Source organism: Macaca thibetana, chromosome 15 (assembly GCF_024542745.1).
Source record: "Macaca thibetana thibetana isolate TM-01 chromosome 15, ASM2454274v1, whole genome shotgun sequence".
In the NCBI taxonomy this organism is placed as follows: domain Eukaryota; kingdom Metazoa; phylum Chordata; class Mammalia; order Primates; family Cercopithecidae; genus Macaca; species Macaca thibetana.
This window is the reverse complement of record NC_065592.1, coordinates 1-62,302: the sequence shown is the minus strand read 5'-3', so window position 1 is coordinate 62,302 and position 62,302 is coordinate 1. Positions and strand designations below refer to the sequence as shown.

General features: G+C 47.9%; 2 protein-coding genes across 2 annotated transcripts; one reads left to right on the top strand and one right to left on the bottom strand.

Moving 5' to 3' along the window:
• Positions 1–17,335: 17,335 nt before the first annotated feature.
• On the bottom strand, positions 17,336–27,615 carry LOC126937846 (transcription factor NF-E4-like). The gene is given in 6 exon segments (XM_050761605.1): positions 17,336–17,647; positions 17,649–17,661; positions 19,497–19,660; positions 24,606–24,694; positions 27,295–27,381; positions 27,600–27,615. Coding segments are annotated over 6 exon segments (681 nt in total).
• Positions 27,616–37,155: 9,540 nt separating this feature from the next.
• LOC126936851 (zinc finger protein 669-like) lies at positions 37,156–48,769 on the top strand. Its single transcript, XM_050759647.1, has 4 exons — positions 37,156–37,447; positions 41,598–41,724; positions 41,920–41,974; positions 42,420–48,769. The coding sequence occupies exons 1-4, from the start codon at positions 37,445–37,447 to the stop codon at positions 43,360–43,362; spliced, it is 1,128 nt and encodes a 375-aa protein (XP_050615604.1). The 5' UTR covers positions 37,156–37,444; the 3' UTR covers positions 43,363–48,769.
• The last annotated feature ends 13,533 nt before the right edge of the window (positions 48,770–62,302 follow it).

Here is a 62,302-nt window from a genome sequence, read left to right as displayed (position 1 = left end):
TTCTCCTGGAGGACCGGACGCCCTCGCTCTGCAGCTGGGGAAGGAGAGCGCAGGGGGCTTGAGGCCAGCGCGGGAACAGTCCCCCAAATCTTACTCCGGGATCAGCACTTTCCTGGAAGACCCCAGGAGTAAGGAGAAGGAAGAGCAGCGGGGAGGGAGGGAGGGAGTCCCAAGCCAGGTGCCATAGAGAGGGGGTGGCGTGACCCTGTTCAGGTCACCTCCTGGGAAACTGAGTCCCAGCCAGGCAGAATCAGGTCTCCTGGCCCCAGATACCACCCGCCACTCAGGCAGCTGCTGCCTGGAAAGCTGGAGATGTCACTTTGTTGCCCAGGCTGGTCTTGAACTCCTGGGCTCAAGTGATCCTCCCGCCTCCACCTCCTAAAGTGTTGGCATTGAAGGTATGAGCCTCCACGCCGGGCATTGCTTTTTAAGAGCATATATAACTTAGCCATGAGAAAAACAGCAGCATTTTTCAACAACAGTAAAAGGGAGAGAGGTGAGAGAAAGGCCCCGCAGTAGAGCCGGGCCAGGGTTGGGGGAAGAACCGGGGGCAGTGGGAGCAGCGACTCCAAATTCAGCCCCGGGCCCCGCCTCCAGGCCTGGCCAGCTCCTGGCAGGGTGGCCGCACCAGGGTGAAGGGCTGCTGTCCGCGGCCTCCAGGTCAGCAGCAGGGCCTGGCTTATGATCTATGAACCCCTGCCCCATCTAGAGGCTAGGGCTCTAGATGGGGAGCGGATTCGGTTAGAGAGGGCAGGGTGGAGGAGAGGATAGAAAGGGACCAGGGAGGTCCAGGCCCAGTGCGGACTGAGCTGCGCGGGGGAGGCAGGGCCGAGATGGGCGGGGCCGAGGAGTGGGATGAGCGTGGTTGGGGCAGGTCCAATGGGGCAGGGTCAAGGCTGTGTTGAGGGGCGGAGTGGGCGTGGTCGGGGCGGGGCCGGTAAGTGGGACCCGGCGGTACGGAGCTGCACCCAACCTGGAGCTGGGCAGACAGGCTGACCCAGGGACACTGACCACCTACGTGAGCTTCCACTCAGCTTCAAGGCTGTGGGGATCGTTTCTTAGCCAAGGTGAATGGCCCTGAGCCCTCCAATGGGCTCTGAGGGTTTCAGTGTTTATCCTAAATGGGCTCCAACACGGAGTGCTCGTGCGCTCAAGAACCAGCTGGCCAGGAGCGCCTTTTCTCCCCAGTCACCCAGTGAGACAGATCTGGAATGTTCATTAGCCGTCTTCCCAGTGGTCCTCTTCTGAGCACCCTGGGCGTGGAGTTGGGGGACTGGGTACGCTTCTTCAGTGCGTGGTACTTCTGTCCCTCCCAATGACATTGGTCTCTCCCAAATTCCCCAGGCATAGGAACAGCCACAAGAGCCAACTCACATTTCCCAAAGCTCGCTGGGGGCACGGCAGCGCCCTGGGCAGAGGGGAGACCTGCCCAGCTCAGCGGGTAGAAATCCCAGTGCTGCTTTCCGTGCCCCCCAGGCTCGATGACTGCCATACTTACCAGCTGGGGGAGCTGGTGAGCACTGCCAGTCTCCAGTGTCCACTCTTACTTACCCCGGGGCAGGGCTGCTTACAGCACGTGGACCCTGAAAGGGAAGGAATTTAAGGCACACGGATCCTAGCACTTTGGGAGGCTGAGGCGGGTGGATCACTTGAGGTCAGGAGTTCAAGACCAGCCTGACCAACATGGTGAAACCTCGTCTCTACTAAAAATACAAAACATTAGTCGGGTGTGGTGGCGGGGGCCTGTAATCCCAGCTACCTGGGAGGCTGAGGCAGGAGAATAGAATGGCGTGAACCCGGGAGGCGGAACTTGCAGTGAGCTGAGATCGCGCCGCCACCGTACTCCAGCCTGGGCGACAGAACGAGACTCTGTCAAAAAAAAAAACAAAAACAAAACAAAACTTTTACAGCTGCGCGTGTGTGTAAAAACAGAAGGCAGCACTTCTGCAGCCCCACGTCCGGTGATGCTCAGACTCCTTTACTCCTCATTCCCAGGCCAGGGGCAGGCTCTGCTGTCCTCTCCATTTTACAGGCAAGGAGACTCAGGCTTGGGGTTAGAGACAGAGATGGCCTGTAGTAACTGGGACAGGAGCCTGGGCCTTGTGGCTCCAGGGTGCCACACTCCCCCCACATATTGTCCCAGGTAGAGGAGCTTTTGTGGATGGGTGGTTACTTTCTGCTCATCTCCTTCCTTTTTAATTTTAATTTTAATTTTATTTTATTTCGAGACATGGTCTGGCTGGGTCCTCCAGGCTGGAATGCAGTGGCCTGATCACGGCTCATTGCAGCCTTGAACTCCCAGGCTTAAGTGAACCTCCCACCTCACCCTCCTGAGTAGTTGGGACTACAGGTGAGTGCCACCACACTTGGCTAATTTTTTTTTTTTTTTAATTTGCATTGTTTGTAGAGATGGGATTTCACCATCTTCCCCAGACTGGTCTCAAACTCCTGACCTCCAGTAATCCACCCACCTCAACCTCCCAAAGTGCTGGGATTACAGGCGTGAGCCACCGCACCCAGCCTGTCTTCTTCTATATGACTTTATTTTTCTCCCGTGAGCACTTATGACTCTTTTAATGATGAAGATAAAGAGCCATCCTGGTTGGAGTCCAGTCAAGCAAGGAGAAGGAAGCATGAAGGAGGAAAGCGTAGCTGGGGAGAGTGTGTGAAGCTTAGTGACCACCCAGTGAGCGGGGGCGCCCCAGCCAGGCAGTTGCTCAGAAGCACAGCTCCAGACACAGGGACCCATTCTTTCTAGAACCTTCCCAGAGGCCTGCTGCTTCCAGCGGGAGGTACTTGTTGTGATTTGTATGAGATATGAGTTGTCCGTTTCCTCTTCCTCATGACCAAATGTGTCTTTCCAATTACAGTCATTGTAAAAATGAAATGTGAGTGAACACAATGATTCCAGGGCAATGGCTGTCAAATGTGGCTGCTCTGTAGAGTCATCGGGGAAACCTCAAAAGATATTGAGGCCAGCCGGGCACAGTGGCTCATGCCTATATTCTCAGCACTTTGGGAGGCTGAGGCAGGAGATTGCTTGAGCCCAGAAGTTAGAGACCAGCCTGAGCAACATAGTGAGACTATCTCTACAAAACTTTTTAAAAATTAGCCAGGTGTGGTGGCACGTGCCCGTAGTCCCAACTACTCAATAAATTGAGGTGGGAGGATTTCTTGAGCCCAGGAGTTCAAGGCTACAGTGTGCTATGATTACACCACTGCATTCTAGCCTGGGCAACAGAGAAAGACCCCATCTCTTAAAAAAAAAATACTGATGCCTGGACCAGGCAACTAAATCACAATGTTCAAGTGTGGAGCCTGGCAAAGGGAATTTTAAAAGCACCCCAGGTGACTCTAATCTGCAGCCAAGGTTAAAACCGTTGTTTTCTAGAGAGAGCGGGGAGTGGAGCAGCAAAGAGAACAGATTTGTTTCGCTTGTTCTTTCGCTATTTCTTTAGGTTCATTAATCAGAAATGCTTGGATACAAAGAGGGGAACAACAGATACCGGGGTCTACTTGAGGGTGAAGCGTGGGAGGAGGGAGAGGATCAAAAAAAAATACCCATTGGGTACCATGCTTATTACCTGGGTGACTCAATAACCTGTACACCAAACCCCCGAGACATGGAGTTTACCTATATAACAGTCCTGCACATGCTCCCCTAAACCTGAGATAAAAGGCTTTTTGTTTGTTTGTTTGTTTGTTTTTGAGATAGAATTTTGCTCTTGTTGCCTAGACTGGAATGCAATGGCACAATCTCGGCTCACTGCAACCTCTGCCTCCCGGCTTCAAGTGGTTCTCCTGCCTCAGCCTCCCAAGTAGCTGGAATTACAGGTGATCGCCACCACATCTGGCTAATTTTTGTATTAATATATAATTTTTTTTTTTTTAAATCAAGAATACTTTGCCTAGTTTATTTTCGTTCTGGATATTGTGGTTCGTTTTTCCTGTTCAACATTTCCACAGATCTTTAAATAAAAACAGAGCAAGAAACAGGCACCTCGGCTGGGCACGGTGGCTCAAGCCTGTAATCCCAGCACTTTGGGAGGCTGAGACGGGCGGATCATGAGGTCAGGAGATTGAGACCATCCTGGCTAAAATGGTGAAACCCCGTCTCTACTAAAAAATACAAAAAACTAGCCAGGTGAGGTGGTGGGTGCCTGTAGTCCCAGCTACTCGGGAGGCTGAGGCAGGAGAATGGCGTGAACCCGTGAGGCGGAGCTTACAGTGAGCTGACATCTGGCCACTGCACTCCAGCCTGGGCGACAGAGCGAGACTCCGTCTCAAAAAAAAAAAAAGAAAAAGAAAAGAAACAGGCACCTCAAGGGATAGCCATTGTTACAGCATTCGCCTGAGACTGCCACTTCTGTTGAGAAGTCACAGAAACCTCCACCCAGGCAGGTACCGAGAATAGCAGACCCAGTGATGACGTGATGAGTGGCAGCTCCAGAGGCTGCAGAATCTCTTTCAACCCCTGAGTGGGAGCCCAAGTCACCACCCTCAGTTGACACAGGAGGAAAACCAGGCTCAGAAGGTCCAGTGGCTCAGGCAGCAGCAAAACTGCAATTTCAAGGCTGACTTGTTTCCAAAACCCCAACTTTTAACCATCATGCTATAGGACACCATGCAGTCCTCCAGATTCATTATATTTTATTTATTTCTTTCTTCATTTATTTACTTTCGAGGTGGAGTTTCCGTCTTTTTGCCCAGACTGGAATAAAATGGCAGGATCTCGGCTCACTGCAACATCCGCCTCCTAGGTTCAGGTAATTCTCCTGCCTCAGACTCCTGAGTATCTGACATTACAGGTGCCTGCCACCACACCCTGCTGAGTTGTTGTATTTTTAGTAGAGACGGGGTTTCTCCATGTTGGCTAGGGATGTCTCGAACTCCTGACCTCCGGTGATCCGCCCACCTCGGCCTCCAGAAGTGCTGGCATTACAGGTGTGAGCCACCGTGCCCGGCCAGAAATCAGTTTTCTACTCTCCATGCCTGTTTCCCTGCACCGCCGCTTCTTCTCCGGCCACGCAGAAGGCTGGGAGCCCCCCAGCAACAAGAAGCCACACTCCCCGGCGATTTTGCCCCTTTTTTAAATGTTGCTCTGGTCTTGGTCGATGTTGACGTGTCCAATGCTTCATTATATTCCTTTAAAGCCACTAAAAATCATCTCATCTTCTAGCCATATAACAAAATGATCAAAGAACCCTTTTAGATCACAAATTCCAAACCCAGTCGAAAGCACGTAGCCATTGTCTTAAATTCCAAGTCATTGGTTCAGATGAAACCCGGGAAGCTAAAAATCCACTAAATCCCATTTTTAGGAAGAAGAAAAAACCGCCCTGCCACAAACCAGCAAACTCATCCTACCTGTATGTTCACAGGGGTGTGATGTGCAAAGCAAAGCCTGACGTGTGAAGGCAGCTAAGCCTGGCCAGGTCCCTGCCCGGCCATCCCCCATCACAGTATCTGCTGAGGCTGCAGAGCAGAGACCCAACGCACAGACACCCAACCTGCAGGGCACGGCCGGGGCTTCTGCCCAAAACCAGCTGTGCCAGGCGCCATCCTGACACCTGCCCACCCTGACAGCTGCCCGCCCAGGAGAGCAGAACACAGTGGGAGATCCAGGGCCTTCCTCAGAAGAGCACCGGGAGATCCCCTGTCTCCTCCGCAGGCTCCCTTTCTCCAGGCCAGGCCTGCCCTTCACAGCACAGAGATCACCCTTGGTGTCCCCAAGGCCCTGCACTTCTTGGGTGGGCCAGTGTCTCTCTGACTTTCTCTCTTTGGGCTTTCCGGTAACCCTGGCCCTGCAGGGCAGTTCTGGCACTTGGGGAAGCCTCTAGAAAGACCGTGGGCAGAGGCAGCGATGACCCAGGCCCACCCAACCCCAGAGAGCCCTGCGGACATGCCCCGCCTTCCGGGAGAACTGCCTGGTGCCTCCGTCAAGCAGATCCTGGGGGCCTTGTGTGGGGGTCAGATCCCTGTCCTCAAGGAGCCCCCTTGGCTCTGGGGAACCAAGTATGTGTGGTCGGCATCAGCCATTCTCCATGCGGGGACACTGAGGACCAGAGGGGCACATCCAGCCTGAGAAAGCCAGACCACAAAAAGCTCTTGGCATTGTCCTCACCTGCTCCGTCAGCAACACCACCCCCGGGGGGCAGCTGGGTGACCCCATCTCACAGCAGGGAAGACAGGGCTTCGAAAAGCCCCTCTGCAAAGCAGAGCTGGGACTCAAGACCACCAGATTTGGTGCAGAGGAAAGAGCTTGGATCCAGGGACAAGCTCTGCCAGCAGGGAGGCCAGGACTGGGTGATGGGAGCTTAGTTTTGGAATAAAAATTTGCAAAGGAGGCCGGGCGCGGTGGCTCAAGCCTGTAATCCCAGCAGTTTGGGAGGCCGAGGCGGGCGGATCACAAGGTCAGGAGATCGAGACCACAGTGAAACCCCGTCTCTACTAAAAATACAAAAAATTAGCCGGGCGCGGTGGCGGGCGCCTGTAGTCCTAGCTACTCAGGAGGCTGAGGCAGGAGAATGGCCTGAACCCAGGAGGCGGAGCTTGCAGTGAGCCGAGATCGCGCCACTGCACTCCAGCCTGGGCAACAGCGTGAGACTCCGTCTCAAAAAAAAAAAAAAAAAAAAAAAAAAAATCTGCAAAGGAGCCATCTGTCCAGAAAGCACCACAGAAACAGAGTTCTCAGTGGCAACCACTATTCCTTGAGGGTCTCTCATGTGTCCAGCACTTTCCAGAGTGCTCTCTCTGATTCCTCCACACAGACCTAGCAGGGACAACAACTGCAGGGCCTGGGCTGCAATGCTGGGGCTGGGCTGCAGTGTGGGGCTGGGCTGCAGTGTGGGGCTGGGCTGCAGTGATGGGGCTGGGCTGCAGTGTGGGGCTGGGCTGCAGTGATGGGGGCTGGGCTGCAGTGGTGGGGCTGGGCTGCGGTGTGGGGCTGAGCTGCAGTGTGAGGCTGGGCTGCAGTGGTGGGGCTGAGCTGCAGTGTGGGGCTGGGCTGCAGTGTGGGGCTGGGCTGCAGTGTGGGGCTGGGCTGCAGTAGTGGGGCTGGGCTGCAGTGTGGGGCTGGGCTGCAGTGTGGGGCTGGGCTGCAGTGTGGGGCTGGGCTGCAGTAGTGGGGCTGGGCTGCAGTGGTGGGGCTGGGCTGTGGTGTGGGGCTGGGCTGCAGTTTTGTGTCTGGATTGTGGTGATGGGGCTGGGCTAGCGCTTCAGGAGTGGGTCTCTCAGGCCTGGTAAACCAAATGCCCTGCACCGAGTCCACATAGGAGCCTGACAGGTGTGGCTGCTGATGGCTTAGGCTTCTGCATCACTTGGCCTGGGATGTGGGGGCTCCATGTACCCTAGTAGTGTTACCAGAAAGGAGTCCCAGTCCATACCCCAAGACAGGGCTTTTGGATCTTGACTGAGTATAGTTATGGTTATTCCTTGATTATATGCTAAACAACGGGTGGATTGTGAGTTTTCCAAGAAAGAGAAGGGGATTTTTCTGAACTGAGGGTCCCTCCCCTTTTTAGACCATATAGGGTAACTTCTGTACATTGCCATGGCATTTGTAAGCTGTCATGACGCAGGTGAGAGTGTCTTTTAGCAGCTAATGCATTACAATTAGCACATAATGAGCAGTGAGGACGACTGGAGGTTACTTTTGTCGCCATCTTGGTTTTGGTGGGTTTTGGCCAGCTTCTTTACTGCTTCCTGTTGGATCAGCAGGGTCTCGGTGACTTGTATCTCGTGATACTAAACCTGCCAACCTCCTATCTGATCCTGTAACTAAGAATGCCCAACCTGAGAACGCAGCGCGGAAGGTTCAGCCTCATTTTTTCCAGCCCCTACTCAGCATGGAGTCGCTCTAGTTCACTCGCCAGAGACAGCGATGATCTGCCCTTTACTGGGGCTCAGCCTTCACCCACTGAGGGACTCTAGATGGGAGAATGTGTTTGCTTGGCGGGGATGACCAGCCGACTTTCCCAGCCCCTGTGATCCAGAGGCTCTTCCAAGACACTGAGACTGGAGAGGAGTGGGGAGCCTAGATGCGGATGGGCACAAGAGGCTGGTGATGGCTTCTTTTTCAAGAGGGGAGGGGCACACTTGCCAGGAAGAGGCTGAGTGCAGCAGAGAGCAGCAGGACTGACTTTTGAGGCAAGGTTCCTGTGGAGGGAGGAGGGAAGAAACTGGAGAGTGATGCCTGGAGGCCAAGGTGGCACCACTGGGACCTTCCACAGCTCCTGGGGGGAACCTAGGATAGGCCCAGGTGAGCAGGAGGGAAGGGAGGGTACACCCTGGGAGTGCAGGGTGGGTGCTGGTTTGGGGTGAGGACCTGAGGAAGCAGGAGAGGTTAGGAGGACCACGCTGAAAGTGAAACCGCCTTTGCAAAAACTCTATCAATGAGAAAAATTGTAAGAGTGAGCTGAGCTAAGGCACCCCCCATCTTTCCTTTCCCTTAATGATTCCTGGGGTTTTGGGCTGAGCTAACCTTGGGAGACATTTAATTTATGGTTTAAATAACAACAGGTCTCCCCCAAAATTCTTCTGCCTCTGTAAAGCTAATGAAAAACTTTGAGCTAAGGTGTAGACCGCTGTAGCAAAATACACAATTTCCCCTACTGTAGATTGGTCTTTTGAAATATCTTTTCAGGTTTTTTGCATGTCTGGTTCCCATGGCTCTACCTGGACCCGCCAACCTCACTCCTGTGGCACTTCCCTAAGAAGCAATTTAGCCTGCAGGACAGCTTTGACCCCTCTATGAGTTCATGTCTGCCCCAGCCAATCAGTACCTGTTACTTGGCCTCCTGTGACCCCCCAAACTGCCTTGGAAAACCCCTACCTACGAGCCTTTGATGAAATGATTTGAGTACAAACTCTCTCTCCCATGTGGTGTGGCCTGCCTGTGTCTATTAAACTCTTTCTTTACTGGAATGCATGGTCTTTATTTAGGAAGGGAGCAGGAGGAACCCCTTGGGTGGTTACAAAAGAAAGGATGAAATCCCTTTGAAATGAGCAGTACAGAACTCCAAAGGAAGAGGTGGGGTCTGTGTGTTTCTTCTGCGACCTGAAATAAATAATTGAAAGGCTCAAAATCCAATGTTACGGAGTTTATTCTAAGTTTGAGGACCACCACTCAGAAAACACAGACTCTAAAGGAAAGGGCTCGGTGCTCTGAGGTGGAGGGATTAGCGCTTCACTTAAATGGGAAAATACAAGAAGGTTTAGCATGATTACATTTTCCACATAAGATTGGCTTATGAGTTGCAGCAATTTGTTTGGTTATATCTTGTTCCCTTTGGGAAAAGTATATTTAACATACTGTCTTATGATATTTGATAGGCATGGTGTCTTTTGTGCCATCTGGTCTGAGTTGGGGGCAAGAAAAGAAAGAAGGAAGTTAATCTATAATGAAAGGTCAGTAAGGAAGAGAAGTAAGGGTTCTTACATCTGGTGCCATTTAGTCTTTCATAACATGTTACAAATCAAGAAAGGAAGAGCGTCAATCTATAATTGGAGAAGCAAAGTTCACAGTGACTTGCAGATTGACCAGGGTCTCACAATCACATTCCTTCAGGGCTCAAAGTAACTTAAAGTTCCAACAGCTTTAATTTGATGAGCTTATTGTCGACAAAAAGTCAAACTCTGTAAAATATTTGAAGAGATTTATTCTGAGCCAAATCTGAGTGACCATGGCCTGAGACACAGTCCTCAGGAGGTCCTGAGAACATGTGCCCAAGGCAATCTGGGCACAGCCTAATAGTATACATTTTAGGGAGACATGAGACATCAATCAAATACATGCAAGATACACATTGTTTCCGTCCAGAAAGGTGGGACAACTCGGAAATGGAGCGGGGAGGTTCCAGGTTAGAGGTAGATTCAAATTTTTTTTATTGGCAATTGGTTGAAAGAGTTATTATCACTAGAAAGGAATGTCTAGGTTATGATAAGGGATTGTGGAGACCAAAGTTTTACATGCAGAGGAAGCCTCCACATAGCATGCTTCAGAGAGAACAGATTGTAAATGCCTCTTATCAGACTTAAGGTCTGTGTTGATGTTCCATGCTGGTCAGCCTTTGCTGAATTTCAAAAGGGAGGAGGACATAGATGAGGCATATCCACCCTCCCCCCCCACCTTCTCTTCACAGCCTGAACCAGTTTTTCAGGTTAACTTTGGGTTGCACTGGCCAAGAGGAGGGGTCCATTCAGATGGTTGGGGGAGTGGGCTTAGAATTTTATTTTTGGTTTACAGTATTTTCAAGCTTCTAACACCTTGAGCCATCTTCTGCCAGGTGTGGCCCTGGGGAGGGGCCCCTTACCATGAGAACAGGAGGTGCTACCACGGCTAGGCAGCTACTCGTCATCAGGCCACAGAAGAGCCTCTTGGACCTGGGGAAGGACCTGTGAGACTCTGTGAAGAGGAAAGGTCAGTTTTGAATCAAACCCATTTTATAAATAAGAAAAATTAGAAAACTCTTTTCTGGGGGTGGGAGAGAGGTCAGTGGCAGAGGGGGACCCAGGACACCTAAAGGCCAATTCTTACTAGAGTCATTCAATTTTAACTTAGATTTTCTAATGTTGAGAATAGACTTAATTCTCCATTCACAACTTTTAAGAGTTGCTAAACATGGCTGGGTGTGGTGGCTCACGCCTGAAATCCCAGTGCTTTGGGAAGACCAGGTGGGTGAATCACTTGAGGTCAGGAGTTGAAACTCCATCTCTACTAAAAAATACAAAAATTAGCTGGGTGTGGTGTTGGGTGCCTGTAATCCCAACTACTCAGGAGGCTGAGACAGGAGAATCGCTTGAACCTGTGAGGTGGAGGTTGCAGTGAGCCCAGATTTCACCACTGCACTCCAGTCTGGGTGTCAGAGTGAGACCCTGTTTCAAACAAACAGAAAAACAAAAAAACAAAAAAACAGAAAAAAGAAGGAGATTTAAGATGGCTGAATAGGAATAGCACTGGTCTGCAGCTCCCAGTGAGACTGACACAGAAGGTGGGTGATTTATGAATTTCCAACTGAGGCACCCAGTTCATCTCACTGGGACTGGTTGGACAGTGGGTGCAGCCCACGGAGGGTGAGCCGAAGCAGGGTGAGGGCCTCACCTCACCCGGGAAGCGCAAGGGGCTGGAGAAGTTTGCCCCCTACCCAAGGGAAGCCGTGAGGGTCTGAGCCTGAGGAACTCCGGCACGGATACTGCACTCATCCCACAGTCTTCACAACCCACAAACCAGGAGATTCCCTCCTGTGACTACCCCATCAGGTCCCTGGGTGTCAAGTACAAAACTGGGCGGCCAATTGGGCAGACACCGAACTAGCTGCAGGAGCTTTTCTTTTTTCCATACCCCAGTGGCGCCTGGAATGCCAGCGAGACAGAACCATTCACTCCCCTGGAAAGGGGGACTGAAGCCAGGGAGCCAAGTGGTCTGGCTCAGAGGGTCCCACCCCCACGCAGCCCAGGAAACTAAGATCCACTAGCTTGAAACTCTCGCTGCCAGCACAGCAGCAATCTGAGATCCACCTGGGAAGGTCCAGCTTGGTGCAAGGGTGGGGCATCCGCCATTGCTGAGGCTTTGGTAGGCGTTTTTACGGCCACAGTGTAAACAAAATTGCTGGCACGTTTGAACTGGGCAGAGCCCACTGCAGCTCAGCAAGGCCTCTGTGGCCAGACTACCAGATTGCTCTTCTCTGGACAGGGCATCTCTGTGAAAAAGGCAGCAGCCCCAGTCAGGGGCTTATAGCAGACTTAAACGTCCCTGCCTGACGGCTCTGAAGGGAGCAGCGGACCTCCCAGCACAACGTTCGAGCTCTGTTAAGGGTCAGTCTGCCTCCCGAAGTGGGTCCCTAACCCCTGTGTGTACTGACTGGGAAACACCTCCCAGTTGGGGCCAACAGACACCTCATACAGGAGAGCTCTGGCTGGCATCTGGCAGGTGCCCCTATGGGTTGAAGCTTCCAGAGGAAAGAGCAGGCAGCAATCTTTGCTGCTCTGCAACCTCTGCTGGTGATACCCAAGCAAACAGAGTTGGGAGTGGACCTCCAGCAAACTCCAGCAGACTGGCAGCAGAGGGGCCTGACTGTTAGAAGGAAGAGAAACACAAAGGATTAGGACGTCCACTCAAAGACCCCATCAGAAGGTCACCAGCATCAAAGACCAAAGGTAGATAAATCAACAAAGATGGGGAAAAATCAGTGCAAAAAACGCTGAAAATTCCAAAAACCAGAACGCCTCTCCTCCTCCAAAGGATCGCAACTCCTCGCCAGCAAGGAAACAAAACTGGATGGAGAATGAGTTTGACGAACTGACAGAAGTTGGCTTCAGAAGGTGGTTAATAACGAACAATTCCGGGCTAAAGGAGCACGTTCTAACCCAATGCAAGGAAGCTAAGAACCCTGAAAAAAGGTTAATTGAATTGCTAACTAGAATAGCCAATGTAGAGAAGAGCATAAATGACCTGATGGAGCTGAAAAACACAGCGTGAGAACTTCGTGAAGAATACACCAGTATCAATAGCCGAATCGATCAAGCGGAAGATAGGATATTGTAAGGTTCTCATATCAGTTCGAACCCCAAGACTGCGTCAACAGACATGAGGCGGTGTGGAGCAACACACTGTTTTAATGAGCACCTGGGTGCAGGTGGGCTGAGGCCTAAAACAGCATCAGCCCCAAGTGAGGATGGGGCAAAGGTTTTCTAGTCCTCTGTAAACAGGAAGTGTCCCAGTCTGACGTGACTGTTCCCTTGTACCCGGATGACCTCTTTCTCGATCTTCAGGGGTACGTGTCTTCCTGCCAGAGTAGGTGTCTTCCGGCCGGCTCTCTTCCTGCGTCTGCCATCTTGCTGGCACAGGCTGCTGGCGCAAGTTGTGCCTTGCGACTGGGACTGAGAAGGGAGGAGTTATTCATCTCCTTAAGCTTTCAGGCCATGGGGAGAATCTTACATTCCTATTTGGTTATAGAAAAGGGAAAAGGGACGTCTTTCTCAATAACTACTTCAGGCGTAACATAGTGGGTGGCGAGGGCACCTTGGAAAAAGAAAACCTTAATTTTTGGGGTATTCTTGATAGATGGGTTGGTATCCATCGTGTCATTGAAGCAGGAGCGTCTAGATTGTCTGGCGGTTAACTGTAGTTTCAAGAAGAGTTTTAAAGTCTTTCATTATTAGTGGGATAACACAGGGGAGAAACAGGAGGAACCTAACGATGAAGATTACTGTCCCTACCAGCGTTTTAAATCCTTCTAAATTGGAGAACCGCCCTCCTAGAAGGCTCGTTGGGTCCCATCCATTCCAGGTTTGGACTGGTACATGGGCTACTTTTCTGATGTTTGAAGTGATTTCTAGAACCGCTTTTCTGTTATCATCTATGTTAAGAGAGCAATTAGAGATATTAAACTTACCACAGACTCCACCCTCTTCTGCTAATAAGTAGTCTCGTGCTAGCCTGTTTTGATAAATTGCCGCGCGCGTTTGGTTTTGTTGTTGTGCGAGCATTTCCAGGGCTGAGGCAGTTTGGTTAGTGATTATCTCTAGAACCACCTGTAGTCTAATTATTCTTGAGTAGTCTAACTAGTCTATTATTCTTCACGAAGTTCTCATGCTGTGTTTTTCAGCTCCATCAGGTCATTTATGTTCTTCTCTACATTGGTTATTCTATATATTTAGCATATATATGGGAGTGCAATAACCCCATGAACTATCCTCCGCCTAAGTGGCAGGAACGTAATATTCGAGGATCTGATGCGGAGGCCAAAAGAATGGCTTTCTTCTGCCTTGAAGGATCACTTTTCTCTGTTTAAGTTATCATACACAGGGACTCTGAGGGTGTTGCCTGCTGATATGTTTTGGAGGAAGGAGAAGCCTTGGGGGTGAGCTTGACCCTGGTGCGATGGACCCAGCTGGGGAGTCCGTGGACTCTCACTGCAGTTGGCGAGCTGAGTACCACAGTGTAGGGGCCTGTCCACTTTGGTTCTAGCTTTTTGTGAGAGTTGGTTTGGCGGATAAACACATCTGTGCCTGCAAGACAGTTATGTTGAGAGGACAAGGAAGCGTCGGCAGGGAGATGCATGGTCTCATTCGCCACTTCACAAAATGAAAGACTGTGTCTGGATTAAGGAGGGGAGCTAATTCCCAAGTGGCTTAGAGGCTGGTAAGGGTGGAGGCCCTAAGACAAAAGTTGGGCTGTACATGATTTCAAAGGGACCATAAAAAGAAAGTGTTTTTGGTGTTGCGCAGAGTCTCACGAGGGCGAAAGGGAGATTTTTTTTTGTCCACGACTGGCAGGTTTCTAGAGCCAGGTTGGTGAGTCAGGCTTTAAGGACAGAATTGACCTTTTCAACTTTGCCTGAAGATTGAGGCCTGTAGGGTGTGTAGAGAACCCATTTTATTCCCACGGATGTAGAGATGCCTTGGGTAATTTGGCTGATGAAGGTGGGCCCGTTATTGGACTGGATGGATGCTGGGAGTCCGAAACGGGGATTTATATGCATGATGAGAGTTTGTGTGATGGTATGTGCACCTTCTGAAGTTGTCAGGAACGCTTCTACCCACCCAGAGAAAGTACAGACAAAGGCCAGAAGACAGCGGAGCCGTTTATTGCGTGGCATGTGAGTGAAATCTACCTGCCAATCTTGCCCGGGTACCTGGGCCCGGGCGTGGTGGATAGGAAAAGGCGGCGACCAGAGGGAGCCCTGGGGTGACACTGAGTAGCAGATAGAGCAGGACTGGGTAATTTCTCAAACATGGCTGGAAAGCTGAGGACAAGTGAGAATAGGGCGGAGAAGTTGCAAGAGAGGTTTGTAACCAACAGGGAAAGAGTTGTGGAGCCTTTGGAGGATAGGAATTCTTTCAGAGTGAGGAAGAACGAAGCGCCCTTCCTTGACATACAATGGTCCTTGCTTTTGAAGGTTTTGGGCTCAGAAGTCCTCCTTTTCTTCTGAGGAGTGAAGAGGAGAGAACAAGGACAGGGACAGAAACTGGCCTTGCATGGGTAGTAGGGCTACTTGTTTGGCTGCCTGATCTGCTAGCTTATATCCAGCTGATACAGGATTGTCCGGGGTTTGGTGGCCACTGCATTGAATGATGGCAGCTTTCTGCGGGAGTCTGGCAGCTTGAAGGGGCTTGCTGATGAGACAGCCATTTATGACAGGAGTGTTTTTTGCAGTTAGGAAACCCCGTTCTTTCCAGATGGACGAGTGCGAGTGCACCATGTGGAACACATCATGAGAATTTGAATATATGTTGATCTGTTGTCCAGCTGCTAGAGTGAGAGCTCTAGTGAGGGCGATGAGTTCAGCTTTGTGGGAGGTGGTGCCAGGGGGCACGGATTGCCCTCAATAATGTGGCGGGTGACGCCATATCATAGCCAGCATGCCAGCACCCTTGATGCAGGAAGGAGCTGCCACCTACAAACCAAGTAAAGGAGGCATCTGGAAGGGGTTGGTCTGTTAGGTTTGGAAAAGGTATAAGAAAGGTTTGAACAGCGTTCACACAGAAGTGTGCAGGGTCTTGGGCGGTTGTAGCTTCAGGTGGGAGCGTGGCCGGGTTTAGATAGGAGCTGGTTAGCACGGTGATTTGGGGGGTTCCTATGAATAGCGTATACAGTTGGAGGAGCTGTGGGCAGAGATGAGACTTAGTACACTGCAAGGAGCTAGCATGTCTTTGATGTTGTGGGCTGAATAAACTGTTAGGTTGGCATGGAGAGAGAGTTTGAGGCTTTCGAGGGTGAGGACAGCAGCTACTGTCAATGCTCAGAGACAGGCAGACCATCTGAGAACTGTGGCTTCAAGCTGTTTGGAGAGGTGGCTCTCTTAGACTAGGGACCAGGCAACAACCTGGAGGGTGGGTCCCTTAGACTAGGGACCAGGCAACAACCTGGAGGGTGGGTCTCTTAGACTGGGTTGGAACACCTAGTGTAACTCCATGCCATTCACCGGTGTAGAGGGAGAAAGGTTTGGTGAAGTCTGGGAGGGTGAGGATGGGGGCTCAGGTGACAGCCTTCTGGAGTAGATGGAAAGGTTGGGTAATAGGCTGTGCAGGATTTTAAGGCTCGTGGCGAAGGCCTTTAGCGACTTGGTATAACGGTTTGGCAAGTAGAGCGAAGGAGGGAACCCAGAGCCCAAAATATCCCACTAATCCTAGAAAAGAGAATTTCTTGCTTAGTTTGCGGAGGCAGGAGGGACTGGAGGAGGGATATGCAGTTGGTTGTGAGCCCTCGGGTTCACGGGGTAAGAGCTAGGCATAGATAGGTGACTGAGGGGGTGCATATTCGTGCTTTCTTAGGGGAGGCCCAATACCCTCGTTCTGCCAAGAAGTTTTAAAGAGAGAGATAGTATGGGTGTTGCAGCCTCTTTGAGAGGGGCTACGCAGGACCAGATCATTAACACATTGAAGGAGAATGGACAGTTTTAGGGTTAAGGTACAGAGGTCGCCAGCAAGGGCCTGTCCGAAAAGGTGGGGGCTGTCTCTGAAACCTTGAGGTAGTACACGCCAGGTAAGCTGACGTGAAAGGTGGGTGTCAGGATTTTCCCACGTAAAGGCAAAAAGGCCTTGGGAATCACGGTGCAAAGGAGTTGTGAAAAAAAAGCATCCTTTAGGTTTAGAACAGAAAAATGGGTGATATTGGAGGGAATTGCAGAAAGTAAAGTATACAGGTTAGGAACTGCTGGACATACTGGGAGTACAACTTGGTTAATGAGCCTGAGGTCCTGGACTAAGCGTTAAGTTCCAGCTGGCTTTTTAACGGGTAGAACTGGTGTGTTAAAAGGGAAGTTTGTTGGGCGGAGGAGATGACTGGCGAGGAGGCGAGAAATGATAGGCTTCAGGTCTATGAGAGCTGCTTGGGGGATGAGCTACTGCTTCTGTGATAGGAACTGGGTGGGGTCTTTAAGGGTAATACGGCCAGGGATGTGGTGTTCTGTGCTTGAGGGTGTGGAAGTATCCCAAACAGTGGGGTTAACTACAGATGGGGGATAAGGAAAAGTTGCATGTTTTAAGGTGGGAGGTTGGAGGAGTAGAAGAAAGTTAGATGTCCCAGAGGGGTCTGGGTGGATGTGTTGGGTACTATGGGGAACATGGAAGTGGAAAGTGGTGCAGAGTTTTGAAAGGATGTCTCTGCTAGGAGCGGAGCTGGGCATGAGGGCAGGACTAAGAGTGAGCGAAGGAAAAGGAGTGAAGGGAGCAGAAGAGTGGAGGGTGGGGCTCGGTGTTTGGAGACTTGTCCATCAATTCCCACAACAGAGACTTGGGAGGACTGGGTGGGTCCTGAAAAATTAGGTAAAGCAGAGTAGGTTGCCCTGATACTAATTTAAAAAAAATACTGGCCTACTTGCCACCACCAGGGTTACCCTTGGCTCGGATGAAGTGATGGTAGTTGCCAGGGCTTCTGTTTCAGGGCACGGTTAGTCTTCAGCGGTAAGGCCGATGAGGTCCGAGTAGGAGGTTTTGGCCGGCTCAGGAAGGGATGGGGGCGATCCTTGTGGGGGCCGCTCACAGTCCAACTTCCAGTGGGGTCCTCCACAGAGGGGGCACGGCCTGGTGGGCTTACCTGGGTTTGGGCATTGTCTGGACCTGTGGCCTTCATTGCCGCACTTGAAACAGGTGCCAGGTGGAGGTGGATTGCTAGGAGGCTTCTGTGTGGAGCTGCAGCCCTGTGGGCCTGCAGGGCCCCTGATGGCAGAGGCAAGTATTTGAAACTCTGCCTTTTTGTGCCTTTTACGTTCCTCATCATGATTGTTAAAGACTTTGAAGACTAAATTAAGAAGGTCTCGTTGTGGGGTTTGAGGGCTGTCGTCAAGCTTCTGAAGCCTGCACCAATTATCAGGGGTGGATTGGAAGATGAACCAAAGGTTTAAAATAGTGTTTTCTTCTGGGCTGGCTGGGTCTAGGTTGGTATATTTTCTCATGGCTTCAGTTAAATGAGAGAGAAAAAGGACTGGGTTTTCGTCAGGACCTTGGGTGATTTCTGAAAGTTTTTCATAGTTTCCTGCGTTATGGGCACCCTTTTTGAGACCTGCAAGGAGAAACACAATCATGTGGTCTCCATGGTGGCATCCAGAGGCCCTGTCTTGATAATCCTAGTGGGGGTCCTGGTTGGGACTGCCTCTGCGGCAGTAGGCTGGGCAGGAGCTTGGTTATGAATTGTATCAGCATGTGCCTAAACTAAGGTCCAGATACAGTCTTGGTCTTCTGGGGTGAGGGTGGAAGAGAGAATAGCATAGAAGTCCTGCCAGGTTAGTTCATAAGACTGGGTGAGTTACTGAAACTCTCTAATATAAGAGGTAGGGTCTTCTGGGATGAACCGAGTCTTTTGTTAGTTTGAGATAGATCGATGAGGGAGAAGGGAACATGACTGCTAACAATACCTTCAGTTCCTGCTACTTCCTGAAGAGGACACTCTAACACAGGCGCTGAAGTAAGGGTGGGGCTTGGGCCAAAGATGGCATCTGAGTGAGTATGGGTGGGAGACAAGGAATGAGCCCTAAGTGGTTCCTGCTGAGGGTTTGAAGGGGCAAGGGGGGTTGAGTTGATAGGCAGTGGAGGATAGATAGGGTTATAAAGGGCGGGATGGTTTTACAGGCTTTAGGAGAGGGCAGTGAGGAAGGAGAATGAGTACAGGCAATGCTAATGTTGTCCTGAGGAGAGGATGGTGTAGGAAAAGAAATGAGTACTTTTGGGGGTGATGCCGGCTGGGAAGATGGCAGCTGGGAAGATGACGGCTGAGAAGATGGCAACAGGGAAGATGGCGGCTGGGATAGATGGCGGCGGAGAAGACAATGAGGAAGCTTGAGGGGGTTAAATAAGATGGTTGAGAGGAAGAGGTAGGGGCTGGGAAGGGTGGACAGCAGTCTGCTCCATCTAAGGAGGAAAAAGAGGTAGGGTCGGGAAGAGAAAGGCAATCAGGGTGGTGAGAATGGAGAAGGATTTGAACAGGTGAGCAAGAATTGCACAGGTCAGGTTGTGATCTGAGTACAAAAAGGCCTGGACATAAGGAATTTCTCCCCATTTCTCCAGTTGTTGGCAATAATTGCTGAAGTCAGTTAAAATTGTAAAGTCAAATGTTCCATCTGTGGGCCATTTGGATCTACTGTCCAATTCGTATTGTGGCCAGACTGAATTGCAAAAAAATGATAAGGCACTTAGGGTGGATATCTTGCCTGAGGCCTAAGGTTTGCAAGTTTTTTATGAGGCAGACTAGAGGGCTATTTTTTGGAATGGAGGACTGGGAGTTTCCCATAATGGAGAGTAGGCTCAGGAGAACAGGGAAAAGGAGACTGTCCTGGAAGGCCTGAGGGAGACAATAAAAGGAGCAATTGTCACCACTGCCTTTTTCATTCCCAGAAAGGGATCAAATGACTTAGAGGCATCCCCCTAAGACCAGATGATCCGTGAGTGCCTGGTATACACTGGAGCCTTCTTGGACCAACGTTGGATTTTCAGACCAGAGAAACTAAGAGAGGCTGTGTGGATTTTCCCCTGTTAACAGGGCTTCTAGGGAAACTTACCAGTAGGCAAAATCAGTGACCGATGTGCATGCGCAGAGAGGTGACTGGACGCTGAGGAGCTTCCTTTGTCCAGCTGCTGTGGCCTGCACTCTGGGGTGGAGGGGTACATCTATGGGGGATGTGGACCAGAGCCCCTCCCGGATTTCGGCACCAGATGTAAGGTTCTTGTATCAGTTTGAACCCCAAGAGTGAGCCAACAGACAACACAAAGCGATGTGGAGCAACATGCTGTTTTAATAAGCAGCTAAGTGTAGGTAGGCTGAGGCCTAAAATGGCATCAGCCCCAAGTGAGGACGGAGCAAAGGTTTTATAGCCCTCTGTAAACAGAAAGTGTCCCAGTCTGATGTGACTGTTACCTTGTACCCGGATGACCTCTTTCTCGATCTTCAGGGGTATATGTCTTCGGCGAGGGTAGGTGTCTTCCAGCCTGCTCTCTTCCTGCTCCTGCTATCTTGCTGGTGCACGCTGCTAGTGCTAGTTGCACCTTGCAACTGGGCCTGAGAAGGGAGGAGTTATTCATCTCCTTAAGCTTTCAAGCCCTGGGTAGAATCTTACAGATATCAGTGACTGAAGGTCAACTTAATAAAATAAAGAGAGAAGACAAGATTAGATAAAAAAGAATAAAAAGGAATGAACAAAGCCTCCAAGATACATGGGACTTTGTGAAAAGACCAAATCTACATTTGATTGGTGTACCTGAAAGGGATGGGGAAAATGGAACCAAGTCGGAAAACACTCTTCAGGATATTTTCCAGGAGAACTTCCCCAACCTAGCAAGACAGGCCAACATTCAAATTCAGGAAACACAGAGAACACCACAAAGACACTCCTCAAGAAGAGCAACCTCAAGACACATAATCATCAGATTCACCAACGTTGAAATGAAGGAAAAAAATATTAAGGACAGCCAGAGAGAAAGGCTGGGTTATCCACAAAGGGAAGCCCATCAGACTAACAGTGGATCTCTCTGCAGAAGCCCTACAGGCCAGAAGAGAGTGGGGGCCAATATTCAATCTTCTTAAAGAAAAGAATTTTCAACCCAGAATTTCATATCCAGCCAAACTAAGCTTCATAAACAAAGGAGAAATAAAATCCTTTACAGACAAGCAAATGCTGAGGGATTTTGTCACCACCAGACCTGCCTTACAAGAGCTCCTGAAAGAAGCACTAAACATGGAAAGGAACAACTGCAAAAACATACCAAATTGTAAAGAACATTGACATTGTGAAGAAACTGAATTAACTAACAGGCACATTAACCAGCTAGCATCATAATGACAGGATCGAATTCACACATAACAATATTAACCTTCAATGTAAATGGGCTAAATGCCCCAATTAAAAGACACAGACTGGCAAATTGGATAAAGAGTCAAGACCCATCAGAGTGCTGTATTCAGGAGACCCATCTCACATGCAAAGACACACATAGGCTCAAAATAAAGGGATGGAGGAATATTTACCAAGCAAATGGAAAGCAAAAAAAAAGCAGGAGTTACAATCCTAATCTCTGATAAAACAGACTTTAAACCAACAAAGATCAAAAGCGACAAAGAAGGGCATTATATAACGGTAAAGGGAACAATGCAGCAAGAAGAGCTAACTATCCTGAATATATATGCACCCAATACAGAAGCACCTAGATTCATAAAGCAAGTTCTTAGAGACCTACAAAGAGACTTAGACTCCCACACAATAATAATGGGAGACTTTAACACCCCACTGTCAATATTAGACAGATCAACAAGACAGAAAATTAACAAGGATATTCAGCACTTGAGCTCAGCTCTGGACCAAGAGGACCTAATAGACATCTACAGAATTCTCCACTCGAAATCAACAGAATATACATTCTTCTCAGCACCTCATCACACTTATTCTAAAGTTGACCACATAATTGGAAGTAAAACACTCCTCAGCAAATGCAAAAGAATGGAAATCATAACAAACAGTCTCTCAGACCACAGTGCAATCAAATTGGAACTCAGGATTAAGAAACTCACTCAAAACCGCACAAATACAAGGAACCTGAACAACCTGCTCCTGAATGACTACTGGGTAAATAACCAAGTGAAGGCAGAAATAAAGATGTTCTTTGAAAACAATGAGAATGAAGACACAACATACTAGAATCTCTGGGACACATTTAAAGTAATGTTTAGAGGGAAATTTATAGCACTAAATGCCCACAAGAAAAAGCAGAAAATATCTAAAATTGACACCCTAATATAAAAATTTAAAGAACTAGAGAAGCAACAGCAAACAAATTCAAAAGCTAGCAGAAGACATGAAATAACTAAGATCAGAGCAGAACTGAAGGAGATAGAGACACAAAAAACCTTTCAAAAAATCAATGAATCCAGGACCTATTTAAAAAAAAAAAATCAACAAAATAGATAGATCACTAGCCAGATTAATAAATAAGAAAATAGAGAAGAATCGAATAGGGTATATCACCATTGATCCCACAGAAAACTTTCTTAAGCTGATAAGCAACTTCAGCAAAGTCTCAGGATACAAAATCAATGTGCAAAAATAACAAGCATTCCTATACACCAATAACAGACAAACAGAAAGCCAAATCATGGGTGAACTCCCATTCACAATTGCTGCTAAGAAAATAAAATACCTAGGAATACAACTTACAAGAGATATGAAGGACCTCTTCAAGGAGAACTACAAACCACTGCTCAAGGAAATAAGAGAGGACACAAACAAATGGAAAAACACTCCATGCTCATGGATAGGAACAATCAATATCATGAAAATGGCCATACTGCCCAAAGTAATTTATAGATTCAATGCTATCCCCATCAAGCTACCACTGACTTTCTTCACAGAATTGGAAAAAAACTACTTTAAACTTCATATGGAACCAAAAAAGAGGCTGCATAGCCAAGACAATCCTGGGCAAGAAGAATAAAGCTGGAGGCATCACACTACCTGACTTCAAACTATACTACAAGGCTACAGTAACTGAAACAACATGGTACTGGTACCAAAACAGATACATAGACCAATGGAACAGAACGGAGGCCTCAGAAATAACCCCACACAGCTACAACCATCTGACCTTTGATAAACCTGACACATACAAGCAATGGAGAAAATATTCCCTATTTAATAAATGATGTTGGGAAAACTGGCTAGCCATATGGAGAAACTGGACCCCTTCATTACAACTTTTACAAAAATCAACTCAAGATGGATTAAAGACTTCAACGTAAGACCTAGGACCATAAAAATCCTAGAAGAAAATACCATTTGGCAATACCACTCAGGACATAGGCATGGGCAAAGACTTCATGTCTAAAACACCAAAATCAATGGCAACAAAAGTCAAAATTGACAAATGGGATCTAATTAAACTAAAGAGCTTCTGCACAGAAAAGAAACTATCATCAGAGTGAACAGGCAACCTACAGAATGGGGGAATATTTTTACAATCTATCCATCTGACAAAGGGCTAATTACTAGAATCTACAAAGAAACAAATTTACAAGAAAAAAACAACCCCATCAAAAAATGGGCAAAGGATATGAACAGACACTTCTCAAAAGAAGACATTTATGCAGCCAACAGCCATATGAAAAAATGCTCATCATCACTGGTCATTAGAGAAATGCAAATCAAAACCACAATGAGATACCATCTTATGTCAGTTAGAATGGCGATCATTGAAAAGTCAGGAAGCAACAGATTCTGGAGAGGTTGTGGGGAAATAGGAAAGCTTTTACATTGTTGGTGGGAGTGTAAATTAGTTCAACCATTGTGGAAGACAGTGTGGCAATCCCTCAAGGATCTAGAATTGGAAACACCATTTGACCCAGCAATCCCACTACTGGGCATATACCCAAAGGATTATAAATCATTCTACGATAAAGACACAGGCACATGTGTATTTACTGTGGCACTATTCACAATAGCAAAGACTTGGAACCAACCCAAATGTCCATCAATGATAGAGTGGATTAAGAAAATGTGGCACATATACACCATGGAATACTATGCCGCCATAAAAAAGGATGAGTTCATGTTCTTTGCAGGGACATGGATGAAGGCAGAAACCATCATTCTCAGCAAACTATCACAAGATCAGAAAACCAAACACTGCATGTTCTCACTCATAAGTGGAAGTTGAACAATGAGAACACGGGGACACAGGGAGGGGAATATCACACATGGTAGGATGCAGGCCTGTCGGGAGGTGGGGGAGAATGAAAGGGAGGGATAACGTTAGGAAAAATACCTAATGTAGGTGATGGGTTGGTGGGTGCAGCAAACCCCCAGGGCACGGGTATACCTATGTAACAAAACTGCACATGTAACCCAGAACTTAAAGTATATATATATATATATATATATATATATAAAAGGAATGGCTAAACATTATTTTTTAGGCTAAACATTATTTTTTAAATCAAGGCCATTTCAAAGCCCTTACTTCACTGGATTCTCAGCCAGTGTTGCCCCCAGAGCAGAAGGCAGCTGTGGGAAGCAGAAGGGTGGCCCCACCTTCACCTGGAAGATTCCTGCTCAGATCCTGGGTCACCTGCCCCACTGATGATGCCCCAGCTGCTGTTGCTGGGAAGCCGAACCCAGAACTCCCTCAGGTCTGGTCCTCACTCTGCCCCCCAGCACCCCTAGTGCGGCCACGCAGGAGGATGGAGCCCCGAGGCTGCAGGGGCGGAAGCGGGTGGGTCAAGGCTCGCCTCGCCCCACCCTCAGGTGTTGGTTTTTGTTTTTTAAACCAAACAGAGCAGAGAGGGGCGAGGAAGCAAAAGTGACTCAAACTCAGGGCGAGCCAGAGCCTGCGGAGGCAGCAGCAATCCTTGTGCTGGGCACACGCCCAAGGCTGGCTTTGGGGTCAAAGAATAATCAAAGATGACACTTTGGGCCTGTCCTCTCCCCAGCTCTCCTAGGCAAAGTCGGTGCGTCTGAGGAGTCAGCCTGGACTCGAACTTCTGACACCGGACCACTGCTGGCTTGCTGCCAGGACCCGAGGGGCCCCAGGACACAGGGAGGGGCATGGAGGGGGAAAGCAGCCAGACTCCGCCCAAGCAATTTAGGCGCCTGCCTCGTCTGTGGATCCCCGCACCCCCAGCTCACCGAGTCGCGGGACAGCCCCTGGAGATCCCCAGGGAGGCAGGGTCCAGGGATTGCGGTGAGGCCCTGCGCCCAGGACGGCTGCGCCCCACCTGAGGGAAGAGTCACTCCAGTCCCTCTGGGCTGGTCCACGTGCAACCACGGTAGGACGCAGGTCATCTCCAGTGAAACGCGGAGGGAGGAAGGGTGTGCCTCCCTGTTCCTTCCCCACCCTCCCGGGGAGGGGCGGTTGCCCTTAGCAACGGGATGCCCACGTGGGATACTGGAAGTCTCAGCCTACCCCATCCCACCTCTCCAGGCCTGGTTTCTCCTGGGCGCAAGGGGTTACTTCAGAGCTGTCAGGCCTCCACAGTAGCACATTAAATGTTCTGGAAACTAGGAGATGTGGCACTGCTGTACAACGGTCAGGAATAGCCATCCTGTCCTCCTGACCAGGTGAAAACCAACTTCTGCTGGGAAGGAGCATGGGGTGGCGCCTGGCCTTTGGAGTCAGGAAGAACCAGGCTTAAGTAACAGAACTGCCTGACCTCCAGCTTGTCACTTCAGCTCGCAGGTCCATACTTCACTTGGGATGATTGGGTGGGGCACATAAGAAGCTGCGTTCATTCTTTCCTGACCCTCAGAATTCCTGTGCTCTCAGGGTGCTGGGTGCTGTTTCAGGTCCCAGTACACAGCACAGAGTGCACAGCAGGCCCCCGCGGAGGATCAACACAGTGGCTGAACACCGGGAAGGAACGGGCACTTTAAGTCTGCACATCTGAAACTTGCTAAGGCTAGTCTTTGGAACTTGCCCACTCCATTTGAGTGGAAGCGTGGCCTGATCACCCACGGCGTGCCTGTACTGGCACTTTGGTTTTTGTTTTTGACTTGACTTGAATTGTTTGATACTTTGGTTTTGGTTTTGAACTGGCTCGGATTTCTGGATACTCTGATTTTGGTTTTGATTCTGGTTTGGTATAAACTTAAAAAGTGTGTGTGTGCCCTTTTTTACCTGTTCTTTGTTTTGTGGTGTGCGTGTGATGTGAGCGTGGTGTTTTGTCTCGTAGGAAACACGGGTCAGACACAAAGTGAGCCCACTCCGCTAGGAACTATGTTGAAAAATTTTAAGAAGGGATTTAATGGAGACTATGGGGTTACTATGACACCAGGAAAACTTAGAACTTTGTGGGAAATAGATTGGCCAACATCAGAAGTGGGTTGGCCATCAGAAGGAAGCCTGGACAGGTCCCTTGTTTCTAAGGTATGGCATAAGGTAACCGGTAAGTTAGGACAGCCAGACCAGTTCCCATACATAGACACTTGGTTACAGCTGGTGCTAGACCCCCCACAGTGGCTAAGAGGGCAAGCAACAGCAGTGCTAGTGGCAAAGGGATAGAAAGCCAAGGAAGGATCCCGCTCCACTCACCGAGGGAAATCAACTCCTGAAGTTCTGTTCGACCCAACATCAGAAGATCCATTGAAGGAGATGGCACCAGTGATCCCAGTGGTGCCCTCCCCTTACCAGGGAGAGAGGCTCCCCACTCTTGAGCCCACAGAGCTTGTGCCTCCGCAAGACAAACATATCCCTAGGCCACCCAGAGTAGATAAGAGAGGAGGTGAAGCCTCAGGAGAAAGCCCTCCCTTGGCAGCTCGTTTGCGACCCAAAACTGGGGTACAAATGCCCCTGAGAGGGCAGCGGTATACTGGGATAGATGAGGATGGTCACATGGTGGAGAGGCGTGTTTTTGTGTACCAGCCCTTCACCTCTGCCGACCTTCTCAACTGGAAAAACAATACCCCGTCCTATACTGAAAAGCCACAAGCTCTAATTGATTTGCTCCAAACTATTATCCAGACCCATAACCCCACTTGGGCTGATTGCCACCAGTTGCTCATGTTCCTTTTTAACACAGATGAAAGGTGGAGAGTGCTCCAAGCAGCAACCAAGTGGCTAGAGGAACATGTACCAGCTGATTACCAAAACCCCCAAGAGTATGTAAGGACCCAGTTGCCAGGAACTGACCCCCGGTGGGACCCAAATGAAAGAGGGGGTGTGCAAAGGCTGAACCAATACAGGGAAGCTCTCGTGGAAGGATTAAAGAGGGGAGCCCAGAAGGCCACAAACGTTAACAAGGTCTCTGAGGTCATTCAGGGAAAAGAAGAAAGTCCAGCACAATTCTATGAGAGACTGTGTGAGGCCTATCATATGTATACCCCCTTTGATCCCGATAGCCCTGAAAATCAGCGCATGATTAACATGGCTTTAGTTAGTCAAAGCGCAGAAGACATTAGAAGAAAACTGCAGAAACACGCTGGGTTTGCAGGGATGAATATATCAGTTATTAGAAATAGCTCACCAGGTGTTTGTAAACAGGGATGCAGTAAGCCGTAAGGAAAATCGCAAAGAGAATGAACACCAGGCCCGGCGAAACGCCGACCTGTTGGCTGCAGCAATTAGAGGGGTCCCCCTAAAGAGGCAAGGGAAGGGCGGCCCTGGGAAAGAAACTCAGCCTGGCTGTCAGAGTCTGCAGCGTAACCAGCGTGCTTATTGTAAAGAAATGGGACATTGGAAGAACAAATGCCCTCAGCTAAAAGGAAAGCAAGGAGACTCAAAGCAGGAGGCCCCAGACAAGGAGGAAGGGGCCCCGCTCAACCTGGCAGAAGGGTTATTGGACTGAGGGGGACAGGGCTCAAGTGCCCCCAAAGAGCCTACGGTCAGGATGACAGTCGGGGGTAAAGACGTTGATTTTCTTGTAGATACCGGTGCTGAACATTCTGTAGTATCCACCCCGGTCGCCCCCTTATCCAAAAAGACTATTGACATAATCGGAGCCGCGGGGGTTTCAGCAAAGCAAGCTTCCTGCTTGCCCCAGACTTGTACTGTAGGAGGACATAAAGTGATTCATCAGTTTTTGTACATGCCTGACTGTCCCTTGCTCTTGCTGGGAAGGGACTTGCTTAGCAAGCTGAGAGCCACTATCTCTTTTACAGAGCATGGCTCTTTGCTGCTAAACTTACCTGGAACGGGAGTCATTATGACCCTTATGGTCCCCCGAGAGGAGGAATGGAGGCTTTTCTTAACTGAGCTGGTCCAAGAGATAAGACCAAGCTAAGCGGTGGCCAAAAGTGTGAGCCGAAGACAACCCTCCAGGGTTAGCAGTCAACCAAGCCCACGTACTTATAGAAGTTAAGCCTGGGGCCCAGCCCGTGAGGCAAAAACAGTACCCGGTCCCCAGAGAAGCTCTTGAAGGTATCCAGGTCCATCTCAAGCGCCTAAGAACCTTTGGAATTATAGTTTCTTGTCAGTCTCCATGGAATACTCCCCTCCTGCCGGTTCCCGAAGCCAGGGACCAAGGACTACAGGCCAGTACAGGATTTGCGCTTGGTTAATCAAGCTACAGTGACTTTACATCCAACGGTACCTAACCCGTACACATTGTTGGGGTTGCTGCCAGTTGAGGACACCTGGTTCACCTGCTTGGACCTGAAAGACACTTTCTTTAGCATCAGATTAGCCCCTGAGAGCCAGAAGCTCTTTGCCTTTCAGTGGGAAGATCCGGAGTCAGTACACTTGGACCCAGCTTCCCCAAGGGTTCAAGAACTCCCCCACCATCTTTGGGGAGGCATTGGCTCGAGACCTCCAGAAGTTTTCCACCAGAGACATAGGCTGCGTGTTGCTCCAGTATGTCGACGACTTTCTGCTGGGACACCCCACGGCACTCGGGTGAGCCAAGGGAACGGATGCCCTACTCCGGCACCTGGAGGACTGTGGCTATAAAGTGTCCAAGAAAAAAGCTCAGATCTGCCGACAGCAGGTACGTTACCTGGGATTTACTATCCGACAGGGGGAGCGCAGCCTGGGATCAGAAAGAAAGCAGGTCATTGGCAATCTACCGGAGCCTAAGAGCAGAAGGCAGGTGAGAGAATTCTTAGGAGCTGTGGGATTTTGCAGACTGTGAATCCCAAACTTTGCAATAGTAGCCAAGCCTTTGTATGAGGTCACAAAGGGGGGGCACCGGGAACTTTTTGAATGGAGATCCCAACAACAGCAAGCCTTTCATGAGTTAAAGGAAAAAACTTATGTCAGCCCCAGCCCTGGGGCTACCTGATCTGACAAAGCCTTTTACATTGTATGTGTCAGAGAGAGAAAAGATGGCAGTTGAAGTTTTAACCCAAAAGGTGGGCCCCTGGCCGAGGCTGGTGGCTTACCTCTTGAAACAACTAGACGGGGTTTCTAAAGGATGGCTCCCTTGTTTGAGGGCCTTGGCAGCAACTGCTCTACTAGTACAAGAAGCAGATAAGCTGACTCTTGGGCAAAACCTGAACATAAAGGCCCCCCATGCTGTGGTGACTTTCATGAAAACTAAAGGACATCATTGGTTAACGAATGCTAGACTCACCAAGTACCAAAGTTTGCTCTGTGAGAATCCCCGCATAACTATTGAGGTTTGTAATACCCTGAATCCTGCCACCTTGCTCCCGGTATCAGAGAGCCCTGTCAAGCATGACTGTGTAGAAGTGTTGGACTCAGTTTACTCTAGCAGACCTGACCTCCGGGACCAGCCTTGGGCAACAGTAGACTGGGAACTACATGTGGATGGGAGCAGCTTCATCAACCCACAAGGAGAGAGATGTGCAGGGTATGCAGTGGTAACCCTGGACACTGTTGTTGAAGCCAGATCGTTGCCCCAGGGCTCTTCAGCCCAGAAAGCTGAACTCATTGCTTTAATTTGGGCCTTAGAACTCAGTGAAGGTAAGACTGTAAACATTTACACTGATTCTCGGTATGCCTTTTTAACTCTTCAAGTGCATAGAGCATTATATAAAGAAAAGGGCCTATTGAACTCTGGGGGGAAGGATATAAAATATCCACAAGAAACCTTACAATTATTAGAAGCAGTATGGAAACCCCACAAGGTGGTAGTTATGCATTGCAGAGGACGCCAGCGAGCTTCCATCTTGGTGGGTTTGGGGAATTCCCGCGCTGACTCAGAGGCTCGAAAAGCAGCATCTGCCCCCTTCCGGGCATCAGTCACAGCCCCCCTGCTCCCTCAAGCACCTGATCTTGTACCTACTTATTCTAAAGAAGAAAAGGACGGATGGATTCGGTTACCAGATGGGAGAGTAGCTGTGCCACAGCTGCTAGGAGCTGCAGTTATACTGGCTGTGCATGAAACCACCCATCTAGGTCAGGAGTCACTTGAAAAGTTGTTAGGTCGGTATTTCTACATCTCGCATTTGTCAGCCCTTGCCAAAACGGTGACGCAGCAGTGTGTTACCTGCCGAAAGCATAATGCAAGACAAGGTCCAGCCATTCCACCCGGCATACAAGCTTATGGAGCAGCCCCCTTTGAAGACCTCCAGGTGGACTTCACAGAGATGCCAAAGTGTGGAGGTAACAAGTATTTACTAGTTCTTGTGTGTACCTAGTCTGGGTGGGTTGAGGCTTATCCAACACGAACTGAGAAAGCTCGTGAAGTAACCCGTGTGCTTCTTCGAGATCTTATTCCTAGATTTGGACTGCCCTTACAGATCGGCTCAGATAACGGGCCGGCGTTTGTGGCTGACTTGGTACAGAAGACAGCAAAGGTATTGGGGATCACATGGAAATTGCATGCTGCCTACCGGCCTCAGAGTTCAGGAAAGGTGGAGCGGATGAATCGGACTATCAAAAAGAGTTTAGGGAAAGTATGTCAGGAAACAGGATTAAAATGGATACAGGCTCTCCCTATGGTATTATTTAAAATTAGATGTACCCCTTCTAAAAGAACAGGATATTCCCCTGATGAAATATTATATCATAGGCCCCTTCCCATATTGTGGGGACTTCCAGGCACTCCCCGAGAGTTAGGTGAAATTGAGTTACAGCTACAGTTACAGGCTTTAGGGAAAATTACACAAACAATCTCAGCCTGGGTAAATAAGAGATGCCCTGTTAGCTTATTCTCCCCAGTTCACCCTTTCTCCCCAGGTGATCAAGTGTGGATCAAGGACTGGAACGTAGCCTCTTTGTGCCCACGGTGGAAAGGACCCCAGACTGTTATCTTGACCACTCCCACCGCTGTGAAGGTAGAGGGAATCCCAGCCTGGATCCACCACAGCCCTGTAAAACCTGCAGCGCCTGAAACCTGGGAGGCAAGACCAAGTCCGGACAACCCTTGCAGAGAGATCCTGAAGAAGACAACAAGCCCTGCTCCAGTCACACCCGGAAGCTGACTGGTCCACGCACGGCCGAAACATGAGGAATCTCATCGTGGGATTCATTTTTCTTAAATTTTGGACTTATACAGTAAGGACTTCAATTGGCCTTACTCAAACTGGTGACTGTTCCCAGTATATTCATCAGGTCACAGAGGTAGGACAACAAATTAAAACAATCTTTCTGTTCTATAGTTCTTATGAATGTATGGGAACGTTGAAAGAAACTTGTTTGTATAATGCCACTCAGTACAAGGAATGTAGCCCGGGAAATGACCAATCTGATGTGTGTTATAACCCATCTGAGTCCCCTGCAACCACCGTTTTTGAAATAAGATTAAGAACTGGCCTTTACCTAAGTGATACAAGTAAAATAACAACTAGAACAGAAGGAAAAGGAATCCCCAAACAAGTAATTTTAAGATTTGATGCTTGTGCAGCCATTAATAGTAACAAGCTAGGAACAGGATGTCATTCTCTTAACTGGCAAAGGAGCTACAGAGTAGAAAATAAATATGTTTGTCTTGAGTCAGGGGTTTGTGAAAATTGTGCCTTTTGGCCATGTGTTATTTGGGCTACTTGAAAAAAGAACAAAAAGGACCCGGTTCATCTTCAGAAGGGGGAAGCCAGCCCCTCCTGTGCTGCTGGTCACTGTAACCCACTGGAACTAATAATCACCAATCCCTCAGACCCCCATTGGAAAAAGGGAGAACGTGTAACCCTGGGGATCGATGGGACAGGGTTAAACCCCCACGTTGCCATTTTAGTCCGAGGGGAGGTCTACAGGCGCTCTCCCAAACCAGTGTTTCAAACCTTTTATGAGGAGCTGAATCTGCCAGCACCAGAACTTCCGAAAAAGACAAAAAATTTGTTTCTCCAATTAGCAGAAAATGTAGCTCATTCCCTTAATGTTACTTCTTGTTATGTATGCGGGGGAACCACTATCGGAGACCGATGGCCTTGGGAAGCCCGAGAGTTGGTGCCCACTGATCCAGCTCCTGGTATAATTCCAGTTCAGAAGGCCCAAGCTAGCAGCTTCTGGGTCTTAAAAACCTCAATTATTGGACAATACTGTATAGCTAGAGAAGGAAAAGACTTCACCATCCCTGTAGGAAAGCTTAATTGTATAGGACGGAAGTTGCACAACAGCACAACAAAAACAATTAGTTGGTGAGGCCTAAATCACACTGAAAAGAACCCATTCAGTAAATTTTCTACATTAAAAACTGCCTGGGCTCATACAGAATCTTATCAGGACTGGAAGGCTCCTGCTAGACTATACTGGATATGTGGGCACAGAGCCTATATTCGGTTACATAATAAATGCATAGGTAGTTGTGTTATTGGCACTATTAAACCGTCCTTTTTCTTATTACCTGTAAAAACGGGTGAGCTCCTAGGTTTCCCTGTCTATGCCTCCTAAGAAAAGAGAGGCATAGTTATAGGAAACTGGAAAGATAATGAGTGGCCTCCTGAAAGGATCATACAGTATTATGGGCTGGCCACATGGGCACAAGATGGCTCATGGGGATACTGGACCCCCATTTCCATGCTCAATCGGATCATACGGTTGCAGGCTGTCTTAGAAATAATTACTAATGAAACTGGCAGAGCTTTGACTGCTTTAGCTCGGCAGGAAACCCAAATGAGAAATGCTATCTATCAGAATAGACTGGCCTTGGACTACTTGCTGGCAGCTGAAGGAGGAGTCTGTGGAAAATTTAACTTAACCAATTGCTGCCTACAAATAGATGATCAAGGACAGGTGGTTGAAAACATAGTCAGGGACATGACAAAGTTGGCACATGTGCCCGTACAGGTTTGGCATGAGTTTGATCCTGAGTCTTTATTTGGAAAATGGTTTCCAGATATAGGAGGATTTAAAACCCTCGTTGTGGGAGTATTGCTAGTAATAGGAACTTGCTTGCTGCTCCCCTGTGTATTACCCTTGCTTTTTCAAATAATAAAAATTTTGTTGTTACTTTGGTTCATCAGAAAACTTCAGCACATGCGTATTATATGAATCACTATCGCTCTATCTCGCAGAGAGACTCAGAAAGTGAAGATGAGAGTGAGAACTCCCACTGAAAAAGTGAAAATTCTCAAAGGGGGGAAATATAGAATGAGACCACCACTTCTCCTGCTGTCTTTCCCAGCTTTTCCCCTCTCCCCTTTTCCCTAGTTTATAAGACAGGAGAAGAGAGAGAAAGCAAAAAGTTGGAAAGAAACAGAAATAAGATAAATAGCTAGATGACCTTGGCACCACCACCTGGCCCTGATGGTTAAAATAATAATGATAATATCAACCCCTGACCAAAACTACTAGTGTTACCTGTAAATTCCAGACATTGTATGAGAAAGCACTGTAAAACTTTTTGTTCTGTTAGCTGATGCATGTAGCCCCTCGTCACATTTTCCACGCATGCTTGATTTATCATGACCCAAAAGGGCCACGTATTTCTTCTTCTGGGAGCTCGGTTCTTAAGACGCGAGTCTGCTGACGCTCCCGGCCGAATAAAAAACCTCTTCCTTCTTTAATCCGGTGTCTGAGGAGTTTTGTCTGCGGCTCGTCCTGCTACACTGTCATCTAAAGGAGGAGACGATGATACTACTTCCACTACCGGAGAAGGTACACACCCCCCGTGTTATTGTTCCTCATAACTTGTGGAGGAGAGCATGATATTACTTCCAATATGACAGTGGCTTGACATCCAGTCTGTGATATTGCTCCTAATTTCCAGTAGGTAAAGTACGATGTTCCTGCCAAGAGAGTAGTGGGTGTACAGTCGCCCTGTGATATGTCTCCAAATATTCAGGGAAACACAGGAGGACATTACCCCAAATCTCCCAAAAAGTGTACACCCATTGTGTGGTATGGTTCCTAATATCCGGAGGTGAGATAGGAGAAGGATGGTATTCTTCTCCTATCGCAGGCTGTGTACACAAAACCTGTGAAATTGTTCCTAATATCCTGAACAAAGGAGATTGTTAGTAATGGACACACGTTGCAGGGGGAGTAATGATTACGATCCACATCGTAATGGTGAGTAATAGCAACCCCCTCTCTCCCCCTCGCTGTTACGATCCTCATCGCAGGGGGGTGAGGCACCCCCCACAATATCGGGAGTAATAGGATCCCCCTCTCTCCCCCTGGCCTTATATAAGGATGCTGGCCTTATATAAGTGCCCCCCAATGCCATCATAGACTTTAGTGTATTCACTTAAAGTTTTTTCCTCATTTAGATCTGCCAATCCCTTAATAGGTCTAATTGCTGCCTGACATTCTGTATTAACATTTTCATGAGCAAGCACCTGAACGATCACTTTCTTGGCATGAGAATCGGGAATAGCCTTTTGAGCCGCATCCAGCAAAGGAGTGATAGAATCTGGAAAAGGCTCCCTTGGACCCTGTTGAACTGTGTTAAAAGAAGGATAAGCAGAACCAGCGTCGTGAATTTTTTCCCAGGCTCTTAGGCATGTAGTTCTGAGCTGATCAACAGCCTTATCACCCATTACCATCTGTTGATTTAGAGTACTCCATGCCTGTCCGATTCCGAGCAATTGATCAGATGTGATATTAACGGGACGTTGGTCTTGAGCATTTCTGCGTGCCTGATTTATTGCTTCATCTGTCCACCAGGTTTTCAATTGGAGAAATTCACAGGGGGACAGGGTGGATCGGGCTAATGCCTCCCAATCCATACGTATTCAACGTCTGTTATAAGCCACACGTTGTAACAAGGAATGAACGGAAGGAGAATTTGGCCCATATTGTCCAATTGTTTGCTTTAAGTCTTTTAATATTTTAAAAGGAAATGGCTTCCAGCATGCTTGAGCAAGTTCTCTAGCCTCCTCAGCTGGCGAAATAACAACCAGAAACTGCCAAGCCTTCAAATCCCCCATTTCTTGTGCCTGGCAAATGGATGCCTGGATTGTCCCTGTGCCATAATTTGTATTTGGACCGGCTCACAGCACTCCTCTACATAGTTAGCAGATGGGCAAGCCTGGATCATTCACTTATGGTAATTGGCTGTTGGACAAGCCTGAAGCTTCCTTTCGCCATAGTTACTGGCGGGGTCTGCAACAATGGGAGCTGCAAGGCGCATCTCAGGCTCCCCTTCCAAAAATTCCTAAGTCTGGCATGGAGATGGCCATTCCAGACCTTCCCCTAAAGGCGCAGTAGGTGGCACTGTTTCTTTTCTACGTTTTTGGAGATTAGCTTACATACCTTCTCGTTTCTCGCCCTTTTTTAAACTAGACTGTCATGGTTCACTTTGCTGATAATTAGACTCCTGATTATTCAACTTTCCTATGTCATCCTGAAACTCCTCCTCCTCCTCCTCAGTGTGGAAGGGCTCCAGTGCTGTTTTAATTGCCGATCACACAGACCAAGCAGAGAGGGGAATACTGTGGCCCTCTTGTGCTGGTTTTAAGTCTGATCCGACCTTGTCCCAATCTTCTACATTCATGGTTCCATATTCCGGGAACCAAGGAGAATACTTGTCTACCAGACGGAACAAAGATGTGAGATTTTGGGTACTCACAATTACCCCTCCGCGGCGCAGTAACTGCAGTACAAGGCTTAAGTAATTAGTGAACTTACTCTCTGCCTGACCCATATTTTCCTGAGGTTTCCCTGGAATTCTCCGAGCGCCCTCCTTACCCTAGAGCTTGAAGTGAAAACCTACTCGGGAGTCCTTTGTCGGTCGTCCTCAGCTTTCCACGCTCTGGTGTTCCTTCACTGGATTATTTGTAGAGATTATGGGGAGCCCCGCATTGGGCACCAGAGACCAGCCTGGGCAACCGAGGGAGACCCCCGTTTCTACCGAAAAAAAAAAAAAAAAGCTAGATGTGGTGTCCCGAGCCTATAATCCCAGCTACTCCATGAGAAATCAGACAAAACCTGGCACCAGAGACTGATTTTCTTCTAAAATGCTTTCTCCAAAATATTGTTAAAGCAAAAGGGGGAAATTGGAAAGGAAAATATTTTGGGTCCCCCAAATCACTAAGATAAAGGGAAAAGCCAGTCTGGGAACTGTTTAGGGCAAACTTGCCTCCCATTCTATTCAAAGTCATCTGCTGCTCGATAAGAAGAATGCATATCTTACTGCCTCCTTTGGAAAGGCTCATCAGAAACTTAGAAGAATGCAACCGTTCGTCTCTCACCTACCTGTGACCTGGAAGCCCCCTCCTGGCTTCGAGTTGACCCACTTTTGCTTCTGGTTGTACCGGATCAAACCAGTGTTCATCTTACATATGTTGATTGATGTCTCCTGTCTCCCTAAAATGTATAAAACTGTCAGATACAGTCAGTTTCTCTTCCAAGGTTTGGCATGTTAACGTTCTTGTGTTTTGTTGTCGAACCCAACTTTCTTGTTCTCCATGCCTCCTTGCCCTAGTTACTGAACCTTCCCCGTCAGTTCTAATCAATCACTCACATCTGTTCCCTTGGTTACCTGCTCTGCACCCATTTCTCCCTTCGAAACCACACGTCCCACCGTTGTAACTCACAACCCCCTTCCCCCTTCCTTATTTGGGAAAATATTCACAAATAGCCAACTGGGTCAGTTTAGATCTTGAGGTCTGGCCCCAGCCCATGCCAGAGGTAGGGATTGCGTCAGGAATAAAAACCCCGGCTTTCCTTTGTTTTGTGTGCTCTTGCGATTGTGATTGATGCGAGCAGCGGCACGCTTCCGCAGAGGTAAATTGCGTAGCTGATAAAACTTTTACTTGAGTGCTGATTTCACCTTGGGGCACCGAGCATTTATCTCCAACAAAACCAAGCTGTGCTCTGAACACCTTGGGCAACTGTCATCAGGACATCCTGAGGCTGTGTCACGCACAAGCATCCTGAACCCTGGCAAAATAAACTTTCTAAATACTCTTATCCCCAAATGCTCAAGGAGACAGATTTGAATAATCATAAAACTCCGAGGTTGCACTCCAGCCTGGGCGACAGAGCAAGACTCTGTTTCATAAAAATAAAATAAAATAAAATAAAATAAAATAAAATAAAATAAAATAAAATAAATAAGATAAGATAAGATAAAACTAAAATCAAATCTCCTGTCTCCCGCACAGCCGACTCTGCGTGAATTACTCCTTCTCTATTGCTATTCCCCCCGTCTTGAGAAACCGGCTCTGTCTAGGTAGCGGGCAAGGTGAACCCACTGGGCAGTTACAGAATTGTTATTATATTGCTTGCAATTTTATATCTATATTATGCACAAATAGCTATAACCTTGTATACAAGGTTAAATGCGAATGTCCTCCTTGCGTGGTCAGATCCCAGCGCAGGAAGGACGCACCCCCTACAAACCGCTAGGCCAAAACGGTCATTCTGGCCTCATCCAGCCTCACGTGAGATCGCAATCTCCTGTCACTCTGGGCCTGAGGGGGCGGGGCCTGAAGCCCCATACAATCAGGGGCGCTGGGGTGGGGGCCGTTCAATAAGGCGCGCCGCCGGAAAGGAGAGAGCGGCTTCCGGGATCTGGCTGGCGGGCGCTTTGTCTCGCCTTCGCCACAGTAGGGTCTTTCTGTGAGTCTCCGCTGCTACTTCTTGGCTCTGGGAGGCCCGGGTGGCTCTGCAGCAGCCTCTGCCACCCTGTGACCTGCGGGTGTTGGGACATCCCTAGCTGACGCCGGGACACCCGGGAAGCCGAGGAATGGTGAGTGGACTGCGCCTGGCTTCCCGAAGTGGGGAAGAGGGCTGGGTGAAACCTGCTGGAACCAGCCATCGGCAGCGGAACCTGCGGACCGAGTCGCCGCGGCGCAGCCGGGCCTCAGTCCCCTTCTGCGCAGGGCCGGGCGGCGCGGACAGCGGGACCCCTGCGTCCTGTCTGTACCTGTGGGCGCCACTTCCGCCGGCGGGAACCCTCTAGGGAAGCCCGCGCCTCCCCCACCCAGGTAGTGCGGTGACCACGAGAGGGTGATCCGGGAGAGCCCTGACGGTGAGCGGAGTTCCAGCGTGGGAGGAGCTGTGGTTCATGGAGCTTCCAGTCCCACCTTTCTCCCCCTAAAATTAACCTGAGGCTTTGTTAAAACCTTAAACGGTGTGTTTGAGCAAACAGCGATTCATAAACCGGGTACCGCAGTCATGGTTTATGGTTTGGGGTCCACAGGAGGGGCGTAAATGAGAGACTTTGATAAGGTTAATGAGGAAGCAAACCATACATATATATATACACACATATATACATGTATACATATATATACATATATGCATATATATACACACATATACATGTACATATATTTTTTTCTTTCTTTCTTTTTTTCTTTTTTTTTGAGACGGAGTCTCGCCCTGTCGCCAGGCTGGAGTGCAGTGGTACAGTCTCAGCTCACTGCAACCTCTGACTCCCGGGTTCAAGCGATTCTCCTGCCTCAGTCTCCCAAGTAGCTGGGCTTCTAGGCGTCACCACCACGTTCAGCTAATTTTTGTATGTTTAGTAGATACAGGTTTCCCCATGTTGGCTAGGTTGGTTTCGAACTCCTGACCTTAATTGATCGCCCACCTCGGCCTCCTAAAGCACTGGGATTACAGGCATGAGCCACCTTGGCCAAAATATTTTTCTGTTTCCAAACATTTTACATGAGAGGAAAGTAGAGAATAAATAATCCGACACGCTACTGTAAAAAAATCTTTGTGTCTCTCTTCTTTTCATCTTTCCTAAGTGTACATGTTACCAAAGTGTCTTTAGGTTGAGGTCCCCCTATGAAAACTTTACAGGGTGTTGTGTCCTCAGCCACGCTCCTGTCTTTTCCTAGTCCTGGCATTTTAGAACTGTCTGGGGATGACCCAGGATACCCACAGTGGCCATGTCTATTGGAGGGTCTAGTGAGTATCAGCCCCGGGGTCATCTCATCGCCAAGGACAGCCTGAGGTAGGGGGTAGAGTCTCTCAGGGGAGCAGCTGATGCTCTTGGCCTTAGAGGAATCTCCTGGTATAGTTTCATCTAAAATGGTGACCCCTTAGGGTCATTAAAATTTTAGGACATTAACATTAATGGACAATACAATGTAATGTCATGAAAGGTCATTAAAATTATTCCTCCAGCCCGAGTTTTTATTCCTTGGAGACACATCGATGGTTTGTCAATTGGATGCTGATATTGAGAGGAAAAGGCAGAAATGATTTCTGCTCTCTAGTTTGTCTCAGACTTGTGAAGAGAGAAAAACTGTCCCAAAGGACAAGGAAAACCCACCCCAGAGAGGATGTGCAAGAACCTGAATATTAAAATGCACTTAAGGCCCACAGGAGGACAAAGAGCAGTGCCAGTGCCTCCTAGGTGGTCACTGAGTACTTTACTGAACAGGATGGGTGTCCCGAGGGATGGAATGGCCTGCCGTGACACTTAGAAAGGTCTGTGTTGGAGTCAGCACTGCCTATCCCTGAGTTTGTTACCTTGAAAAGGCTTGTCCGCTTATTTGAGTTTCAGGTTTTCACGGACTGTAAGATACATTTTGTCAGTACAACTTGAAAGATAAAAATACTATTTCCAAAGAGGCAAGGTAAAATGATGTATTTCATTTGTTAAAAATTCGTATTTATTTCTTCCCCAGAGTGAGTGTAGTAAGTTTTAAAGGTCTGTTCTTTTTAAGGGTAATTTCAAATGGAATTGTAGGACTTAGCTTTGTAAATGCTACCGGTGAAATAAAAGTGTGATAGATAAATCAATGATTTACAAAGATTCACCAAAATGTCAGTTCCCCTCTTGTAGCTTGGTGAAGAATTTATGACAGTGGACACATCTGTATCCTCTTATCTGGATATCTGAGTGTTTTTTTTTTGTTGTTGTTGTTTGTTTTTAGGAGACGCAGTCTTGCTCTGTAGCCCAGCTGGAGTGCAGTGGCGCCGTCCCTGCTTACTGCAACCTCTGCCTCCCGGGTTCAAGTGATTCTCCTGTGTCAGCCTCCGGAGTAACTGGGGTTATAGGCACCCACCACCACACCCAGCTAATTTTCGTATTTTTAGTAAACACGGGGTTTTAGGCCTGGCGCGGTAGCTCATGCCTGTAATCCCAGCCCTTTGGGAGGCCAAAGTGGGCGAATCACGAGGTCAGGAGTTCCAGAGCAGCCTGGCCCACATGGTGAAACTCTGTCTCTACTAAAAATACAAAAAAATTAGCTGAGCGTGGTGGCAGGCACCTGTAATCCCAGCTACTCGGGAGGCTGAGGCAAGAAAATTGCTTGAGCCCAGGAGGTTGAGGTTGCAGTGAGCCAAGATCTTACCACTGCACCCCAGCCCAAGGGACAATGTGAGACTCCATCTCAAAAAACAAACAAACAAACAACAAAAAGACAGGGTTTTGCCATGTTGGGCAGGCTGGTCTCAACCTCCTGACCTCAAGTGATCGCCCGCCTCAGCCTCTCAAGGTGCTGGGATTACAGGTGTGAGCCACCATGCCCGGCCCACTCTATTTTCTTTTTATTCTCTAAATTTTAATATGTTTGAGTTTGTCTGTTCCTTTAACACTTTTTTCTTACATAAAAAAAATTCTGACTAATCCTTCGCAAAAAAAAAATCTTCCTGTGACTTCTGAAAGTGTTCTGGTTTTATTTTTCATATTTGAATATATAATAAGTTGATTATTGTTCATGGAATAGAGAAGAATGCAATGCATTTTCCCAAGTAGATGCCAACCTGGTTTGCCTCATATTTTAAAGTGCATGTGATTTCTTTTTCTATTCTACAGTGCCTACTCTATCATTCCTCAACTTTCCATATAAATGCTGGGTCATTAACACTTTTTTTTCCCCTTGGTCTGCTTGCTCATCTCTCTGCTAATATTGTGCTGTCCTGAATATTTTTGTTTGAAAATCTTAGAAGTATGTTAGACAAGCCATCACTCTTTTTTTAGATGACTAAAAATCATTAGAGAGTTGTCATTTTTACTATGCATGAAAGAGTAGTTTTTCTTGCCTAAAACCACCTGATTTGGGAATTTATGTGTTTTCATAGGAATAGTATCTGGAAGTGGTGACATTCATGTCATTTTAAAAAACATGTGTCGTATTTCCTTTTATTCTTTTCTGCCTTGACATTGTGCAATAGAAATTTGAAAAATTGTTGTATTAGTATTGTTAAATATCAATTATTGTTTTATTTGCTACTCAATTAAATTTAATAAGCCTATTCTCTCTTGGTGTAATCACATGGAATGGGCTCACCTCCCCCGTTAACAAGTGACAGCACATGTAAAATATTGTCTACCAGGGAAACTTATTGAACACTTAGTGTTCAGACTGTGTTTTTGTGTCTGGTTCCCTAAGCACCACTGCAGTGACACAAAATAATAGGCCTTCAGAAGAAGAAGTTTTGGCAAATATATTGCATAAGCCATTTAGATGCAGTGAGTCATTCTTATTACTTGGGTTGGTGGAATCCCTTTCAAAATGTAAGTTCCTAATACAAACAAAGATTGAACTTTGTGGGCAGGCATTTTTAAGAATAAGTAGTCTCAGGACTGATAATATTAACTTACTTATGCACATCAGGTAGGACTTTAGTATGACAGATACTAGAAATGTACAGAGTGAAGTTAAAAGGTAACTCCTGGCAGCACATCTTACTCCCTGGATTCTCTAATGAGATGGGTGTTTCTACTTTGCTGTTGCCGTTTTGAATAGTTCAATTCTAGCATTAGTACTGCTGTGTGGGAGGGAGAATGTGTGAACAGAGTAAGAGTTGTGACAATCAAGTCATAGAATAAATGCTTGGAAATTTTAGAATCATGTAAACAGCTTATGAATTGAGTATAGATTTCCAGTGCTCTCAGTCTCACTCATCCTTCTATCCACATGTGTGGAATGTTCTAGGACTCCATGGCTTTTGAGGATGTGGCTGTGAACTTTACCCAGCAGGAATGGGCTTTGCTAGATTCTTCTCAGAAGAATCTCTACAGAGAAGTGATGCAGGAAACCTGCAGGAACCTGGCTTCTGTAGGTAAGAATGACAACACATTTCACGTAATTACAGAAGTATTTCCCTATCATCAGTGCTATTTGTGATTTGGAATGGGGCAAGGGAATGATTTGGTGAATAAATCAGGCATGGGCACTGTGTACAATGAGCATGAAATGCAGTAATGTTTCTATAGTTTGAAATAATTCATGATAATTTTGTGGGTCTGCATTTTAGGAAACAAACGGAACGACCAGAATATTGAAGATCACTTCAAAAAACCTGGGAAAGATACAAGATAATTTGCACTGAGAAGAGGAAATAAAGTCCTCTGAAGGAATCTTAGCATGTCATAAACTTAAAAACAAGCAATCAAAGCAAATAAGAGTCACTTGAAATTCATTTCTTTTTAGAAAAATTTCACCGAAAATGTAACGTACTTCAGTGTAGCAGTCAGTGTTTGGAAAACAGTTTACTTGAAAATAGTACTACAAAATTGCATACATGAATGTTACCATTTTGGTCATAATCATGCAGGTGGTAGCTGTGTTTTCAGTAGTAGCCCATTTACTTGCAAGTAATTCAGTCGTGGCACAAAAACAACAACAACAAAAAAATACAAAAATCAATTTTCCCTGGTATTGGTAGCAGTGTGTAAGTCGAAGACCTATGAATAAGTAGAAAGTTATTAAACCAACCAATAGTAATGTGCTTGTCATTTTTTTTTTTTTTTTTTTTTACCGAAATCATATGGTACAGAGACTGCGTGAAAGCAAAGAAGGTAGTCAGTATGGACAAGTTGTCAGCCACATTCCAAATCTTGATCTGAATGAGAACATTTCTACTGGATTAAAACAACGTGTATGCAGTATTTGTGGAAAAGTCTTTGTACGTCATTCCCTCCTTAATAGGCACATCCTAGCTCACTCAGGATACAAACCATATGGAGAGAAGCAATATAAATGTGAACAGTGTGGGAAACTTTTCATTTCTGTTCCGGGTGTTAGAAGACACATGATAATGCACAGTGGAAATCCAGCTTATAAATGTACGATATGTGGGAAAGCTTTTCATTTTCTCAATTCAGTTGAAAGACATCAGAGACCTCATACAGGAGAAAAACCCTATAAATATAAACAATGTGGTAAAACGTTCACTGTTTCCGGTTCTTGTCTAATACATGAAAGAACTCACACTGGAGAGAAACTCTATGAATGTAAGGAATGTGGGAAAACACTCAGATTTTCTTGTTCTTTTAAGACGCATGAAAGGACTCACACTGGAGAAAGATGTACCAAGTGTGATAAAGCCTTCAGCTGTTCCACTTCCCTTCATGACCATGGAAGCATTCATACTGGAGAGAGACCCTATGAATGTAAACAATGTGGCAAAGGCTTTAGTCGTTTGAGTTCCCTTTGTAACCCTAGAAGTACTCATACTGGAGAGAAACCCTATAAATGTAAACAATGTGACCAAGCCTTCAGTCACCTCAGTTCCCTTCACTTCCACGAAAGAATTCATACTGGAGAAAAACCCTATGAATGTAAGAGATGCGGTAAAGCCTACACTCGTTCCAGTCACCTTATTCACCATGAAAGAAGTCATGATATAGAGGTTGGGTGTAGTGATTCAGCCTATAATCCCAGCACTTTGGGAGGCCAAGGTGTATGTATTGCTTGAGCCCAGGAGTTCATAACCAGCCTGGATTAAAACAATGTGAAACAACCTGGGCATCATGGTGAAACCCTGTCTCTACAAAAAATAAAATAATGCCAGGTGCGGTGGCCCACGCCAGCTACTTGGGAGGCTGAGGCAGGAGAATGACGTGAACCCGGGAGGCGGAGCTTGCAGGGAGCCAAGATCGCAGCACTGTGCTCCAGCTTGGGCGACAGAGGCAGACTCCGTCTCAAAACAAAAACAAAGAAAATAATTAGCTGGGCATAGTGGCACATTTCAGTTGTCTTAGTTCTTTTTCAAGGACATAAAAAGCCACGGGGGGTTGGGGGGAAGTCCTGTGCATGCGGATCACGAGGTCAGGAGATCGAGACCATCCTGGCCAACATGGTGAAACCTCGTCTCTACTAAAAATACAAATAGTACCTGGGTGTGGTAGCATATGCTTGTAATCCCAGCTACTTAGGAGGCTGAGGCAGGAGAATCACTTGAACCCAGGAGGCGGAGGTTGCAGGGAGCCAAGATTGTGCCACTGCACTCCAGCCTGGAGACAGAGTGAGACTCCATCTCAAAAATAAATAAATAAAGTCCCTTGAATGTAAGAAATGTGATAAAACATTTACTGTTTCCCATTCCTTCATAAACATGAAAGAGTTCACACTGTAGAGAAACCTTAAGAATGTAGGAAGTGTGGTCAAGCCTTCAGATTTTCCTGTTTGTGAAGATTTGGGAGGGCTCAGAGTGGAGAAAAGCCTTTTGAATTTAAATTTGTGGTAAGGCCTTCAGTTGTGTTAGTTCCATTTGAAGAAATCAGCTCATTCCTGAGAAAAACCCTATGAATGTCCAGAATATTTGAGTGTTTCATTTCTCTCATACCTACTCAAGGACATATGAAAATGCCCACTGTCGCTGGCTGACCTTGTAAATACAAGAACGTACACAAGATTAAAACTCTAACAGTTTAGAAACTGCAAGAATATTTTCATTTCATTTCATTTCATTTCATTTCATTTCATTTCATTTCATTTCATTTCAAGAATATTTAACATTTACTTGAAAAGTCATGTGAAAACTCCCACTGGAAAGAAGTTCTATAAGTGAAGCTTTTTTAATTTGGAAAGCCTGATACAAATTAATTATCGTGCAGTGCTTGAAAAAAATGTATGAAGTGTTACACAAGTTACAAGTATATTGTTTTTATCAGTAGCTCATTCTTAAAGAGTCTTGAGTATGCATTTCACCTTGTTTTGCAGGGAAACCTTGAGGAGAGGGTTCTGTAAGTGCTTTAAGCAGTAGTACTTGAATTTCATAGATAATGATGTTTTCTTCAGTTTGTTGGTGGAATTTTTATCTATTCATTTGATAATGTGCTGGATTCATGCTTGAATTTGGATGTTTTTCCAATACGTAGGTAAGCTTAATTTTTTTATTTCATTATTGTTTCCTTTTGAGATGGAGTCTCACTCTGTTGCGCAGGCTGGAGTGTAGTGGTGCGATCTCGGCTCACCGCAACCTCCGCCCCCTGGGTTTAAGCGATTCTCCTGCCTCAGCCTCCCGAGTAGCTGGGACTACAGGCGCCCGCCACTACATCCAGCTAATTCTTTGTATTTTTAGTAGAGACAGGGTTTCACCATGTTGGCTAGGCTGATCTTGAACTCCTGACCTCATGATTTGCCCACCTCGGCCTCCCAAAGTGCTGGGATTACAGGCACGAGCCACCGCGCCCGGCCAGGTAAGTTTCATTTGTATGTATTCTCCTGTGATTAATGGACCAGTGAATAATGATTGTGAATTCTTGGGATTGTCTTACTAGACTCATTTGGCACATTTTGATTATCCCTTGTCCATTATACACATTCCACCTATTTTTATTAAAGGAAAAACTACTCTTGATGTAAAGATATTTATTTTTTCTAATAATGTGTTGGTATTAATTCCTAAGTACGTACAGTTTACCCGGGAGACGGAGCTTGCAGTGAGCCGAGATCACACCACTGCACTCTAGCCAGGGTGATAGAGCGAGATTCTGTATCCAAAAAAAAAAAAAAAAAAAAAAAAAAAAAAAAAAAAAAAAAAACAACATCCTCACTTTTTTAAAGCTATACCACTCTCTGCTCCCAAGTTAATCCCTGTTTGGGCCTGTGGGAGCTTACATCCTCCTCCTCTATGTAATTAATAACTGATGTCTGACTTATCTATTTAGTAATAGATGTTATGTGTTTAATGGTGCCAGTAAACGTAGGGTGCTAATTCCTTCCTCACCAGTGAGGTGCATGAGACGCTATTGAAGCAACTGGCAACACGAATGGAATGGACCAGCCCTCATGCAGGACACCTGCTCAACTTGACCTACCTGCTGTCGGCTGACTGTTCTGTAACACATCAGCAGTCACCTGGGTCAGAACCGTGAGCTGATGATGGGCCGTCCCTTTGGTCTGCACAGTGTTTTGTGGTCCTCAGGTGTTGTCATCTTCTCCCACACTAAAATGCTCTCATCTCCTAGACATCAATGTTTAACTGCACCCCAGCATGACCTTTGGCTTGTGCTGAGCAGGCAGCTTTGAGGCGCTGGCTTATGAATGCACAAAAGCACAGCACATAAGCTAACACTTCAGTCCTAATTAGCAAGAATCAAGCTGTATCTCTGTAGTCCCTGCATCTGCTCTGGTCACCATCTCTGTATGCTGAGGGCAGCCATGTGAACATTATTAATTATTATACACTCCAAGACAATAGTTATTATGTAGGCAGAAGTAGTGTCCTTTTTTGTTTCTTGTGCTGCTGCTCCCCTTGCTGCTGTACCATACAGCCTCCTGATGAGGTGTACATCTATGGTGCCTCATGGTTCAGGCACTGCTGAGTAAAGAAAATGGGAAGAAATAGTTTGATATTAGCCCCTACCGAAGCATATGAAGAAGCGTCTCGGCTGCTTTCATTGAAAAATTCTTGGCCAGTGTGTGGGCTTTTCTTATCACTGCTGCTTATCAGCATGTCAAAAGTCTCATCTTCGGACTGCAAGTCTTGATGGCCTTAGACGTAATGGCCTTACTGCATGTGGAGCTAACCCCAGGAAGATGGAGTGACAGTCTCTGGAGGATTAGGTGGTCTCCTCCAATGTGGGTTGATGGGCTTCTGAACTCTTTCCTTTAACCATGCAGAGTCTACACTGCCAGTGATCATGTGCCACAACTCTATAGATGTAGAAACTCAAAATGTTCAAAATATTCTGAAATAGTTTCCATTGAAAGGAAATAGAAAAGCAGTCTGGTGCCACGCTCTGGTTAAGAGAACTAGTAGATGGCTCACAAGAACACTCTGTCGCTACTGTCTGTGCCTCTGTCACAGCAAATATCCTGATCCTTCAGTTTTAAGGGTGCAGGGCCATTTTCCTCCCTTTCTTACTGGTAGTTCTCAAGATAACTGTATGGTATGCTGGGAAGGCAATATCCTGATAAGCAAGTGACATTGGTCAGAACAGCCCAGGCTCTGTTATAGGCCCTGCTCGAAACAGAATTGCCTTTAACGCTTGTGTCCAGCAAACCACATCCTGGGAGAAAACCCAATGTGGGCTGCTTTCTGGGGTCCCTCAGTTGTAGTGCAAGTGAAGCATTTATAGTCAAAACTCCACCCATCTGCCCTAGGTAGCCTTCCTGATCTTGTGGTAGTGGTTCATATTGAATCCTAGACTTCTGTTGTCTTTTGTTTGCTATTTGTAAGTAATAAATTCACTTCATGGAAATTACGTATGAATATGTTTGGCCTCATTGTACTCAGAAAAGTTGGTAGCCATTGCACAGTGATCCCGCTTCATAACTGGTGAAAACACCTATGGCCCCCTTGTGCCACAGAAAGAAGGTTAATTCAGCCAAACATAAACTTCATGTTCGAAAAACCCTGTAGCACAATTATTACCATGTGGGAGGCCTTTAACAATGATGATGCTGATTTGAAAAACTCTGAAGGAAGAAATTTACCCAAATGGGTTCGGTACATGGGAGTCCCTCCTAACTTAAAGAAACCCTTACTCCCCTCCACCTAAAAAGAGTGGAGAGGCCGGGCGCGGTGGCTCAGGCCTGTAATCCGAGCACTTTGGGAGGCTGAGGTGGGCAGATCACAAGGTCAGGGGTTCAAGACCATCCTAACTAACATGGGAAAGCCACATCTCTACTAAAAATACAAAAATTAGCTGGGCGTGGTGGCAGACACCTATAATCCCAGCTACTTGGGAGGCTGAGGCAGGAGAATCACTTGAACCTGGGAGGCGGAGGTTGCAGTGAGTCGAGACCATGCCACTGCACTCCAGCCTGGGTGACAGGGCAAGACTCCGTCTCAGGAAAAAAAAAAAAAAAAAAAAAGTGGATAAGAACTGAAACAGGTTTAAAATTTCACCTAATTGGAAATGCAAAGTTTACAAAAATAATACTTAAAATAAAAGGTTAAATGAGTGCTCATTGAATTTTATGCCTCTACAAAATAGGTTGTGAGTTAACTTCCACATTTATTGAAAGCCACCAAAGTTGGGAAGCCTCCATGTCTGAAATTCCCATGTGGCTCAAGTAAGAATTGTAGCTGGGAATACCCCAATGTTTATATACGGTATCCCCTATGATATTATGAGGAATTACTGTACATAAATCAGGTTGTCTTCCTTTAACTCTGAAAATCATATTATCTTGCCTAAATTCTCCATAATGCATCGCTCTGCAGTATCATATAGTGGACATGGCTTTCCTCACCAATGAACACTAAAATTAAGTGTGTGCGACTCACCTATGTTCTTATCAAAATGGAAATCCCCGAATCCCACCAGTTAGAATAACATGAGAGAATGTCAGATTTTTGGAATATATACGTTTTCTGTAAGATTATTAGGTATTGATTCCATTTTATCAATAGATATCAATATACTTAGATTACCTATTTCTCCTGTGTTTTAGTATTAATAGATTGTGTCTTTTAATTCATCCAGTTGGTCTAAGTTACCAAGTATGTGGGTTATGGAGATTGTAATATTCTTTATGATTTTATCATCCATGGGCTCTCTAATATAAAGGCCTCTTTAATTCTTAAATTATTAGGTTGGTGCAAAAGTAATTGTAGTTTTGGACCATGAATTTTAAATTTGTATAACTAGGCTGCAACACATCTTTATTAAGCAAAATAGAACTCATTACAATGGGCTGGGCACAGTGGCTGATGCCTGTAATCCCAGCCCTTTGGGAGTCTGAAACAGGCGGATCAGGAGGTCAGGAGTTTGAGACCAGCCTGACCAACATGGTGAAATCCCGTCTCTACTAAGAAGACAAAAATTAGCAGGGAGTGGTGGCATGTGCCTGTAATCCCAGCTACTCAAGAGGCTGAGGCAGGAGAATCTCTTGAACCCAGGAGGCAGAGGTTGCGGTGAGCCAAGATTGCACCTTTACACTCTGGCCTGGGCGACAGAGTGTGACTCTCTAAAAAAAAAAAAAAAAAGAAAGAAAGAAAGAAAAGAAACCATTACAATGAACACATTTTTGCCAATGAGAAATAAACTTGTTTATTCTGTGTTTTCAGGGTTGGATGAACTCTTGGAAAGCATTTTCTGCATCCTGCTGGTTGTGTACTTGTTTTCCCTGTAAAAAGTTGTCAAGATGCTTAAAGAAGTGGTAGTTGGTTGGCGAGAGGTCAGATGAATATGGCAGATGAGGCAAAACTTCATAGCCCAGTTTATCCAACTTTTGAAGCCCTGGTTGTATGACATGTGATCAGGTGTTGTGGAGATCTGGGCCCTTCCTGTTGACCAGTGCCGGCTCCAGGTGCTGCAGTTTTCCGTGCATCTCTTTGATGAGCTTGGTATACATCTCAGATGTAATAATTTCACCAGGATTCAAAAACTGTAGTGGATCAGAAGACCGGCAGCTGACCACCAAACAGTGACCATGACCTTTTATTGGTGCAAGTTTGACGTCGGGAAGTGGTTTGGAGCTTCTTCTGAGTCCAGCCACTGAGTTGGCTGTTGTATGAAATCCACTTTTCGTGGCATGTCACAATCTGATCAAGAAATGGTTCATTGTTGTTTCATAGAATAAGAGAAGATGACACCCTAAAAGGATGTTTTTAAAAATATTTGGTCAACTCAGGAGGCACCCACTTATCAAGATTTTTCAACTTTCCAATTGGCTTCAAATGCCGGATGACCATAGAATGGTCTACATTCAGTTCTTCGACAACTTCTCATGTAGCTGTGAGAGGATGGAATTCAGTGGTTGTTCTCAATTGGTCGTTATCAACTTTTGATGACTGCCCACTTCGCTCCTCATCTTCAAGGCTCTCGCCTCCTTTGCAAAACTTCTTGAACCACTGCGAGGTACATTAATTAGCAGTTCCTGGGCCAAATGCGTTGATGTTGTGAGTTGTCTTCCCTGCTTTAGGACCCATTTTGAACTCGAATAAGAAAGTCGCTTGAATTTGCTTTTGGTCTGACATCATTTCCATAGTCTAAAATAAATAAGTAATAAGTCATTAGCAAAAAAAAAAAAAAAAAAAAAAAAAAAAAAAAAGGCAAGAAATGCCCATTAGAATGATGAATCACATAACCACATTTATTTAAGAGGGTATTCCAGAATCAAACAGCAAATTCTAAGAATGCAAAACTGCCATTACTTTTGTACTCATCTTAGAGTGATTTGTATGATTTCTTTTTTTCTTTGTTAGCCTGGCTTGATAGTTACCAATTTTGTTGATCTTTATGAAGAAACAGCTATTGTTCTATTGAGTTCTTCTGTTGATTTTCTGTGTTCAGTGCCATTGACTTGTCATCTTGTTTTTATTTCTTTTGAGTGAATTTGGCTTATATTGTTCTTTTTTCTTTTTCTTTTTTTTTTGAGACTTAGTCTCGCTCTGTTGCCCAAGTGACCTCGCTCTGTCGCACGAGGTTAGGAGATCGAGACCATCCTGGCTAACACGGTGAAACCACATCCCTGCTAAAAATACAAAAAATTAGCCGGGCGTGGTGGCAGGCGCCTGTAGTCCCAGCTACTCAGGAGGCTGAGGCAGGAGAATAGCTTGAACCCAGGAGGTGGAAATTGCAGTGAGTCGAGATCGTGCCACTGCACTCCAGCATGGGTGACAGAGCAAGACTCCGTCTCAAGAAAAAAAAAAAAAAAAAAACATATTAGCTGGGCATGGTGGTGCATGCCTGTAATCTCAGCTATTCGGGAGGCTGAGGCAGGAGAATTGCTTGAACCGGGACCCCGGAGGCAGAGGTTGCAGTGAGCCGAGATCATGCCACTGCACTCCAGCGTGGGCTACAGAGCGAGACTCTGTCTCAAAAAAACTAAATAACTAACTAAATAAATAATATATGTGTGTATATATATTAAAATGTACACACACACACATATATATTTGAAGTATTTTCCAATGAGAGCAAGTGTTCCGGAAGACCTCATTTAAATACAGAATCTGAATGGAGGCCCATGTCACACCTTCCATTTTTTCATCTTTGCAGCTGGGCTTTTCTCCTCTTCTTTGCTGGACTCTACTGTTTCTCACAAGGTGTTTAGAGAGTCTGTCCTGAATCCTACAACCAGGAGATGAGAAGCACAGAGTGACACCAGCAGGAGAACATAAAGATCCGGTGACAGTTGTCCTCCTCCTGCAGAGTCCATAGCAGTGCACTCCTACCGCTGGTGCCCTAGTTACGCCTGGGGGACAGCATGCCCGATGATTGTCTGGGAGTGCTGCAGTCAGGGTCCCCACAATGGGCACCCAGCCAGTGCCTTTGCACTCTGCATGACCGTGGCCATTGTCACCTCAGAGCCCCTGGGTACAGAACAATGCATCCTACCAGAGCTACATGCGAGGAAGGACCACGTGAGTCCCGGGAAAGAGCTGAGGCCCTGCGGGGGTAGGTGGCCAGGACCGAGACCTGATGCCTGTGTGGAGAATCATCTGTGGGTGAGTGGCACTGTGGAGCCAGTGCCCGGGTTCTGCTGCTCCCCCTCCTCAAAGATCAGGGCCTGAGCAGGGGCTGGCGTGTGTGTGACACCTGGAACTGCAGGGCCACCACCCATGTGTGAGGCCATCATGGGGACCTGAACACGGTGTCGTCTGCAGACCCCACCCATCCATTAGCCCCAATTTCTGGCCAGCTTCTGCCAAGGTGAGAGGGTGGAATTTGGAAGGTGGGTGTAAGCTGAAGCCTGTCCCCCAGTGGCTGACATACAGTGGTGACACTCTGTGTGTGGGGGGAAGAAAGAGAAATCAGACTATTATTGTGTCTATGGAGAAAGACCAAGACATAAGAAAGTCCATTTTGATCTGTACTAAGAAAAATTCTTCTGCCTTGAGATGCTGTTAATCTGTAACCCTAGCCCCAACCCTGTGCTCACAGAAGCATGTGCTCTATTGACTCAAGGTTGAATGGATTTAGGGCTGTGCAGGACGTGCCTTAGTGAAAATGTGTTTGCACCTCCTGGGCTCCAGGCTGCCAGCTGCCTGCCCAGGGTCTGAATGTCCTACGGTGACCTGTTTCCTCACCTGGCCCAGAGGACAGATAGGGAAGGCTTGTTTTGAGGATTAGGCAGGGTAATCCCAGTAAGCCCTCTTTGGCTTGCCTATCCTCCAGGTCTTTTTGATTTCTTTTTTCTCTTCTTTGTTAGGAAACTCTGGAGAACTGTCCTCCAGCATGTCTTTAGTTGGGGAGGTGGAAAGACTGGACCTTGCCCTTGACTTCAGGGCTCCTTCTGGGTGCCCCCTCCTCCTAGGGTTTTTAAAAGCATATACTTAGCAACATACCCTGTACCTGAGAGAGCTGCAGAGAACCTCCTGCATGTCCAAACCAGAACACTTTGTTCCCTGACCCCAGGCCCTCATCACACCCCAAAGCCCAAATACTTTCAGGTGGCCAGCTTCACACAAGAGTCTGAACTCAATGCTGGCTTTCTGGGGTCTACACAGGCCTGTATGATGGGGCTACCTCCAGTCTACCCCTGTGCCTCCCCCAATCCATTAGGGGCCTCAACTCCAGTGATCCCTAACTGGGAGCAAGTTTCCCCAGGCAAGGAATGCAGCCGTCCCCAGGATGCTGGCCTGGCCATGTCCCAATGGATATCAGTCCTGGAGCAAGAGGTCCAAGGCAGGGAGTTTCACCCCCCATTTCACCAGGTGTGGTGACCTTTCTGGGTTCCTAGCCTTCAAGATGGGATTTTTACACTGTGCCACAGTGGGGGAAACCGAGACACAGGGCCGGTGAGCGGTAAAGAAAGAAAACCTCTGTGACTAGGAAGCATGTCCCTTGCCCAGCACAGCCGCTCCAGGATAGCACGTTTTGGGATGTACCGCTGAGCTGTTCTCGGCACGTGGCATGGCACTGTGGTGGAGGTCAGCAGCTTGTGGGGTTGGCGGTGGGGGTGCTGGCAGGAGCAGGTAATTTTGGACCCACCATGGGGAGGAAGGGGACATTGACCCTTTCTCCACACCTTGAGCATGGCAGTAATTTTCTTCTCTGATGTGTGTGGGCACCAATGCCTATGTGAATGTGGGCGCATCTTCCCCTTTTGTTGATGAAGAACTTTCCTGCAGCCGTTGGGGTGGATATGGGCACCACGTGTGCCTGGCAGCAGGGTGGTGCCTGTGGAGGCTTGGCTACTCTATGTCTCACTGCCACCTCCCCAGGGGAAGCAGACCCTGTGCCCTTAGTGCCCCTCATACCCAGTCCCTCACATTCTTCACTTGGCATCCCCCTGCCTGATTCTCCCAACTCAGCCCCTGCCAGGTTTCTGCAGGCCCTGTGGGCCCTGGGATGGGATCAAAGGAGGCAGCAACTGTGCTGTCTGCCTCTGCCTGAAGTCAGGGATCCCTGGCCCACTGTGGTGGGCAGAGTAGGTGGGGAGGTCAGGGGTCAGCTTTTCCACTCCCCAGCCTGCACTGGCTGTCACCAGGTGTAACTGGCCTGGAGGCTGATCTGTGTCCTCCACAGTCCCTTGATGCATTATATTGAAGCCAATCTTTGTGTGAATGACAAGACCTCTTGTTGCCACCCAGATCAAACCAGAACCGAAAGACTGTTGCACTTGGTCCCAGAGTCTGGGGCTGAGGCTGCCACGACCACCCCGTTCTCTTCCTTCTGGGGTCCCCAGGAAGCTCCCAGGACTGAATGATCCCCACAAAACACAGTGGCCAGGATGGGAGGGCTGGAGGTCAACGCCTCCCCGCCCCAACCACCACAACCTAGAGGCCCCCAAGGAGGTTGGCCCTGAGCTGTGGGTCCCTGTGGGATGCAGGCTCCCACGGATACTTCAGGGGATGAGCATGGGTACTCCTGGCTGACAGGAGTCTGATGGACACTGGGTGTGTGGGGCCTGTGTAGGTGGGTTGGACAGCAATGGGCCTAGCCAGGGAGCCAGGGACTGGTGTGGTCAAAGTGGGCAACAATATGTTGCCAGAACCAAAACTACAGTGCAACCAGCCCAGCTGGTAGGGAGAAGGAGGCCTGGCTAGCAGGACCATCCACCCCTGTCCTGGCCCCAAGCCCAGACTGCCTGCCTGTACTGGACATTGCCTGGTCCAGGAGGCCTGGGCATGATGGTCAGGTGGTATGTCCCTGGGTTCCAGGCCTTGGTGGTCCCTTGGGAGCTGAGCATCCTCTGAGCAGGAGGAGGGCCCACGGTCCACTGTTTGCATCTGCCCCTGGGGGTGTGCCCCCACCCCAGCTTCTCAGCCCGCACGGGGACATGGCCAGGGCTCCTCCCCTGCTCTGTGGCTCCAGCTCTGATCAGCTCACTGGGTGACTCTGACAGCTTCCTCCCCAAAGCTTCGGTCCTCATCTGAGGGAATGGGCTGTCCCAGGCTCCCTGCAGACAGGAACCCACCCCCAGCGCCTCTGGTGAGCCCTCTTGGGCTTTCTTACCTACTGGCTTGTGAGACCCAATTGGCTAAACTTGGTGTCCTATTTTTATTTTGGTCTTTTTCTTAGTGTGTGTTTTCTGTAACTACTGCTGTGTAGAACCTCTATATGAGTTTTAGGTAGAGAATCTTGCCCACCCAGAGGTCCCCCACCCCAGAGAGCCTCCACTTCGGCCCCCCCGGGCTGGTGCTGCCTGTGCTCCTCTTGGTGTGAATGTTAAGTGTGATCGATCCACACGGCTGCTTGACCCTGCATCTCCTTCCTTCTTGTTGCTGAGGCCGGTTCTGTTCTCTCTTTCTCCACTTGAACTGCACTTGAAGCCAAGACGAAGGATGAGAAGTGGTTGCTAAGAAGCACCCTCCTGCAGCGAATCTGCTGTGAGAGGCTGCGCTGGCTCAGCCTGTCATTTCCTTCTCTAAGCTCATTCCAGAGGTCGGCAAGGAGCAGTCTGTCCCTGCCTGCTCTTGTGGCCCGTGAATCAAGAATGGATTTTACATTTCCAAATGGTTGAACAAATAAACATATAACGCTTCATGACACTGAGAAGTTTCCATGTCCATAAGTAAAGTTTTATGGGGGTGCAGTCATGCCCATCTCTTCACAGGCCACCTGCAAAAGGCTGCTGTCGTGCAGCCATGGCAGAGTTGCATCCTGGAGACAAAGATCAGTTGGCAAGGCTGAAAATACTGACTCCTGGCTCTTTAGGGAAACAGTTTCCAGTCGCTGGTTTAAGGGCTGTGTGGCAGGATCCCAGGATCTTGGTCAGATTGTTCCTCTCTCAGGGCCTGCTGTGGCCTTCGCTAGTATGTCTGCAAAGTCTGCATGCTATGGTGCCTCTCATGGGGCGTTGAGCTCTGTCGTGCTAGATTTCAGGGTGTCTGCCGCATGGTCATCTGTCTCACCAAGAGAGGCCCTGTATCCAGATTCAAACTAGCAGGAACAGTTGATCTTTGGCAGCAGGGATACCTTAGAGCTGAGCTGCCACCCACCCTGAGGTGGTCCCATGACACCCTCTGTCTGGGTCAAGGTTGGGGCAGGGCTGGTGTCCTGAACTGCCTTGCGACGTGGATCGTAATAGCCGGAGGGGGGGAAGAGGGGTTGCTATTACTCCCCATATCGCAATTCACCCCCCTGCGATATGGATCGTAATAGCCAATTACTCCCCCCTGCAATATGTGTCCATTATTAGCAGGCTCTTTTGTTCAGGATATTAGGAACAATTTCACAGGTTGTGTGTACACAGCCTGCGATTGGAGAACGAATACCATCCTCTGCACCTCCGGATATTAGGAACCATATCACACAATGGGTGTACACTTTTTCGGAGATTTGGGGTAATGTCCTCCTGTGTTTCCCTGAATATTCGGAGACATATCACAGGGTGACTGTACACCCACTACTCTCTTGGCAGGAACATCATACTTTACCTACTGGAAATTAGGAGCAATAGCACAGACTGGGTGTCAAGCCACTGTCATATTGGAAGTAATATCATGCTCTCCCCCACAGGTTGAGGAACAATATCACAGGGAGGTGTGTACCTTCTGCGGTAGCGGGAATAGTATCATCATCTCTTCCTTTAGATGACAGGAACAATATCACAGGGTGGGTGTACACCCCTTGTGTTTTTGGAAGCAATGTCATTCTCTCTTCTTCTAGGTTTTAGGATTCATATCACAGGCGGGATGTACATCCCTTGTTATACTGGATGGAATCTCATCCTCTTTCAACCTGTATCTTTAGAACAATATCCCATGGGGGTTGTCCATCCCTTCAATATTGGTAATAATACCATCTTCTCCTTTCCTGGATATCAGAAACAATATCATAGGAGGAGTGTACAACCCTTGCAATATTGGTAGTAATATCACCTCTCCCCTGTGGTTATTAAGGACAAAATCCCAGGGTGGCTGTACGGTTCCTACTTTATTGGGAGTAATATCATCCACTTACCCTCTGGATATCATTAACCACATTACTGAAGAGGTGTCCACCCCCTTCGATATTGTTAGCCATGTCATCTTCTTCCCACCTGGATATTAGGAACGATACCCTGGGTTTGGGGGCGGTGCACACCCACTGCGATATCGAAAGTAAAATCAGCCTCTTTCCCGCTGGATATTAGGAACTCTATCACAGGTGTGTGTACACCTTCTGGGATATTGGGAGTACTATGAGCCTCCACCCTGCTGCATATTAGGAACAATATACGGGGGGCAGGGTGGTTACACCCCCTGCGATATTGAGAGCAATATTCTTCTCTTTCCCCTGTACAGTAGGAACTACAGCACAAGGGCCAGTACACCTTTTGCGATATTGGGATTAATGTTATCCTCTCCCCCACTGAATGTCAAACACACTATCACAGAAGGGTGTACACCCCCTGAGATATGGTCAGTAATATCATCGTCTCTACCTTTGGATACTAGGAACAACATCACAGAGGGTGTGTACACTCCCCTGCAATATTGGACATAATGTTATCCTCTCTTCCCCTGGATATTAGGACCAATATCCCTGGTGGTGGGAGGTGGAGTACATTAAGAACATTATCACTGGGTGGGTGTACACCCCCTGCTATATTGGGTGTAGTATCATCCTCTCTTCCCTAGGATATTAAGAACAATATCACAGGAGGGGTGTACCGCCACAGCCCCTGCGTTATTGGGAGCAATAGCATCTTCTGCCCCTCTCGATATAAGGAACAATATCTCAGGGTGGGTGTACATCCCCTGCGATATTGGGCATAATGTCATCGTTCTCCCAACGTGGATATTGGACCTAGTGTCATGAGGGGTGTACGCCTTCTTCGATATTGGGAGCAATATCATCCTCTCCCCTCAGGATTGTGGGCAAAATATCTAAGGAGTTTTACAACTCGTGCAACATGGGCAGTAATATCATCCTCTCCCCTCCTAGATGTTAGGAACTCTATCACAGGCGGCTGTACACTTCTTGCGATATTGGGAGTCGTATCATCCTCTCTCATGATGTATATTAAGAACAATATTACAAAGGAGGTGTACACCCCCTGTCATATTGAGAGAAATATTATGCTCTCCCCTTTGGGATATTAGGAACAATATCGCAGGAGGTGTGTACAACCACTGAGATATTGGGAATAATATTATCCTCTCCCCCTGAATATAAGAAACAATATCACAGGACGATGTACACACCCTGTGATATTGGGAGTCATATCATTTTCTCTCCCTCTGGATATTCGGAACAATATCACAGTGGGTGTGTACACCCCCTGCGATATTGTCACTAGTATCATGGTCTCCCTCCCAGGATATAGGGAACAATATCACAAGGGGGTGTACACCCCCTGCAATATTGGGAGTAATATCTTCCTCTCCGCTGCTGGCTATTAGGAACAAGGTCACAGAAGGGGTGTACACTTCCTGCTCTATTGGGAGTGATATCGTCCTCTCCGTCCTTGGATATTAGGAAGCATATCACTAGGGAGTGTATACTTCCTGCAATATTGAGACTTATATCATCCTCTCACCCCCTGGATATTAGGAACCACATCACAGGGGTGGTGTACATCCCCTGCGAAATCGGAAGAAATATCATCCTCTCCACCATTGGAACAGTTTTTAACATAGCTTAGTATGTGGGGAGGACGCGAGTGATTAATCGAATGTTTCATCAGGTGCGGTTCTTCTGTTTCCAAGTTTTGACACAACATTTGGTGAAATTTCCAGGGACTCCTGTGGTCAGCTTCACGGTTTCACTCTGTCACTTTCTAATGCAGTATTCTTTGGGAGTCTTTTAAATTAAGCGCCATGATTTAAAAATAAGTTTTATAATATGCAGTTTCAGGTTAATTCTTTACCTTCGTGTCTCAGGCAGTGGCTCCCTACCTGTGAGTAGTCAGAAAGGTTCACGCAGTTTTCCAGGGCGGCCTTTGCATTTACTGGAACTATTAAGAGCTCGTTCCTGCTTCAGCGGCCATTGACACGCAGTGCGTGTGAGGCCGTGCGTGGCTTAGCGTCTTCTGCAGGCTTAGAAGTCACTTTCTGTTCTTCCCTAAGCCTGCTCCGCTGTGCTGAGTATTTACTGCGGGCGACGGTCACGCTGTCTGGCACAGGCCACCGAGGCCACAGGGCAGGCTCCACCTAGCGGAGCCTGCAGAATGGCAGAGCTCGGCCTCCTCGCCGCCCTTCACGGGGAGCAGAAAGCGCAAGCCTGTGATCAGAGCTGTGCTAGCCCAGAAAGCCTCCGAACAGGTTGAATTGAGGAATCGGCTCCTATCAACTGCCCATGTTTAGGATGTGTTTGAGTTTTTGTGATTTTTCCTGCACTGAAGCTACTGGGCTGGCTCTGAGTCACCGTCATGGGACTTCACGTTGCCCCGACGGGAAACGGCGTGGGTGGAGGGCTGCACAGAGGCTTGTGGCCGTGATAATGAAGGGCTTGTTGCCTCTTGGGACAGCGAGTTCAAACTCTTTGTAATTGTCAGCATAAAGAGTGACCCGCTGAGGACACGGCTGTAATTCAGGGTGGCATGGTTGATTGTCATAGCTGATATCAGGTATCTGCCTCTAAAATGACGGTACCACTAGTGCGGCTCCAGGAGGGCAGCTCCTGCCAAACACACGTGCTCCTGGGCCCCTGCAGACAAGGTCGTGTTGCCAGCCAGGCCTGCAGCTGTGGGTGCAGAGGGGTCTACAGGGCACCGAGTGCCTCCCTCGTTTGCTTGTGGGGCCCAGCCCTCCGTCCCTCCCGGTCCCCAGTGCGGCTTCTCCCAGGATTCTCCCAGCCCCGTGGACACCTCCGTCTTCACAGCTTCCGTAGTTTTCTCGTGGGCGCCCCAGGTGGGCGCCTGGGCAGGGTTCGTGTGTTAGTCGAGTTCTCTCTAGTCGTCCCTGGCTCGTGGCTCAGCAGGTCCCTTCAAATGAGTCAGCCCGCTGTGTGCCTGCATATTCAGGATACTTGTCAGGGGCCTTCCTCAGAGCAAGACCGATGCTCACCTCATCATTGGGACTTTGGAACCCACCTTGAAGAGACTCCAGCCACGTCCAAAGGGGCCGTCCGGGTCCCGCGGGCTGGTAGGAGTGACTTCTGAGCCACTCGAGACCCCACTTTGTGTTCCTACACCCCACAAAGCCACTTAAAGTGCCATGTTCTGGTGCTGTGTACCTCTCCAGTGTGCCACACAAGCCTGGACGGGGATCTGAGCGGGCACTGCCTTCCTCAGGCTATGCTTGAGTTTTGGGGCAACTGGTGCACTCGTGGCTGTGATTCTCGCCGCTGTCTGGGCTCCCCTAGAAGGTCTCACCTGCAGCCTGAGGGCCACGTCGGCAGCCACCGAGGAGCCGTCAGGTGCGGCGTTGGTCCCACTCAGTTCTTTTCGACTTTGGTGACAGAGGAGACAGCAAAACTTCAGCTGGGAGCCCCAGGCCTTCTCTGCTTGGGGTCCTGGGACTGAGATAGCACAGATCCTGCCATCCACGTGCTAGGGGCTCTGCCGTGCGACTCCCTCCTCTGGTCAGGGGCCGCGCCCTTGGGCTGGGCAGCTCCGGGTTCTCTCACTCAGGGTCCCAGGGAGGGTCCTGGATGCAGAGAGAACGAGAAGGGTGGCGGTTTGAGCCCAATTGTGTTGGCTTCATCTTCTGCCTCTTGTCCCTAAATACATTTGCAAAGTTTTCCAGATGAAAACTCAGAAGGGATTTTTAATGACTGGAATCTGTGAATTCCATGGAAGCCAAGTCTGTCCACCTCTTTCATCCTCCTCATTTCTCTCCGTTGGGGCTGATTTTGGCAGCGTTCATAGGGGCAGGGACGCAAGGGGTGGTGGCCAGCCCTCAGCACTGTGTCCCTCCCCTCCTCCCCTCAGCGCCACAGCATTTCGGTGTCATCCCCTTCCCTGCACGCGTCCTCATGAAAACCAAGTGCGGCTGGAGGGAGATGCCTGCGCCCACTCCCGTGACCTTCCCGGCCAGCCTGGCTGCAGCGGCCCCTCGGCAGGCATCTTTCTGGTGCTGCCTCCATGCCCCTCCCATCACCTGATGCTTGTGCTCCTGAATCTTCACGTGTGTGCTCCGTGCAGCCACCTCACGGGCTCCCTGGGAACGGAGACAGTGTCTCACGCCGGTCAGAATGCTCTTCTCTGTCCACTGAATAGTCCAACACAGAATCATTCCTCTGTGATTATTTATGCTTTGTTATGTAGAACTGGAATAAAGAAAAAGTGAATTTAGACATTACAGCCATGAGGTTGAAGCTAGGTAATTGCATTAGGGAATTAAATGAGAGCATTTGAGCTTCTTGAGTTCTAATTCCACATCTTCGTATCCCCATCACCCCATACCCAGTGTCTAACACAGCTCTTGGTCTAGGAGTTTCTTGATAAATGCTTATTGAATTGAACTGGACTGGGCTTAACATTCCCACCCACAGTTAGAAGCCAGTCCCTGAGCAAATTGCATTTAGAACATGAGTTTGATGTTGCTGTGGTAAGGGCTATCCTACACATCATAATTCCTAGTCAATATCGGGTATTTAGTCAAATAGAGTCAAGTATAGAGAGGCATTGGCCCATCTGGCAAAAGGGCAAGGCACGGTGCTTTAGGTCCAGGTCCCCAATATCAACTATGAAAATAAAACGTTGTCATCTCCAATTGCAGCCCTGTCCTCAGCTGGTCACTGTTTACGCTAACAATTATAAACAGCTTGAACTTGCTGTCCTGAGAAGCAACACATCCTCCATTCTCTCTGCAGTGCAGCTGCCTTGGTGGATGGAACATGCCCCTCCTCCCTCCCTCCCCCTCCTCTCTCCTTCCCCCTCCTCTCCCTCTTTCCCCCCTCCTCTCTCCCTCCCTCCCCCCCCCTCGTCTCTCCCTCTCTCCCCCCTCTTGTCTCCCTCCCTCTCCCCTCCTCTCTCCCTCCCTCCCCCCTCCTTCTTCCTGTCTTCTCTCACCTTTCTCCCCCCACCTTCTCTCCTGGGCGAGGGGCAGAAGAGAAGAGACCTCCAGAATCTTCTGCTTCATCCAAGCAGCTTGGGGGCAGCATCAAGTGCTGCAATTTGGCTGCCCCAGCAGGTGCCTCAGGGCAGCCTTTCTAATGGGAATCCTGGAATCATGTCTTTCCTTAACGTGTCCTAAAGGCTGGAGGACATGAAGTGAAACAATGCTCCATGCTCAGTCCTGTGATTTTGTGTATTTATTTGACTTAATTTGAAATTAAACTAAATGATACCCAAGGTAGAGCCTGAAAAAAAAGAAAAAACAGGCTATGGTGTTTGAAAAACAAACAAAACCGTTTGGTTTGTTGGTTTGTTCTTAGACCTTCACAGGCTCCTAGGTCACACGTTTCAGTTTCTCAGCGAGTGACATTCTCGTGTCAGCCTCTTGTTTGATGATGTCAGCCACAGCAGAAAGAAGCACTCCGTAGGCCCCGTGCTCAGCACATTGGCGTGAGCTTCTGCCGTCTTCTGTTCATGCTCATCACAGCTCTGTGCAGTGGGCGTCCTCCTGATCCATGTGGGAGGATGGAGGATGGAGGCGGAAGGGTGAGTGACGTCAGGATCACATGACGTGTCTCTCCCGAGGTACGGAGGGGAACCGGCCCAGGACCTCGGTGCCCATCGCGTCCTTCCTCCTCCTCCTCCTCTGCCTCTCCGTGACTGTTTGACTCAGGCTGCAGGGACAGATGTGAGTATGTGCAGAGCGTGTGTGCACCCCTGGGAGTGTGTCTCCATATTGGCAGAGAGGGATGTGAGCGTGTACAGAGCGTGTGTGCACACCGTGGGGATGTGTGCTGGCATTGGCAGGGACAGATGTGAGTGCATACAGAATGTGTACTGGCATTGGTGGGACAGATGTGTACAGAGCGTGTGTGCACACCTCGGGGGTGTGTGCTGTTGTTGGCATGGACAGACGTAAGCGTGTACAGAGCGTGTGTGCACCCCTGGGGGTGTGTGCTGGTGCTGGCGGGGACAGATGTGTACAGAGCGTGTGTGCACACCTCGGGGTTGTGTGTTGGTGTTGGCCCGGACAGACGTGAGCGTGTACAGAGCTTGTGTGCACACCTGGGGGTGTGTGCTGG

Bases quoted from the DNA above. Each gene is read 5' to 3' on its own strand.
- LOC126936851 (XM_050759647.1), top strand. The intron at 41,725-41,919 runs GTAAGAATGACA...TCTGCATTTTAG, and splicing joins CAGGAACCTGGCTTCTGTAG to GAAACAAACGGAACGACCAG. The intron at 41,975-42,419 runs TACAAGATAATT...TTTTTTTTTTTT, and splicing joins TTCAAAAAACCTGGGAAAGA to TTACCGAAATCATATGGTAC.